A 72,089-nucleotide genomic window follows, 5' to 3' on the forward strand; every position below is an offset into this window, starting at 1 on the left:
ACCGGTGAGGTTGTGGACGGAGTACCATGGAAAGATGTTGGAGAGGGCCACGAACTTGGTGCCATCCATTGGGGAGTGGGAATGACATGTAGGGGTGTCCCCGTGTACGGTGTTACGGGCCCTGAGGAAGTGGATGGCCCCGGTAGAGAAGGAGAGGTCAGGGTAGGGTAGGGAGAGGAACTTGACGGTACTGGTAATGGATACTGTTGCGCCAAAGGTGGAGTAGTTGGTTGAAGATATGGAGAAGGTGGAGAGTTCCCCCCTTGCATCAAGGTAAATCCAGGAGGCCCATATAATCTTAAATATTCTTGCACTTCGCCTCCACCGTAGCACTCATGGCAATAGTACGTTACGGCCATTTCTTCTGTTGGATGACCGATGTTCTCTGAGGTGTATGTAGAGACCATCCGACGCACCCCATGCCGAGCGTCTTGCTGAATCCTCGTTGACCTGGGTGCTTTGAGGATCCGCATTAGGTGGTCTGCTACGATCACCTGACTGGAGGCCCTAATAAGACCCCTAATAAGACCCTGTTACAGTGCGGCACACGTTATTTGCAGTTTTGTATGCATTTTTTGTGGAAAGCCACCTTGGCCCTTTAGGAGCGAGCTTCTCTCCACCGTGGCATTTTGTAATTTCCTTACCCCGTCACACCCATTACACTTGAAAACTGCTACAAAAACACCTTATAACACCCTCTCACACTGCGGCACACATTATTTGTTGTTTTATAGACTTTTTTAGTTAAATGCCACCTTGGCCCTGTAGGAGCGACTTCGTTCCACCGTGGCATTTTCTATTTTCTTCACCCCGTTACACCGATTACACTCGAAAAGTGTTACAAAAACACCTTGTAACACCCTTTCACATTGCGGCACACATTATTTGATGTTTTATATGCATTTTATGTGAAAAGCCACCTTGGCCCTCTCGGAACTAACTTCGTTTCGCTATTTTGTTTTGCTTGGCTTGCTGTTTTGTTTTTTATGCATGGTTTTCTGTGTTAGTTTGCATTTTGTAATTTATTATTTGGAATGATTTTATTTATTTATTTTAGCAGTTAAGTTATTTAATGTATGAGACAATGCCTATTGTACATTTTTATATTGAATGGCAAAGCTTTTGAATCTTTTGAATCATCTTCGTGCCACCGTGGCATTTTCTATTTTCTTTACCCCGAAACACCCATTATACCTGAAAACTGTTACAAAACGTTTTAAAACTGTCCACTGCACTCTACCAGTCAGTTTTGAAGGTTTAAAATTGATTTTTCCGAAAATTGTAGAGTTGTTATCTAAAGACTCCTACCGCAGGTCATTCGTTATACCTCACCTGCATTTTTTCCCCAGATTCAAACGTAAACTTATAAAAACTCAAAAATCCGTCTTGTACCTTTCCCAACTGGCATTTTCTAGTCAAACTACAACCAATAACACCTTATCACACCCTTTGTCACTGCGGCACACATTAATTGTTGTTTTATAGTTTTTTTTTGTTAAATGCCACCTTGGCCTTATCTGAGTGTACTTCGTTCCACCGTGGCATTTTCTATTCTCTTCACCCCGTTACCCCCATTACACTCGAAAAGTGTTACAAAAACACCTTGTAACACCCTTTCACATTGCGACACACATTATTTGATGTTTTTTATGCATTTTACGTGAAAAGCCACCTTGGCCCTCTCGGAGTTAACTTCGTGCTACCGTGACATTTTCTATTTTCTTTACCCCGAAACACCCATTATACCTGAAAACTGTTACAAAACGTTTTAAAACTGTCAACTTTACTTTACAAGTCCGTTTTGATGGTTTAAAATAGATTTTTCCGAAAATTGTAGAGTTGTAGTCGTCATTCGTAATACCTCACCTGCATTTTTTCCCCAGATTGAAACAAAAACTTTAAAATACTCAAAAATCCGTATTGCAACCTTCCCAACCGGCATTTTTGTATCAAACCCCAACCAATAACACCTATTAACACCCCCCTCTCACAATGCCGCACACATTATTTGTTGTTTTATAGGCGTATTTGTTAAATGCCCCCTGGGCCCTGTAGGAGCGACTTCGTTCCACCGTGACATTTTCTATTCTCTTCACCCCGTTACACCCATTACACTCGAAAAGTGATACAAAAACACCTTGTCACACCCTTTCACATTGCGGCACACATTATTTGATGTTTTATGTGCATTTTATGTGAAAAGCCACCTTGGCCCTCTCGGAGTTAACTTCGTGCCACCGTGGCATTTTCTATTTTCTTTGCCCCGAAACACCCATTATACCTGAAAACTGTTACAAAACGTTATAAAACTGTCCACTTTACTTTACAAGTCCGTTTTGAAGGTTTACAATTGATTTTTCAGAAAATTGCAGAGTTGTCGTCGAAAGACTCCTACCGCAGGTCATTCGTAATACCGCACTTGCATTTTTTCCCCATATTCAAACATAAACTTATAAAAACTCAAAAATCCGTCTTGTACTTTTCCCAACTGGCATTTTACAGTCACATTACAACCATTAACACCTTATGACACCCTCTCACACTTCGGCACACATTATTAGCTGTTTTATATTCTTTTTTTGTGTAATGCCACCGTGGCCCTCTAGCAGCGACTTCCCTAACTCGATTTCAAACTCCAGTTTAAATGGTAGTGACGTTTATAAGCCAATCATCGGCGTCTAATACGACACCATAATCTCGGCTTTTAAAAAATTGCTGGTTTACATTGATTGTTCAATTATGAGCTAGTTTAGATGTTAACATCAAATTGATAGTCTTTATTCATGTCGCCGAAAATCAGTAGGAGAGTTAACTAATCTAACTGGTTATATATACTCATTATTTTTAGGTCCTACTTCATCTAGTTCTATATATGGTCACTTGGCCCAATTATACGGCCTATAAAGGTCGTATACACTGTATTTATAATTTATTTTCATTCCTACAGACGGGTAACAAGTGTCTACAGTCATTGCGCCTCGCAACTGCAAATATAGGAACTAACTGCACTGAATCCATCCGTAGCTCATAGGGCGCACCACTGTACAAGTAGTCAACCTCTTTGTTGGCTCTCGTACTTGTATTGTGCACAAGCAATCATTAAGTATTAAGTGTCAACAATTGATATAGTGTTGTGAACCTCCATTTACAATTTATATTCCTTTACACTAATTTCTAATGCCCACAACCAACAATAACTCATTATATTATATATATAATCATAAATAGTAATCTATATAGTATTATGAACATCTCTTGACATAGTAAATTATAGTTTAGTTTTTAGAATGCAGGCAGTGAAATTGTCAATAGTACGTTATATAAAAACAATGTCAATAATATATTAGATTAGGTTGGCAAGTTAATTTCAAGTTCCCACTTAAAAAACCCCTCACTAATGAAAATCATTCAATGTTAAATAAAACTTCCATACCTGTATTTGTTTTTCTATGTATATGTAAGTAATAAAACGTTTAAACCAAAAATCATTACCGACTATTAATAATACCATAGCAACTAAGATTTATATTAAAAATTTTAAAGTAACATTCACATTGTAAAATTTTAGTTATTGTCAAACTATAGTATTTCACTATGTCAAGACAATACCTACCTTGCATTCACAACGACAAGATGGAAGAATCCGAAAGGGTGCGTAAGTTCCATTTGAAGACCAGCAATCGATCCAGGATAAAGGCACTCCTGCGAAGTGTGGTGCCCGAGAAGATTTTAGGGGCCTCCAGTCAGACGATCGTAGCAGACCACCTAATGTGGATCCTCAAAGCAACCAGGTCAACGAGGATTCAGCAAGACGCTCGGTATGGGGTGCGTCGGATGGTCTCTACATACACCTCAGAGAACATCGGTCATCCAACAGAAGAAATGGCCGTAACGTACTATTGCCATGAGTGCTACGGTGGAGGCGAAGTGCAAGAATATTTAAGATTATACGGGCCTCCTGGATTTACCTTGATGCAAGGGGGGAACTCTCCACCTTCTCCATATCTTCAACCAACTACTCCACCTTTGGCGCAACAGTATCCATTACCAGTACCGTCAAGTTCCTCTCCCTACCCTACCCTGACCTCTCCTTCTCTACCGGGGCCATCCACTTCCTCATGGCCCATAACACCGTACACGGGGACACCCCTACATGTCATTCCCACTCCCCAATGGATGGCACCAAGTTCGTGGCCCTCTCCAACATCTTTCCATGGTACTCCGTCCACAACCTCACCGGTCCCTTGTCCACGGCGACTGGAGGCAAATCTCCTATAAAATATTCTGCAAATACTGCAAATATTCTTGTATTTCGCCTCCATCGTAGCACTCATGGCAATAGTACGTTACGGCCATTTCTTCTGTTGGATGACCGATGTTCTCTGAGGTGTATGTAGAGACCATCCGACGCACCCCATACCGAGCGTCTTGCTGAATCCTCGTTGACCTGGTTGCTTTGAGGATCCACATTAGGTGGTCTGCTACGATCGTCTGACTGGAGGCCCCTAAAATCTTCTCGGGCACCACACTTCGCAGGAGTGCCATTATCCTGGATCGATTGCTGGTCTTCAAATGGAACTTACGCACCCTTTCGGATTCTTCCATCTTGTCGTTGTGAATGCAAGGTAGGTATTGTCTTGCCATAGTGAAATACTATAGTTTGACAATAACTAAAATTTTACAATGTGAATGTTACTTGAAAATTTTTAAAATAAATCTTAGTTGCTATGGTATTATTAATAGTCGGTAATGATTTTTGGTTTAAACGTTTTATTACTTACATATAAATAGAAAAACAAATACAGGTATGGAAGTTTTATTTAACATTGAATGATTTTCATTAGTGAGGGGTTTTTTAAGTGGGAACTTGAAATTAACTTGCCAACCTAATCTAATATATTATTGACATTGTTTTTATATAACGTACAATTTCAATCGGGCTTTCTTCTTCCTTATTCAAGAGGGACGTGTCAAGATGTTTACAAGAGAGAACATCTTAAAAGCATTTTCCTGCCTTCCTGTGGGAACAAGTGATGTGTATTCTTGTTTAAGTGGTGCCTTTAAAGGGCCACACCTTAGTTCTGTTTTGAGGCTGGTGTTACCTCAGCGAGGTGCAGTGCAATCTAGGTGGTGCCTTTAAAGGGCTACAAATGAAAGTTGGTGCTTTTTAGCATGGTGTATGGTGTTTGACAAAGTATTCTTCCCATGTCATGCATGCAGACACACACACACTCCCACAAATTATACTTTTGTTAATACTTCTGTAATATTTTGCTGTCTCTTGTTATTATTTTCACAGTTTATAATTTGTTATCTTTGTTGCCATAGTCTATTTTGTTGGTCTTATTTAATCCTTGTTGTTATTGCCTGTTGTAAAGTGACCGTCATTACTGCTTGTTACTTGTTACCATTATTACTAGGCATAGTCTTCTTGTTGTTATTTATTGTTAGCCCAGGCAAATTAGACATATGCTCCCCAAAAAATCGTCTAAAGCTGGAAAGTGTTTTAATACCTTTTGGGGGTCCCAAATAAGACACCTGTGAGTTTGCGACGGATTCTGACGTCTGCTTAAGTTTTGGGAGTCGAAAAACTATGTAAAATTTGCACTTTTTTCAGTTTTTCGCTTATAACTCCTAAATAACGAATCCTAAGGAAAATGTTGTTTTGAGGTGTCTTTTAGTGCGTTAAATTCCGCGTCGATTGATGTTAAATACGTCAAAATCAAGCGAGCCGTTTAGCCGCTGTAGCTTTTTAAAGGTGGGATATTTTCATCAACATGGCCAAAAGGTTGATTATTTGACCAGTTTTCGTCTTACAACTCCTAAACGACGCATGCTATACAAAAATGCGCCAGTAGTTAGTTTATAAAACACTAAATTTTGCGTAGAATTATGATTATGAATGACTAGAAAGCGGTTTAATTCATGGTTATCATCCAGAGGTTTATCCAAAAATGTGTGAAGGGAAGGGTAGCAATACCCCCTATGCAATTTTAAATCTAATATTGTTGAGGGGGTTACAAAAATTCTAGGATTCGTCCTAAGCTCCCACTTACGATCCCATCTCTGGACACTCCGGAATGATGTTAAGCGATTCTAATATATAATAAGATATTACAACGAGAAAGATTTTATTAAATATAGCAAAAATGTTATTTTTTAGCTTAATAAACGAAAGATGATAATGGGACGGATGAACATAGTTTTACTATGTATTTAGCCTATTAAAAAAACTATTGGGATTTTTCGTAGATGTTGCCATATAACTTTTCTACTTCTCATCATTGGAATCTTAAGAATAAGGATTCATTCTTTGCTCTTATTTGTCTTGCCACAAATGGTGACATTCGGTGACAGACAGTAGTGCATTATATCCCTGCATTTTATTTGGAGCGAGAAAATGTAAACCTTTTTAACATGTACACGATGGTCGAGATAGGTAGACGGAGTTGAGAAGTTCTTGTCGAACCGGTGGATTAGCCGTAGTGATGGGAGTTAACCCATTGACGTTAATTTCCCATACCTATCTCTCTGAATTAAGTACAATTTTAAATGAGCTCTAAAGGATTGGTGGATGAGCAGCCCCTTTTGTTAGAATCAAAGTCAAAATTAGTTGAAAGTGTCCTCTAGAAGAGACCAGCCCTCACTTGATTTGGATATTTTCTGCTCCCAACCATGTATAGGGCCAACCTGCTTCTGCAACTTCGCCAAGCGTTGTAACCCGTCAGAACACAGTGAGATCCACATTGATTGGAGTAAACAGCATGAGTAGTTTTAGGCTACATGAATAGTTAGATTTTCGACTCTTCTACATCACGCTTTCTTCATCAAACTGCGCTAGTGGGCACGGACCTATTTTTAATCCAAAATATGATTCGAATTGAGGCTTGGATTTAATTTGGAATATCACTTGTTGGCTGAGGGGGCAGATTCTTCTTTTACCTTTGCTGTTGCCATCACAGCTCGCGATTAATGTCACCACTTCCTTTTATTCTGCACAGTTTATGGTCATTATAGGCTTGCCTATTTACGATTTTCTTGCAAGCTGTGCCTTTCCATAGTGCTTTATACATATCTCGCGTTGATGCTATCATATGGGATAACTGCTGAGCTGATTGACATGAGCGAACTATTTTCAGTAAATGGGTCGTGACACTGGAACCATTTGATGAATTTCTTTTTGATACCACCATCCGTGGAGTTTATATTGTCAACATGCTTATAATATGTTGAAGAGGTGATCCCACAATATACCTTAACTTGATGGGTAGCATTCACTGTGATGGGCCTGCCAGCGAACCATTGGGCTAGGTCCACATCATTGATTCCCCTATCTCGGAAAAAGCTCTCCACAGTAATATGTTGCTCTCATGAGCACTTACTTGTTCATAGGCCATCATGCTGCACGATCCATGACGTCACACTAGTGGATAGATTCACTGCCATATCCCCTATGGTTTTGGTAATTAATTAGGCTGGTTGTTTGCCAGATTTCAATGGTAAGATTTTAAACTTGACAAGCATCTGATCTAGTGTTAACAATCAATAGCGGTTAAATGGTGAAGCCGATCTTAATGAATTGGAAAACATTCTACGCAGACAATTATGCTCTTCAAACTAACTACAGGAACATTTTTTCTATAGCATGCGTTAGAAGATGTTAGCCAAAAACTGAAAGATGAATACGGGGATATATAGTATATAATGGGTGGTTGGGATGAATCCTAGAATTTTCGGAACCTCAGACAACAATATTAGACTTAAAATTACATAGGGGGTCTTACTCTCTTCACACCTTATTAGATAAACCTCTAGAGGACCATCATGGAATAAACCACTATCTAATAATTCATAATCCATTTAAGGACAGGCATGTTGTATCTATTATGTAAATATACTTATCTATGTTGTAAATATACTTTAATAATTTTTTTCAATGAAATGGCGTCCATACAAAGTAGGTAACAATCAATTGCCGTTATTGATTAATAAAAAAAAACATTATATGCAGAATTTTGTGTTTTCCAAACTAACAACAGGTGCATTTTTGTATAGCATGCGTCGTTTAGGAGTTTTAAGCCGAAAACTGGTCAAATAATCAACCTTTTGGCCATGTTGATGAAAATATCCCACCTTTGAAAAGCCACAGCGGCTAAACGGCTCGCTTGATTTTGACGTATTTAACATCAATCGACGCGGAATTTAACGCACTAAAAGACACCTTTGAACAACATTTTCCTTAGGATTCGTTATTTAGGAGTTGTACGCGAAAAACTGAAAAAAGTGCAAATTTTTCATAGTTTTTCGACTCCCAAAACTTAAGCAGACGTCAGAATCCGTCGCAAACTCACAGGAGTCTTATTTGGGACCCCCAAAAGGTATTAAAACACTTTCCATCTTTAGACGATTTTTTGGGCAGCACACCCTATATTTGATCTAATTTGCCTGGACTATGTAGTTTTTACGTCCCACTCATGTATTTATTGCCAGCTTCCTTATTTATTATTATTGCACGATTTTTGTAACCACTGATATTAACTTATTATTTGCTACTTATGTATAGTTCATAGTTTGACAAAATTGTATTAATGGAGAAACCGTTGGAATAAATAAATCAACAAATACATAATATATGTGGAATAGCAAAAATAATAAAACCAACATAGCCAATTTGTATAGTAAAAATGGGTTTATGAAGCTATTTATGGGCATATGAAATTTATTATACGATTAGCATAAAAACTACTATAATGCTAGGTTTCGCTACCTCTAGTTCCTCGTGGGCAGTCTGTTTTAGTGGTGGACTTTGAATGTTAATATGTGCTCTTGTTTTAGATGTAAGTAGGGATAGGGAACAAAAATATCTCGAAATGTATACTTTGATAAAAAGAAAAAATCACGGAGAAGTGAAAAGTTACAAAAATTGCACAGGTACGAAATATGAGATTGTCAATTGTCATTGTACATTAGACTAATTAATCAGAGATGTCTAATAGTTATCGTGTAGATCTAGAGTCAATAAAAATATGAAACGTTCTACATGCCTTTGGATATTTTAGTGCTCATAACTAGCATCATGAAATAATTATTCCTCTATTCGAAGAAAATAGAAACTTTATACTATTGGCTTTAGTAGCTCAAGATCAGTATAAAACTTAACTCAACATCTACTTGAACAATACATAGGTGAAATAATGTGACTTTGATCTTATATAACAAATCATTCTATAACAGGTAAAATTAAAATATTTTAATAGTATTGTTGAACACATTGTATGCTGACCCTTTGTAACCTAATGGGGAAAAGTAGTATAGCAGTAGATCGCTTAAATTAATATCCTTGTAATGTTCATGGTTCTGACAGTAAATTGTACAAATTTATCAAAATATTTTTGGGTGTTATAGTAAACAGGAAATGAAAGTACGTACTAGTAGAAAATACTATAATTCAAAAGATCATGCAATTTATAATCAGTTATATATCCGAAATTATAAAATCACATTTTAACGCGACCAAAACAAAAGATCTACCAAAATTAATTATTTCCTACTGAATATCATTGAACACAATAATTAAATTTTCAGAAAAACATTTATGTACCTTTACATCTGTGCGTCTAATTATTAAAGTTTAAGATTTACCAACAGATTTAGAAAGTCTAACCGCATTTGTGTAGGTTACAACAAAGCCTTTTTGACATCAGTGACTACATACGAACAACAACACTTTAACTTTCAACATTTTAGACACAACTTCAGAGTCACTAAATGAGACTAATTATGTAACTTAAATACAAAGGTTTCGTTATCTTGCTTCGTCTTAGCAAGAAACCCTAGCCCCTTTACAACTCTGCTCATTCCGTGTGTCCCTATTGTACAAACGATTAAGACAGTTTTATAAAATCTCCTTATACTAAATTCTTCAACGTAGAAAAATACTGTAAACAAAACCATACTTCGTATTGGCAAGTCACACTAAGCACGCGCAAAGCCACGCACTGAAATAAATATATTTTTTACTTTAATTTTTTAATACGAGTATTTATATGATGGCATTTATACTATAACTATGACAAAACAATGAGATTAAATTGTAAAAACTAATTGCCAAAAATTACCTGAATAATGTTTTATGACAACTATTTGACGTTTTAGGAATCAAATATAACACTTTTGATTATTATTATTTGATTGCTAGCTATGTAAAAACATGTTCTGTAGAAACTAAATTGCCATTAGTCCCGACCAAACAAGTTCAAGTATTGAGGCAATCGCAATTCTGTTCCATCGGCATGGACCCTGATATTTTGTAGTGCATTTAGTTTTAAATTGATTTTTAGTCGGGTATGATCGTATAATGTCACTCTTACATTCTTCAACCAACAAGAAGAAACGAATAATGTTAATATAAATATCCTCGATGTCTACACTTGACTGCGTTTATATAAATTAAATACTATTACAACTTTATTAATTGTCTGTACTTCAATTTGTACTATATTGTACATATTGTAGCTAATTATCACATTTCTGATATCACAAAACATAGTGCATTTAACAAAAATATAAAACTAATTTCAATATACGCTAGTTGTATAGTTGTAAAAGTAAAACAATGACATAAAAAACTGCACAGGATAAAGTATAATAGGAAGTTATTTGGCAAACGATCCATGACATTGTTGTAATCCTCATTTATTCTGTTTAGGTGAACATACGTGGTATTATGTCAAACAAATAAACAGTCTACCTAGTACTGAAGAGCTGCAGTAACGACGCAATCATCGGAACAGTGATTGGACAGTCTGTTGTAATTACAACTGTCCTCCTTCCTAATCGAAGTAAATTACTCTTGCAGTAAAACTGGACCTAAGATATTGATAACTCTTTTTGACCAGACGAATGATAGATTCCCGTATTTAACTATTTTTGTCATTGTATCGGAGACTACTAATTCATCTGCGCGTATCAAATAATGTATTAAATAAACAGACCATTGATATCAATAATCTAATAACTTATGATTAGCCTGAAACCTTAATTTGTTTGGTCTCAAATAGTCTAGCATTACATCAAAAGGTTATGACACTTTTCAGGTTTATGAACGTTGGGTTGAGCTTGCTATCATTTAATTTTACTCAATAAAAAAAAAAATAACTTTTAAGATAGAGAGGATTTTTGGAGGGGAAAATGTTGTACGTTTCCATTGCCGGTTGTAATATAATCCACTTAACCTACTAATGTCAGTTAGGTACTGAATGTTATATTGGTCTATAGTAGTTTAGTAAAATATAAATTTGTACGGATATCACTCGTCATAGTATGTATAAATCTACATACTAAATATAAGAATTAGACTATATTTATATACATTATAGTATTACAATATATTCTATATTTATTGCCCTCTCCATTATAATTGTTGAGCAAAACGTTATTGTGATTAGAATATATTGTTGGCCACTAAACAAAGACTCAGTTCATCTATTTCATTTTGTAATAGGTCTTAATTATATTAGTAGGCATATTGATTCTTTTTTTTCTCAAATATATTTCAAATAAAAGCTCCAGTTGTTGGTTTAAAGTAATGGTCAAAAAAACTTATCATTATATTTTATAATATGCACTAAAGTATTTATCTGAAACATTAACTTTTAATTACATAGTAATATTATGCAAGTTACACTTTACGAATCCTACATTCTATACGCTCTTAGTGTTTGTTCGTAAGTTTTAGAAATAAGCCTAGTTTTGTATGGGCGTAATAAACATTCTGGCCAACGATAAGCTATTCAAAAGAATTCATTGTCAGTTTGACAAGTGTTTTACGCGGTTTTAGCTTTCAATTTCATGCTCCAAAGTATTTTAATTTTCCACCAGGTTAACATTGACTGAATTACAGATTATATTTATTGTAGATTAAAATGTACTACTTGTATTTTAAAAGTGTGTTGCTTAGGGGAAAATAACTATGTGATGTTTTTTTTTCAATCTAAGAATATACATCCACGAGAAAAATATTTTATGTCTAGATATGTTTTATTACACCATTGATAAAACATAATACCTCGTGAATTGTATGTTGCATGTTTGTTTCATTGAGATGTACTTAAACTCTCAACATAAAACTTTCAACAGCTGAATAGGTAACATTGCCGAGCGTGTCCCAGGCTCAAACAAATACAGAAATCCTCTTTCCGAGAAAATCCGGATACACGAAAGAGGCTACTAACAAGCTCACAGATCACATTTTCTCACGGTAAGCTTTTTAAAGGTTTTCGATAAACAACAAATTGTAATTTGTAAATATAATTTACCATTTTACGAAAATTATAGTGAAAACTTGACCTATCCAAGTCAAAACAAAATGTGTAAACCCATTGGTGTATAACAGTTTGACACTATAAAGAAGCAATAGTTATCTGAACCAATCGCAGTAATGTTGTGGACTATTTCACTGAAAGATTAGTGATTGGAGAATAGTTGCGATAGAGCCCTCCACAGATGTCGAAGCAAAAGAAATCTGTACCTTTTATTTCGATGTTGATCTGATACGTTTAAATACTGTAAATGCTTTGCAGAAACTTGTCATTTTGTTGTACCAAGATATTTTGGCAATGGTATCATAGTTTTAAAATGCCAATTATTACCTTATTTTTATCTTTGTTAAAATTATAATTTGCATATCAATACTACTCGTATTTGACAGTCATCGGGTTTTAGCCAGCATCCAGCAGTTTTAACCAGCAGTTTTAGTCAGATCAAATATAAATGGCGGGTCAAGGTAACGTTTTTAAATGCCATTTATTAACCTAAGTTATATTTGAGTTTACTATAATACGTAATCCTACTATGGTTGTTGCTTACGCAAGCTTTTTATACATATTGGCAAACACAATAAATATAGTATATTTTTCGAATTTGGCATTATTTTTACAAAGTGCTAAGTTACTGTATTACAATTTTATTACAAGTTTAAGGTGTATTTTGTTACTGATAAATTTTGTTACGTTACTAACTTAATTGTATCCAAAAGATAAAATGTAAAGCTATGGTTAACATTGCCCATACGTTGAATACTATTCTAAGAGATATTAAGGCAATGGAGTATCACATTTCAATTTACCTGGAATGACAAGAGCTGGAAATGAAAAGTTAATTCTTGGATCGTAAATGACTTGGAAGGCTTTAACTTAATGCTAATGCAGGGAGAAGCATTGATGAATTTGAGTTTTATCCTTTTAGTCATTACAAAAATGTGAGTTTAAGCCCCAAATTCCAAACGGGGAGTTTTCTCCAAGTTCCCAAATTATATATTTATGAACTAAAATTTACATAATGATGACTGACTTCATGATAAAATTAACAACAATAAAATAACAATTTTAAGTATTTTACTTTCCAAAAGTGAAAACTTACCTTTGTACTCATGGTGAAAAATGAATTTGGGATGTTGGCGGAATTTGAGAACATTAGGGCGCATAATGTTTCAAATGAGTAAATTAATTGAATCTACTATTAAATTGTCTACAATTTTTATGCAAAGCAGTATTTGTTCCTTAGAATTAGTTTGCCAAACGGCTGATTTGACTTTACCGACCACTTTAATCCTCACTCCGGATGACAACTAAACAAAAAACTAGTTGTGCTCAGCTTGTTCTTTTTAAGAAAATAATATTTTAAAACAATAGGAAGTACGGAGAAAGTTAATTTTTGCATAAACGTTCTATAAAAATTCTAATCTGATCAAAGTTATCTTGCGTCAAAGTTTTTTCTGTCCTTTAATCAAGTTTCTCTTCGCTCACTACTTCCACTAATAACTTTTTATTCGAATGCACGAATAAAAATAATGTCCTTGTAAGACAACTGTTGCGATGTTAACAAAGAAGTTTTATCAGTTACAATAATGATCCAATAATCTGACTTGGACTCAAGAGAATTTAGTACTTAAGTAATTAGTGAGGCTCTTCAGAGCTGTTTGTAGGGCCGTTCTTGATCCAAAGTTGGCTACGTAGCTAAAACTGATGAGAAGTTCAACAAAAGACATAATTAACGTCATTTTACCAGATAAAACGTTTTAAACACGTTTAGTCGATACGTATGGATATTTTTCACCTCAATTAAGCTACCAACGTATATAAAACAGTTAGAACTTGGTCACAACGTGATGTTTGGATTTTTGAATGAGTACGATGACAGAAAAAAGGTGTGACCTCAATCAGACACTGGGTACCTAAAAGTTGGAATTGCTGGACCAACCAACCAGTCCAGCGTCTCCATGTCTCCTGCTCCTTGCTCTTTTGTCGCAGCCGGTAGATGCGGTTGCACTCCATCGTTTCTTCCTAGACTTCCCTCTGCCACTGATGAATTGTCTCCATATCCACCATCAAAACGTTGACGAGAATAATTCCAAGAACAAACAGAACGGCGAGGTGGATGATTGCTGCCTCAGAGTGCTGCCTAACAAAGTACACGTACGTTCCGTATCCTGTGTATCCTGCTTCAATAATCTCCCTTGCCCACACTTACAAGAGTACGGATTAGACTGCTACAGGTCATCGATAGCCTTCTACTTGGACATCCGACATGGTTCTTTGACTTGATGTTCCAAACTTGATGTTGCGAGCAGCACATCTCAATAAAAGTGGCGGATCTATAGCTTTAACTATGGCTTGCTTCACCTACTTAACAGCGTTAAAAGGGGTGTTATCACACCTTCTTGAAACAACTTGGACAAGGTGATAGGTCCCGCGCAGCACCTTCAGGTGGATTCAGTTGATAACGGATTAAAACCTCAAGGCCCTTCCTAGCTATGCCCAACATACAAAGATGTATATTAGAGGATGGAAGTTATGGGTCTCCCTTGCCAGCAAAAGGGAAACACCTTGGCCAGAGGGCAGTAATCATGCACAAAAGAATTAGAGTATTGATTGGTACACCTTTTTGAGGGACTCAACGTATACCCCACCAGGTCCAGGTGCCTACTTTTTCAGGGATAGAACGGCATCCTCTATCCCTTCAAGACTCTTTACTCTTTAATCTTCATAACCACTTAAACAAGAGAGTTTTGGACTTAAACACAACTTAACTAACTCGACTAATTAACTAACTAGGGACTGTTAAGTGTTTGACTTAACACTTAACAGAGTTTTGGACCTGTCTGAATTCATTAAGCACCTCTTTCTAATCTTAATTCTGTTATTGGGAAAGTTATTAATTTTCCCACGGAAGTGTCTCTGCCAAAAAAATATTTCCCTGAAAGAGAGCCTCGAAAGAAGGTAACTATGGTTCTTGTTTGATAAGAACCCACAACACCATGCATCTTGTCGTTAATATCCAAACATTCTCTTTTCTAGCTTAATTCTGGCTGCTATTCCAGTTCTAGAGATTTATCAAAGTACCTGACAAATAACGATATAGTAGACTATAACTATACTGTATTTTTAAATTATGTACACTGTTCTTTTTTTAAATAATTATTTGCTTTATCTCTATTTTTATCGCTTTTATCTTTAATTACTTACTAAAAAGGTGTTTTTGTCAATGTAAGTGCTCTGTAATGTAATGTACAAAACACTGAGCTTTTTCAAGAAATTTCCACGTACACACTTACGACAGACCTTTGCAGAGGCGACAATAAAGTTGTAATCGATCAAAATGGATTTATTCTATAGTAATTATTTAATATTTAATCTAAATGCACTTTAAGTCTATGAAAATTATTCAACAAAACGTCATTAAAGTACTTTTTATGTCAACAAAGTTTATACAAATTATCTAGGAATATAGTTTTCTCTGGTTTTCCTTGACTTTGTAATCTCTGGATAAAATTAGGGCCATTATTTGGCTTGATATAACTTTACATTTGTTTATAATTGGCCGTTTAAAACTTAGGTCATTATATTGGCGAGTATAAGAGTTTAGATGTTACTTGGATCCAATTAATACTTCCAACTTAATTTCAACTGGAAAGCTCGTTTAATGTTACAATAGACGTTGTACCTAAGTGTATTAAAAGTTTGATATTACTGTTGTATATGTTGTTGGTCACGTACCATTTTAATATTTGATACCTAATTCTAAATTTATAAAAATGTATTATGGCTAAATAAAGGTGTTTCGTCTTTATATCTACATGAGTATCATTGAAAATTATACATTTATTTTCAGAACCGAAAATACTGCTGCATAGCTATAAATTCATTATAAGAAAGTTACTTTAGTTTATTTCTTTTATTCAGCAATATTTAATCAAACTCCTCATCACCTAGACTTAACAACTACCGATCTGGTGGCATAATAATCATACTTCCGTGGTATAGTAGGTAAATATACGTTTGGGTAAATTTACAATGCAAAAATGTTTTTGGATCACTTAATTTAAAATATCCCTCCTTTAAAAACATACGTTGTTTAATTTATTATTAATCAATGCTTTAAAAATATTTATGATAAATACGTTTAATGATAATATTCTATAATGCATTTAATTAAACTCTTTTTATGATAATAAACATAATTGTGAAACTAAAATAGATTTTCAATTATTTTTTAACAGGAGTTGTTTACAATGAAACTATTCATAACAAGCTTGCTAGAAGTTCCAGTTGGATTTGACACACATTTGCCTAGTCATCTTTAGATTCGCTCATGTATTTATCATCAACTTAAAAGAGTTATAAGGTTAAGATGAGATATTTCTTTTCTTCGGTAGATGGGTGAATTAAGTTGAGTTTAAGGTATCAGAATGGTAAACATGATTTAAACTGTAGAGAACTACAGACAAAACAGATGATGAAACTGATTAGTGAACACAATACTACAAGTGTCTGCCGAAGCTCTTTATTGTTCTGGGTGAGAGGCTTTGTATGAAAAAGAAAACATAAGAAAATGACTTCAATGGAATTGCCTTTTCATGTTGTTATTGATTTTCATATTCTTCAAGGGGAAAAATCATAAAAAAGTGGTAAATGTTTTTTGCTTCCCCCAGCTGTAAATAAGACTTTGATTTGATCACAACAAGTACATGAATATATATACATTTTAAAATATAAGGCTAGAATTATTTCAAAGTGAAAATAGATAAAAGCCAAGTTCTTACGGCGGATATGAATTAAAACATATTTAATATGTGAATGTATGTATTTAATATGAGAATATTTCCCGCAATACTCAAACTTAAAACATTAAAAAGCTCTTTCTCCATATACTATATGTATTAGGTGAGAAAGTAAAAACACCCACATTTACAGGTGAGACATCGCTAAACATACGGGAGTGATCAGCCCAAGATTGACGCGTTGGTTAAATGGACCAATGAGAAGCATTTGTCTTGTGAGTGTTAGTAACAACGGTGCTTGTGCCGCATGCCTCCCTTGCCAGCGATCACAGGGCTCTTGTAATTATTTAGGACTTGGAAGGCAATCCTTAAACGTATCGTAGGTCTATTTGTTTGAAAATAAAGACAAGAACATGATTACTCATTAAGATATAAAAAAGGACATATATCTCTACATTCAAGCACCATTATACGTAACACCTTTTGACCGTTTAACTTTGAAATAGTGTTTTATAAGTATACAAATACTTAGGTCCATAATTGATTGTTATACTTACCAATAACTAAGAATCAAAATTAAATTGATTTAACATAATTAATAAGAATGCGTTAGATTGGTTAAATCACAGCATCCAAGTATATTGGGTGAAATATCAACTCAAGAAAAATATGAGACATGCGGATTTTACCTGAGTTGAATATTTTATTCAAAACACTGAATGAATACCAAATAATTCAGCTGATGCTGACCCACCACGTACTGTCACTATATAAAAATGTATGAACAATGTTTTCTTCCTTCTACGCTCTAAACTGTATGGAGAAAAATCTCTGAATAACAACAGTAAATAGACAGTAAAAACATAAACAAGGTAATTTAATGGCAAAGAGGTTGCAATAAAAATTGAGATGTGAGCTTTGCATGTTATATGGTGTCTTGCAATTATTTAATATTTAGTAAATTTCTTATTTCCCTCAAATCAAAAAGTTTTAAGTTACATTCAAAGGCCCGGATTAGGAATTACTAAATTTATAAAGTTATGATAGAGATTCTAATACTATACTTCATAATGTTTTGTCGTGAGAATTTTATGAAACCATAGACTCTGTTAGTCAAATATAATGAATACACATTTGTTAAAGTATGTAAAACCAGGATTATTTTAAGATTGCAGGCAATGACTTTTGTTTAAAATATACAATCTAATATCGATATAATATCTAACTCAATTTCACACCCAATCATTATGCTTTGATTGAAGTTATCTATATATAAAGCTAAAAGTACCCATGAAATTTCGAGGAAACTATAAGACGCAACCCCATAAACCATATACTTAAAACGTTTTTCATGACGAGAAACCCTAACTTTCCATATACCTTATGTTAAATATACCTCAGCTGTACTTATTTGTATGTCGTTCTTACAATTTATTACCAAAATATGGTGTGATAATTTGTTTATATTACTGTATTCGGTTTTGTTTATTTCAGCTTAACTTAACCAATCTATAGTTTTATTATTAACCCTTATGAAGTCAAACGGGGAGAAGCCCGTGGGTGACAGCTAGTTGTAATGCTATCAAATTTAATACTCATGGTGATAATATTATTAATGCACGATCACTTGGCTCCGAACATAGATTCAATCGATCAATAATTGATTACTCTTGCAGATGGAACGGAAGTTGTTGAATCGCTTCAATATTCATGTAATATTCTTCGCGTCATTTAGCTCAATCATTATACATAGTCACTTTAACTTATCGTGGTTATTATTCATTTCATAATTATACACGTGGAACCTTAAATTACATAAGATTATGAATATATGAAGTAGGTCGGATTTTTTGTTTCATGTTCAAGTTTCAAGTTTTGTTTCATGGGTAATTCCAGAAATATATGCTCCATATTCAATGTAAATCAATTGGTAAGATAATATTTTTAATAGTTTACCGTTTAATAAACATCGATCAAATTTGTATGGTTTATCTTTGTATTTTATGAGTAGTTTTATATGTTTTAACCACATCAATAATCTTATGTAAATTCTAATAGTCTAATAATAATAATAGTTATAAGCTGATCTATGCCATAATGTAAAGAAATTGTAACACGGCGCTATTAAAATATTCTGAATTCAATTATAAAAAATAATGAACACATCAAGGCTGAGTAGGCCTAATTTGTATGAGGTTTTCAATACTAAAAGGATATTTGAAATAAATTGCGTTCTCAAAACTATATGATACATATTATAGTATCTTTCAATTCCAACTAAATATTTGCTTACATAAGGTATCATTCAAACTTCTGACCATGCTATGTTATATTGTAAAACGCGAAAATGGTTTCTAATTGTGAATAGGATAAATGCATAGGGTCACTAGAGGAAAGCTAAGTATCGCTCTTAAAAAAATAAAATTTAATTTTGGACTTCCATCTTAGATGACGTCAAACCCTAGCCAAATTCCGAATTTATTGTGAACTAGTACAGCACCCGTCCTTCGTACGGGGTTGGCATATAAGTATAAAATGCTTATTGCAGTTGTTATACTCAATCTTTGTATAAAATGATCATTGCACTTGTTATACTTAAGCTTTGCGTTTGCAATGGGGGGAGGACACAGTTTTCATAAATTTACGGTATGATATCGTATAACTCATCTACCATTACCATAATGTTCTACCACTGCACCTAAACCATAGAAAAAAATAAATTATAAAACATTCGCACAATATCACAAATTATTCATTAAATTAAAAACTCAAGACTAACTCTAAACAATCCTACTTCGACAGTTCTCATTGTGTATCACAGCTTTTTGTTGCTGCTTAGTTCAAATTAGCTGTTGTCATGTGTCAACAAACAAAATAATAATAGTGCTGCACCGTGTTGGGAAACCTTATAACTGTTTAATGCTATTGCATATTATAGGACCAAACTTGTAAAGTTGAAACAGCTGAGTAAATTCTTTAATTCCCTTTAAATATGAACACTCATAAGGTTAACATGGGGACCTATAGAGCCACTGGGGCGGAGCCCAAAGGGATTTTTGAGATAAGAATATGCCTGAATGTTATTCGGGAATGTGAGCTATCATCATGCCAAATTTCAGCCAAATCCGTCCAGCAGTTTATGCGTGATTGAGCAACACGCAAACACACACACAAACTCACAAACTTTCAGATTTATAATATGAGTGAGATTATCATGAAGTAATTTAGTCGTATTATTACATATGGATATTCTCACAAACTGATACAGTGAAATTTGTAAAATATGATGGCTTTTTAGACGAACATGTTTTAAAAACAGCCCTCGTAACCGAAACAAACACATATTATTTAAATTTAAATGCAAATTATCGAATGAGAGTTGTTCAAGCACATGTTGATTCCCAGCGGCATTGTAAACCTTGTTTATTCAAATGTCACCAAATTAACATTATATACATTTTGGGCATATATTTTCTTTTATTATAAAGTGTATTTGCATTTACTTTTTATCAAAACAAGTAAATAACAGTTGTGCTTTTGACAGTTGCACTAAGGTTTCGTTGAAACCGTAGTTAATTTCCATAGTAAGATATCGTACTGTAAACAGATATTTTGTGAAAAAACTACAAAACATTTTCGTACTTGCAAGTTGAGAGCTAAATATTTAGTTATAAGTGAACTATGTACAACACTAGACGTTTTAAATTGGTTTTCAAGTAGCCGTATTTGGACACAATTATCAAGAGACAAATAAACTAAAAACCACCGTATTTGACCCTAAATATGATGAACTCTTAAGATAATTATTAAAAGAAACTACTTTTTACAGTGTACTGAACTCCATATAAATGTATGCAACCACAGAATTTAGGGTCGATAAGTAAATAAGCAATTTCATAACGTTACAAAAGAGCAGATCGTTTAGTAAAACGGTATAAATGATTAACTTAGGTTTTATCTGATTTATAAACTTAAATAAATGGTTATCTAAAATTTAAAACATAGTAAATAGTTCAATTACAAAAATGTACGACTGTTTCACAAAAGTTCCAATTACTTTGGAGTTTTATGTTAGATTGATTCTTTGGTTTGAGTCAGCCAAGTTTTCTGGACAATAGCCACCCACAAACTGGTTGGAAGGGAACCAAATAAATGTTGAAACTATTTGTAACCCATCCCATTTATCTAAGGATATCTAAATTGGTGGTATTGGTAAGGTAGGTATGCAACTAAAGTATAAAATAATAGATATTTTAACCTAATATTAGTTCTTTTCTTTTCTTAAAACAAGTGAGTTTCAAGTGTGTGAAAGAAAATATGAAATAGGCCTAAATATATGTTTACATAACTTTTTTAAAGCTTATGTCATAGCTTAGGCATAAAAATTTGAAAAAAAGGGTTGCTACAAAAGTTACTATAAGATATGATATAAATAATCCGAATGCCGGTTTTGGTATTATCAACAAATTCATTACTAAAAACTATTTTCAACGATATAGTAATAATTATTAATTTAGATAAAATAATAATTATCATACTATTTTGTGTTGTTCATTTACTCATGAAGCTATTTATATTGTACATTTTTAGCCTATGGATAGTTTATATAAACCTACCAAATCTACAAAAAAAACTTAAATATTATTTTATCGTTAAATCAGATATAAAATAACGTTTTATGTTAACAATATTGATTGTAAGGTGAGTGTAGTGTAACAAGACATTCAGTTTGGCGACTGTTGCCAGTCAATGCAGTTAATTAGTCTAGACGTACAAATCCTCTGTAATCCCCGCATTTCTTCGACTAATTTGTAAAATACTTCTGAAAGTTCCTGCTATATTAGTGCTTCCATTAAATTAAATTAATTAGATTACACCTTAAACCTGAATCTTTAGCTGAATATAATTTAAGTAGATTTTTTTGATCTGTTATAGAGATTTGACAATGTTTGGCACTTATTATACAAAACTTTTAATTTATCATAAAATGTTAGATGGTTGGGATTTTGATCAAATATATTGATAAACACTTCCCGGATATTCCATTAATCTGATAGTAAATAATCTCACGGTTTAAAATATTTTGTTTGAAACATATTGTTTGGAAACATTAATGTTTATCATCAATGTTAGATAATTTTACCAAGCTGAAAATATATTGGACTCTTTAAGGATACTATTTTCCAAAACAAAAACTTGTTTTCAACTTTTACTAAGTTCTTGTTATCTATGCAAAAAAAATAGTAGCTCGGAGTTGCGTATGAGTACAGCAAAAAAGCTAAGAAAATCCAATTATGACTGATAACGACAGATCTTGTCCAGGGAAAAGCAATTTCAACAACCTTTTAAAAGAAGGTTTACGTTCACATGAAGTGTATGTTTTCAGTTCTTCTTTGTATCTTGTTGGGTGATATTAAAAATCTGTTTAGAGGTTTTTCGTGTTAATAATTATAATATTTCTCAGACTACAACTATTTCATATTAATTCATAACCACATACTTAGTTGCATTACTTTTACACCTTTTTTTAGAAACGTTACATTTCCTTTACATCATAGAAAACTTTACGAAACACAATAACGGATTATGTGTTTTTGAGCTGTGTGGAATGCAATTCTTACATGTTTCTCAAGACACATTAAAGTAGTGGATTGGCGAGAGAAAGGTTGTGTCATCTTCATAATAACCGTCGAGGCAACATTAGATAAATAATCATTGATAAAAACAGTAAAACAAAATGGACCAGGAACAGAATCTTGCGAAACACCTGTATTATTGGTTAGTGTTGAAGACTGATATTCATTTAAAGAAACATTTTGGTTATTAACTATATGGCTCAATAATTCATATATAACCTATATTCATATTAAATACATATATTTAATACCTTACTGAAAATCTAGTTTTTATAGAGCCTAGCCTCATCAATGTTCCATAAAAAAAATACTACTTTAACGAGAAAGAAAATTGATAGAAGTAAGTATTTTTCTAAGAAAAATAAATTTATAACAACTTTATATCAAGTAACCTTTGTATGGTGAAATAAATTAAATATTTCTTACAAATAACTTCATTCTGTTGATACAATGCTTATATTTATAAGGTTTTAGGTTGTTAACGCAAGTCATGCCTGAATATACAATAAGAACAATAAGAGTTGGGAGATAGTTGTATCGTGGCGATGTTCACAAAGCAGTTCCATCAGTTACAATAATGATCCAATTATCTGACTTGGACTTGAGTGACTTCAGTAATTAGTGAGGCTCTTCTCAGCTGTTTGTAGAAGAGTGATAGGAAAAAGTAAATTTGATATAACGTAAATCTCCTCGAAATAGAAATACAAAATTAACGGAATAACGTAACTTCTATAAAAAATTATGTTTGTTATTGCAACTGAATAATGCAACTTTTTCAGAGGCAGTTTAATTGATTGTCACTTAATTTTGCTACATCAACTTCTGTTCAATGCCCTTATTGAAATCTTGGTAAGGCATCATTACACAGTACATTAATATAACACAACCCAAATACACCACTAAATAATAATAGAAGATAATCTATTCAATCAATGTATTTCATGAAACGATTAGTATACAGACCTACAGATTATATTACATAACTATCCATTGAGTTTATTTGTAAAGCATAAGCCCAAAAAGAGGTTTTATTAATTAGCCTACATTAATAATTCAATAATTAAAACATTACCTCGAGAAATAGTTTATTATTATTATTATAATGAGTATTACTTAAAGCTGTATGAAGGGCAGAACTTGCTTTTATACAAATTTAATTTACGGGAATGATTGATAAACATGACGTAATTTATCAAAGGAATAGATAGGTAATGACACTTTTGTAATTGATTTAAAACTTGATTTAACGAGTTATGTGATATTTAGGCTACAGTGTTTTGAACTACTTATGCATTTGCTAATTTAGTTATGTTATACTATATTAATACAACAATCCCGCAATAATCATTGCTCTAGTATTTAAAAATAATACTGATGTAATTTACTTGATACATTATATGGTATTTGGCTATACTTTAATTTAATCTGGGATAAAATGATTATTTCACGTGATTGCGTCAAATTCCTCAATCAATAAACCAATACGAACCCGCCGAGAAGGTATTGTGCCTCAGGAATGGTGGGAATCCTCCAATAACTGACTAACTACACTGGGCCACTTGATAAATGCAAACACCTGGTAATAATTACTTGATAATAATGTTTGACAAGACACGTATCATGATTAACTTATATTTTTGTTTGAAGTTATTTTAAAAATAATCTTCGTATTAAAACATTTATAAACTAAACGAAAACTATTGTTTCATGAAATATCAATCTATCTTTTGTTAATTTGCACTTCAAATATTAAACACGAATTGACAACAAGATCATCCAAAGGAAAGTATCAAAAAAAGAAAATTAAACACCTAAAGCGTGTTTCTAGTAACGCATAATACTCAACATAGATCTCACACTACTGTAATCTATATAAAGGCAAAAGTATCCATGAACTTTTGAGAAAACTACAAGTCACATCCCCATAAACCATATACTTAAAATGTTCGTCATGACGAGAAACCTTGCGCAAAATTATCCATTTTTTCATAAATTGCCCTTTAAGGTCTTAGTTGCTTTCCAGAGGGAACTTTCCATATACTTAATGTTAAAAATACCTCAGCTGTTCTTATTTGTATGTTATTCTTTCAATTATTTATTACCTTATTAAAATCTGGTGTGATTATTTGTTTGTAATGCTGTATTCTGTTTTGTTTATTTAATCTTAACTTAACCAATCAATAGTTTTTTATAATACTTTGAAGTCAAACGGGTTGAAGCCCGTGGGTAACAGCTAGTATTACTAACAATTGATTAAAGACCTTAAAGTATAATAGATCTTCAGCTACTAACAAACTGCAATATAATTTCAATAACACACGTTTAAGAGCTTAAATAATAATCACTTACACATCGATATTGGTTTTTATTTAATTAACTTGCGTTATTACTTTGTAAAGATGTAGGTGGTGTTCTATTTTCGGAAACAGTTATTTTGTATGAGGATTTCCGTTGTTTGTTAAAATATAAATATTTTGTATTTAAATATAGAACTATTAAAGTGTTAAAATAGCACCAAAATATCTTTTAAAAGTAACTATTATGCTATTTATCCCTAAACTCTTTTTAGACACTTTTATAAAACCGTATGGCGTTTTAGAAATGGTTTTAATTAACAAAGAAAAGTCAATTTTACTGAATCACTAGGGAATAGCTTTTCAAGTAACAATATTTATACAAAAACTATATGTTAAACACTGGTTACATTGTTTAAATATACAAAAAATACGCGATATAGGGAACTCTTTATCGTTCGAAAATAATAAAAAACATCGTATCTTCTGTAGAAGTCATGATATGTTTAAAAATAAAAAATGCGTCACTTTAATAAATACTTGGTACAGAAGCCACTTGTAAAACTTCTTAACTAAAAGTTATAGAAGAAATGTCAAACTAATTTAATTTGTGACTTTTTTACTTGAGTTAGTGGAATGACACTGCTCAGTTTTAATATTTGCCCTCTCTTAAAAGGATTGCAAATGAAAACTGTAAGGATCTAATGTTTAACTTTTACGAGGCTCTTGAAAAATAATTTCCTTCCTTCTTTGACTCTTTATACCTTCTATTTCTCAAATTTGTTCAGGTTTCTGATATTTATATTTTATATTTTATTAATTTTCATACCGCATTTTTTACTCAAACTTACAGTCATGCACATTTGACATGGAAACTTTATTGATAAAGTGGAATTTATCTCGATTTTTTTAAATTACAGTAATAGAAATGTAAAGGGTTGTTTTCATTAACACATACTTTAAATGATAATATATTTAATATGTATAAAAATACATACTAATCAGTTTCAAACAAAGTATCTTTATGTTTGTGTACAAAGTAAGTTAGCTTTCAACAACTACTACCATAGTTAATAGGTTCAGGTTTACCAAACTATTAGAAATAAAATTCACGGATTATTGGAACAGAAAATTTATGCAATTCTGATTTTTTTGACACAAATTTTTTTTTTTTTTTATGTGTTTTTATATAACAACATTTCTAATGACATTTATTCAATTTGGATAATCCTGGTTGAAGGTTTCTCATAATTTATTATTATAATTTATTATTGCTTAAGAAAATATTATGTAAACCAATATAAAAGGAGTGTGGAAAGTTATGTATTTTCAAGTCAATATTGCTTTAATACAGATACTCTAGGCCAAAAGTGTGTTATCTTATATTTAAATTATTGCTTTGGTCGGAGATACATTCTTTGTAAGGACAACTGACTCAATTATAATACACTTAGGCGTCTCTTCAAGATTCGTTTGATATTGAGACGGAATCTGACAAAAAAATCTCTTAAACAAAACTGGAATTTTAAAATATTGCCAATAAAATCATTATTCTATATCTTTATATTATACAAAGTAAATCCTTGATCGTTAATTATGTTAGAGTTTTAATCTATCTAGTTTTTAAATAAAACTGCGAAACTATATACTATCAAATGATTCAAATTTGAAATGAAATTGCTTATACGACTTTAAGTTTTTTTTTTATGATACGTATTTCCTTTAAGCTAGATGAACAGGTTGCCAGCAATCTTTTAATCTAAAGAAACCCAAGTACCTAAGTTGATAATAGATATTTTGTGGTGTATTGCGGTGGAACGGTGGTAGCAGAGCACCACGTGGTGACGGACGATTTTAGGTTTATATTAAAAATTTCTGACAGAAAAGAGTATGGTTTTAAGCAGTTTGACAATGGGCCTTAACTAATGATATATATTTAGCCAATGCCATGGGTACATTTTTAAATAATCTCGGTTATAACATGAGTTAGTTACCAAATGAAATATTAGCTAAGCTGGCTATCAAGGTGGATTTAGCCACCTTACGATTGAAGTTGGTAGCCTAGAGAAGAAATGTTATAAAACGAACGAGGAAGTAAGAAACATTAAGGCCCTAACTCGTGCTTAATTGCTAGAATAAATGATCAAGAGAGTATTTATATACCAGATTTCATTAAAGTATAATATATATTTATTAAGAGCATTTCGGAACTGCTCATATGTTGTGGAGCAACCGTACACACCTTTTGGGGCATTTATTTTGGGTTACAATAACGCCTTTTCATCAAATAATCTATTCATTAGATAATCACAGGGTCAAAAAATCTTACCAAAGAGTAAGATTATAAGTGTTGTTTGCCGTACATAAAATAAGCCATTAGCTATAATCTATTAAAGTGTTTCAATACGTTTATACTTAGACTTTGAACTACTTTGACTTGGTACTTAGTTTTTGAACTATACTTAAATCCTAACGAATGGGACAACTCTGTAAACTTTAAATGTGTATTCTATTTTGTATTGGCATAACTTCTTCTAATATTCTTACTTTTTACTATACAGGGTGTTTTTTTTTTAAACTTGCATCTTTATTCATGTAAAAACCACAATAGATAGAAATATGCAGTTTGCGGGAATCATCTATTGACGTAGGGGCCCAATTGTTTTGAATTCAACGTTACATTCACATTCCCTCCCTTTCCCCCCTGCCCCCAACTTATTTTTTTAACTAGTAAGGTACCCCTTGTGATATATCAAATGAAAGGGCATGAAAAAAGAAAATGTTTTATGAAAAAAAATTAAAAATCGGTTCATAAATTTGCGAGATATTCCCCCCCCTGCCCCGGAACTTAATTTTTTTAAGCAAGGTACCCCTTGTGACATATTAAATGAAAGAGCATGAAAAAAGAAAATATTTGGTGAAATTTATTTTTCATTTGATATGTCACAAGGGCGGCTACCTTGCTATTAAAAAACAAGTTAAGGGTAGGGGAAAAGGGGGGGGTTATCTCACAAATTCATGAGCCAATTAAAAAATAATTTTCACCAAAAATCTTCTTTGTTCATGCTCTTTCATTTGATATGTCACAAGGGGTACCTCGCTTGAAAAAAAATTAAGTTCCGGGGCAGGGGGGGGGAAATATCTCGCAAATTTATGAACCGATTTTCAATTTTTTTCATTAAACATTTTCTTTTTTCATGCTCTTTCATTTGATATGTCACAAGGGGTACCTTGCTATTTAAAAAAAAATAAGTTGGGGGCAGGGGGGAAAGGGGGGGAATGTGAATGTAACGTTGAATTCAAAACAATTGGGTCCCCTACTTCAATAGATGATTCCCGCAAACTGCATATTTCTATCTATTGCGGTTTTTACATAAATAAAGATGCAAGTTTAAAAAAAAACACCCTGTATAACTGCAGATATCATACAAGCGTGAAGAATACACAAACTATACGAATGTTGCATATAACGAAGGAAGTTTTTTTGCTGTTGCCACTTAAATAAGTAATGTTTTCCTTTGATAAATTTAGTGAAATGTCCAGGCCAACTGTGTGTATTTCGTACAAACTGTGTGTGACCTTTGTTGTGTTTAGCGATATTTCTCGACAAAATGTGATCTGTGAGCTTGTTAGTAGCCTCTTAAATCCGGATTTCCTTAGTAAGAAGATTTATGTATTTGTTTGCACCTGTGAAACTGTATAAATGTGAAATATACAGCTGTTTGGTATTTGACTTTAATATTATAATTGTCGATGACAAAAACAAATGCTCTTTGTCGCCAATAAGTTGTTGGTGTTGGTCGATATTTCATTTTATAGCAGCATATAAATTGAATTACAGTTGTTTTTTATAAAATTAAGTTGAACTCTTTTCCATGCTACTACATAATTTATTACATGATTTATGAGGAAATTGAGAGTATAATATTTTTTTATGTAACGAAAAGTGTAACGATGTAGGTAGTGATATACAGGGTGTTTTTTTTTTTTTTAACTTGCATCTTTATTTATGTAAAAAAGAAAATGTTTGGTGAAATTTATTTTTCATTTGATATGTCACAAGGGCGGGTACCTTGCTATTAAAAAACAAGTTATGGGTAGGGGAAAAGGGGGGGGGATTATCTCACAAATTCATGAGCTAATTTTAAATTTTTTTCACCAAAAGTTTTCTTTTTTCATGCTCTTTTATTTGATATGTCACAAGGGGTACCTTGCTTTAAAAAAAATTAGGTTCCGGGGGGGGGGGAGGGGGGGAATGTCTCACAAATTTATGAATCGATTTTCAATTTATTTTTCATCAAACATTTTCTTTATTCATGCTCTTTTATTTGATATGTCACAAGGCGTAATTAAGTTGTGGGCAGGGGGGAAAGGGGGAATGCGAATGTAACGTTGAATTAAAAAATAAATAATTGTGCCCCCTACGTCAATAGATGATTCCCGTCAACTGCATATTTCTATCTTTTGTGGTTTTTACATAAATAAAGATGCAAGTTAAAAAAAAAACACCCTGTATATATCGTACTGCAATTTACGATATCAAGCATATATATAATGTTAAATTTACGTACAATATTTAGTCCAACGAGAGTAGTTTTTACTCTTTTACTATTAAGATATGTAATTCAGTAAATTCTATCGAGTTGAAAATTCTAAATACTTTCGAGCATGAAAGTGAAAGATTTAACCCCGTAAAAATCTGGTTAAAATGACAATACAAGTTTTTGTTGTTGTTTGAATTGCTTAGTGCATTCGAGGACTTAATAGTACGTAGCCCTAAATTGTTATGCATTGTTCTAGAATTACTGACATATGCCTAACTGTTCTAAAAGACTAAAGTATTGATATCATAGATAGTCTTACAGTTAAGTACAATAAAAAGTCATGTGCTTTACTTATTTTCTTTTCATATGTATTTTAACCCCGCAAACCATAATTTGATTTACGATTTGCTATTTTCCATTTGATAACTTAACTTACATTTTACTTATGTATATACATTATCATAAATTGGTATAACGATCTGGTCTAGTAGTAAAACCCAGGGCTTCAGAGCCCAAGGTCCTGGGTTCAAATCCCGTAATCACCAATCCAGTTTATCCATGTGATAATGCTGCAACCCTCTATTATAGCTTGAAGTTATTTGTAAAATTGTTCCGGGCTAGAACCTAGCTTCGTAGGATGTGGGACATAAAAAACTGTGAGTTGTATCTACTTTTTTACTGTAACTTAAGAGCAATTTTATTAGATCAATCACCTACAATTGTAATTACAACAGACTGTCCCATCACAGACTCTATGATTGTTTCGGTTGTGTAACTTGTATGCTCAAAGTGGAATTGTATTCTGGTTCGATTACATTTGTGTATAATGTATATTTGTCTACCTTATAATAATTATCAATCAAATAGGCAAAAAAAAACTTATTGTTATCTTTTAAGTAGCTTTATAACTTACATCATGCCTGAACTTGTGAGTTGTCCTTTTTCACATATAGCATTCCTAGTTCCTAAACTTATCTTATTTGCTTATATGTTTATTTAAAATAACTTAGTTTATGAGGGAAAATGTTTGCGTTAAAAATTTATGATAGTTTTAGTAGTGCAGTAAAATATTACTCGAACTAACTTTTACGAACTATCGTAAAACTGAAATGCATATTTCATATAGCGATTCTCGTGGCGATCCACAGCATAGAAGATTGCATTGATACCAGAACCTGATTGTTTGGGATGGATGCGGTTACCTATGTTTTTTACACAACAAATACTTTAAGTATCTGCGAAAGGAATAAACAATTAACATTTTACATGTAAAGCAAACGTCAAAATTACATGTGATTGTTAACCATCTCTGTCACACGGTCTAATGGTATATTTTCTATCAATAGTTTGAAGAGTGGCCAGGTTTTGATTTTAATCCAGGGTTTTATAATTACTCAGATGTTTCAAAAACCATTGATAACCTAATCAGACCATACCATTGACTATAATAATAATAAACAATGATACAGCATTTAAATACAAATATAGTGCATAATCAATGGTTCTACAAACAGCTGAGAAGAGCCTCACTAATTACTGAAGTCACTCAAGTCCAAGTCAGATAATTGGATCATTATTGTAACTGATGGAACGGCTTTGTGAACATCGCCACGATACAGTTGTCCTACAAAACTTATTGACTTGTCTTGTCCATTCAAGTGCGGCAAAACTTAATAATTATTTCTAAATGTAATGAGCTTGTTTTAAAACATTTTTAGAATTTTTTTGTTTGAAAACAAAATTTGCCTTATAGTTTACTTTATTGTGGGTAAAATTATATCAATGGACTCCTGTTAATTACAGCCATTGAGGACGTTATATTTCGAGCAATGGCAATGTTTGGGATAATTGTCGTATACGTATTATAAACTAACAGATCATTTCATTTCGGAAGTGGTCCAGATTGTAGTAAGATTGTTATTTATCCAGAAAACATTTTTTATAGGTTGACTTAATGTGAGAGGCGTTACTCCTAATTTTTAAGATTAGTTGTTTAGGTAAGTTATGAGTATTGACCTACACAACGATTTTTTTTTTTTTTAAATATAATAGTACAAACAAGTACTAAAGTTAACTACAAAACTATTTGCATATGGGACCATATGAAAACATTTAAAATATATAAAATACAACAAAAGGAAATTTATATTAATCGATATAAAAGTATAAATAATATAAAGAACAATCAGGACAAGACAATAAAGATTTTTTCCTGAATGTTTGTAAAATATAAGGAGATTAATTAATAATTTTCTTTGATTTGTTGAGGATATTCTAAGTGTATATAGTTTGTAATGGTTGTAAACTAGGAACAATCTTTTAATTATTACTAAAACAAAGTAATATGCTTATATGTTTGGATTACTAGCTGAGAGTTGAAAATAATATATTGACACCGAACCCTAAACTTAAACCCTATTTTAAATCATAATTATTCTAACGCTTAATCAGTTTAAGATATATGGATTAAAAACGAAAATGAACATGTACATACTGTATATGAGGACCATTAACAAGCCTAACGAAAACCTTCCCTCAAGAGGTTGTTAGAAGTGTTTCGCGCGGTAGAGGATTTGTTTAAACCCTCTTCTTAATCGGATTCTCACGTTTGTTTGGCCGTATTTACGAGTGGCACTCTCTATGACTATGAATGATTTTGACATTGTTGCTCTAAATATTAACTATCTTCTATCACTGCAAGCTTCTGAAATATGAAGTTTATTATCGTACACTATCCCAGTAATGAAAAAAAATCTTAAAATATAGTCCAACTTCAAATATTATTCGTTAGTAAAAAAAAAAAAAAAAAATGTTCATGTTTTACTTAAACATTGAACACCAGTAAACATCATCCAAGAACAACATTGGAAGATCCATCATCTTTTAAGATTGGTAGGCTTACCCACAGCTTAGAGTGGGTTTGTTACAGATGTTTCAGATTTTGATTATAAATGCTTGCACCTGAGTACGCATTACTGAAGTCGCAAGTCGCAACAATTAGATCAATTGCACACCACATTATAAACGAAAACACATTACAAACGCTAATGGTAAGAGTCACGTTCCGAGTTTTACCGTACTTTAAATGGTTAAGAATATTTATACTACACGAAATTACACTTTCTAAACGTAAAATGAGCTAAGAAAATAGGTTATTCCCGCTACTGCAAAATGACATAACGTTAACTTTCTGTGCATTTGTGGTGCACGGAAAGTAACCGTTATGGGATTTTGTGATGTAGACCAATCAGCATCATAAGTTCAATTTTTTTCTTGATACTAAGTTGAATAAATAAAAATATGTTTACAAGTTTTTCAATATCGTGACGAAATAGTAGTTTTCATATCTAGGAGTGAAAGTGGCTCTTTTTGGTATGCAATCAGCTTTTTTGGAAATTCGATTAAGTACCAAAAAGACACTTTTGCTTCGTGTGATGAACAACTGTTTTCAGCAAACTGTCGAAACAAGCTTCTAATCGTTATAAAATTAGACCACATAATTGGAGGTCATAAAAAGTCGTAATCATTGTTTACATTACTGTTGTTTACAAACATATCTTTAAACATGGTGTGGTTAGTAGCGTTCCCATAATGCACAACATTTTTCCAATAATTTTTCCGATAAAATTTTCAAGTTATCGAACCAGAAAATTTTCCATTTTTTTTTCCCATATTTAAAGTTACCTGAAAACGATGATTTTGCTGACGATTTAGAGAATTTAAAACGGCTGCTTTCCGGATAATATGATGAAAAATAACGATCAAACCTCGTCTCAAAAGTGCTCGGCTTCGCCTCGCGCGTAAATGCAAGCTCTCCCCCCAATAACTCACTTTAGAGACTAGTAATGTAAACTACTATAAATAAATTTCCATAAAGTTTGATATAATATCATTTACCTAAAGAATTCAAAAAAGGTTGATTTTAATGTATAAAGGTTCGAAAGAGACAAAATGTAGAGCAATTTTATAAGTAAGGCTACATCTCTTCAACTTAGCCTTTAAAGAGTAGACAGTAGCGACTATTAGACAAATTTAACTTTATGAATTTGGAAATGTCCATTAATATAATTCAATTTATTGTGATCCCCATCATGCTTTCATTTTCACTATTAGATCTTTATTTCAAGGCTAAAATACTTTCGAATTGCATAAGAAATTTACATCGTTGTTTGAAAGCATGTATACCATGTGCATGTGAGTATTTTATTCGTTTTGCGTACCTGTATGCAATTCTTACAGAAACTCAGCACCAAAATTATATATCAAAACGGCTTTAACACTCTTTTAGGATACGTTAACTTATCATCAACAACAATAAACTTTAAACACAAACTGATACAATATACATTTTTTAATGTTAACGTTTTTTTCATTTAATAAAATACGCCCATGTATAACTGTTTTTCTTAAATATCTAAATCACGAAACTTGTTTCGATAAATTTAGGGTTGGGAAATCAAAAATGGTAGTGTTCCATGAACAAGGTCAATTATAGCTATTATTACCTTTATGACAAGTAACTATATCAAGAGTACTGCATAGCTAATTGTAGGAAATTTCGTATTATTAATGAAAGACAGCATGATCTGAAAAAGTATTTAAGCATTTAACTTACCGAAGGAAACAATGGTATCAGAAAATACTTGGTTGTCTAGACTACTAACTAAACTGCCTTGGCTGGATTCAGTTACTTATGTACTATCTTTTGAAACTTGTCATTCGCATAACACAAAAAAAAAAAAAAACATTTAAAACACCTTTATTGAAATTATGATTTAACATTTAATTTTATGAAAACGAGAGGACCGTTGTTAAAAATACTAGTTTACAATAGGGAGGTTGTATTTAACTTAGCCACTGTGTCTACTACTTATTACTGTTCTTGATTAGGCTAAGTATTTTTGCTCAAATGATCCCTTCATGTTATTTTAGTTATGCCCTCTAATTTACTTATATTATATATAGGATTAAACGGCAAAAAGAACACTACTTTAAAAGTTAACAATATTTATGAAATGCATCCAAATTTTCACGCTGAACATGATAACTAACTTGCATGCATATGGATTTTATTTAAAAAAATGTATTAATGCAAGGTTACGTTATGGGACAAAAATATACATCATATTTAAAATATTTTTAGATTTTTCTATGTTGAAAAATATTTCTACTCACATTTAGATTAGTAACTAAAAGTCTTTGTAAAATACGGTTAAAAATGCTGCATAAATTGTTCAAATCTTTTGTTTTGAGACAAATAGGCACGTGTTATTTAAAGAACAGGCTTCCAAGTCCTAAATAATTACTAGAGCGATGTGATTGCTGGCAAGGGAGGCATACAGCACAAGCACCGTTGTTACTAACACTCACAAGACAAATGCTTCTCATTGGTCCCCTTAACAAACGTTACTGAAACGCACTCCTGATTGAGCACGCAAAAATATCGTTAAAGATAAACTTAAATAATATTAAAAAAGATCCTGATACCTTTATAATTGAAGTAAGCGGGCGATAAGACAAACTCTATTGAAACAACTCTTGTTTTCTTAAGAAAAGCCTCTCAACCAGAACAATAAAGAGCTTCAGCAGACACTTGTAGTATTGTGTTCACTAATCAGTTTCATCGTCTGTTTTGTCTGTAACTCTCTTGGACGGAAATTGTGTTTACTGTTCATATAATTCTAACTATTTTATTGGTTTTAAATATTATTATCTGGGTAAACTAAACTGTTAAGGGTAATATCTGTTTAACCACAACAACTTCTATTAGTAGAAAACTTAGTCAAGTTACAATGAGACGTATTTATGTAGATCTGAGATAAAGCATTATACATTGAAGGGATCTTTGAAAAATAAACCTTGTTATCAACTAATTGGCTGGAAATAAAGATTTATTTTACGATGTGACATGAACCGAAATATAACAAAGTAATTTCATCAAAAGAGTTTTACTCCTATACGAAGCACCTATCTGTAAACGGTACAAGATTATGTCAAAGTTTTAATAGTATAATACTGGAGGTATTATCTACCTATCGATAATGTTAACAATATCATTAATACAAAAACCTTGAAGCACACTAGCTTGTAATATATGCACCTTTAGAAACGCATAATAGTTAAAAGGGTAGACTGAAGTATTAGTTCACAAATAAAGAGTAACCGAAAAAACGGACGTTTAAGAATAAGTATTGCTCGTTTGTTTATTTATCGATTATATCTTTGAATACACTAACTATATTTGTTAAATTTTGCCATTTAAGTAATACACTACTTATTAAAATTAGTGTCTAGACTTTTCAGATGTCCGTGAATCATAGAAAAACAATATCAGCCACGCGGAGTTTACCTTCTTCTATGAAGTTCTTAGTAATTTTCATAAAATACTTCATTATTCGTTTCAGAAGCTCATAGAACAATTAAGAGTGTTTTACCAAGCCACGTTCTGGTAGTTTACTTCCTTAAGAAAAACATGGTTGCGGGACCGATATTCCACCTAATAATTGTATGGAATGATATCATGGGATCCGAGTTAAAAGCTGAACTGCAAAATTTAACCTGTAATTTCGCACATACGCATCAGAAGCTAACGTACGCAGTTGTTTCAACCACTGCTCCATGGGCTTGATAACAAAAACCAGTGTCCCCTAAAACTCCTCCTTTCACTAAAAAATGTAGTCACGCGTCAAGATTTAATTAAATTTTGTGTATGTTTTGGAAAACATTATATAACCATGATTTTCATACACAAAGCATAAAACTAATGTAAATTTAGCTTCAACATCAGTAACTAAACTTCAATACGAAATTCAACTGGTGCTGAATAAAGCTTCATCCAAAATGCTAGACCACCGCTTGGCTATGCAGAGTGTTATGTAGATGGGTCGCATTTAAGATGTATCCAAACAGTTGCCCGATAGTCAACACCAAAGCATTTCATTTGGTTATTTATTTAGACACACATAGTTTGGTCTCACCAAAGACGAGTCTAATCATACGCTTGAAAGTTCGTACAGATTAGCTGAACTACGGTGGCTTTGCACAAATATATTAAATATTGCCAAAATTATGTCCAAGAGCTACTTGTTCAAAAAAAATTTAAAGAGTGACTATTTTGAATTGGTTTACAAATATAACTATTTAAACTGTTCTTAAAATGCAACTAAAAATAGTTTATTCGACAAAATATTTTCCATAGGATGAATTTTAAAATATCTAATAGGCTGCTGTTTTATCAATCAAAGATATTTAATGTTGGAAAGAGCAGTTTTACAACTAAAACTTTTGTACATAGCAGAACTATGCGGAAACGTATATCCCGATCGTTTAAACATCTGGGAATCCGATTATTGCCAACACCTGTAGCGTATTAGTGATTGTCCGCACCGCTTATGTTGTATTGAAAAGTCCGATTGTTTTTGTAACTTTCGTCGAGTATTTACAGCTAAACAGGAAAACAATGGAGTAAAACAAGAACCTATTTTTTCCAACCTTTTGTTGATTGTGAATTATAATCATTGATATAGTTAAATTGAATAATTTCAAATGAGTTTGCTAATTTAGATACGAATAAAGATTAAAAAACATGAATGCGTATATACAGGGTGTCCCGGAACTCTCTACCAATATTTTAGGGCATTGCTCCTGGGTAAGAAACATAACTAAATACCATGTTTAAACTGTCCGGAAGTCCTTAGTTACTCACACAGCCGACATTTTGTTTTTTTCAGTTATTAATTTTTTTCTAAAGAATGGTTAAACATACGAAATGGAAACTTTGCACAAACATTTATGACAACTAGACAAAGCTACAAACAAATTATGAAGATTTTTCAAATTCATAAAACAAAATGGTGGCCATTTAAAATTTTTGTAAAATCAATGGTTTTTGAGTTATTTACGAAAGAAAATTTTAAATGGCCGCCAATTTGGTTTTATGAATTTGAAAAATCTTCATAATTTGTTTGTAGCTTTGTCTAGTTGTCATAAATGTTTGTGCAAAGTTTCCATTTCGTATGTTTAACCATTCTTTAGAAAAAAATTAATAACTGAAAAAAACAAAATGGCGGCTGTGTGAGTAACTAAGGACTTCCGGACAATTTAAATATGATATTTAGATACGTTTCTTACCCAGGACCAATGCCCTAAAATATTGGTAGAGAGTTCCGGGACACCCTGTATAATGGTTTGTGGATTATAATCAGTTTAGCTAAGTAAAAAAAAAAAATGCTCAATGGCGTTTTTAATTTACCACAATTTAAGCTGGACCAACCGACTGTTGGAAAATATGCTCTAAACTATTGGACTTATGGACTGCGCTTGCTCCGAGCACACTGTAGTGAAATACGGTTAAAATGCTCATGGTAAAACACTATAGTACTTTAATAAATATATGTATTAATGTCACAATACAAATAATTTGTCTTCGTTTTATATATAACATCGCACCTCTAAAGGCATTCAAACGCATCGGTTGCCGTTTTTATGAGTCAATGTATAAACCAGTTTAAAATTACCCCTGCCACAGCAAACCTGCTGACGAAGCGTAATAAATTAGTCTGGTTGGAGTATCACAATTTTTTTTTAATCGTCTTATTTATTCTCGCTTCAACTCTAATTATCACTATTGTACAAAAATACATTGCATATTTTTTTCTAATATGTATAGTTTTATTATACATTGTCTTATTTCCTTTTTTTTAAACTAACCACTAAAAATAATTAATTTATTGAAAATCATATCTAGGATGCATTTTAAATTAATGTCGTTGTCCAGTTATACTAATTTTAAACTACTTAGCCCACAAGCTACTGGCAAGCGAATAGCGGCACCACGATACTGTACTCATTTTCAAGCTCGCTGTAACATATGAGCAGTCAAGAGTCACCTAAACATGTCGGAACGTGGGACCATTGGCTATTGTGAGTCTTGGTATTGATAAACGAGCTGGGTCTAACTATAATAAATAACATATGAGTACGTTATAACCCTCGCGTAATGGACATGCCACATTGATACATTAATATTGATATATGTCAAGTGTCTTGACTTAGGAAGAAATCAAAGCAAATGGAAGAAATTCCAATCACATTTGATGGTGGTTCCATTTGTTTTGTTTTGATTCCAAGACAAGACACATTAACGTATATTAAATTGACATGTCACATTAATATTGTATCTAAGTACATTTCGAGTTTGTAAACAAAAAACAAAAACTAAATAATGTTCTTTTTTATTATTTGAGTAGTGGTAACTTACATGGTACAGATTTATATCCAAATTATACACAAATATTAGAATTGTCAGATCGTTGTATAACATGCAAACCATATTAGGTAGCTAAGAATTTCTGCGATGCAGTACAAACAAACCTACATATTGAGCTAGAATATTAATCACTCAATAGTGAAATGATAACATAAGGGAGTTAGTGTGGTGCAGTAGACCGACATAACGGTCGGATGGCTGCAATGTCTCATCTTTATTCATCATTTGTCTTCTGACAAAACACACCAGTTTAGCTAGCCCATGACTCTCCCCATCAACGTATACAGTCAAAACATCCTCTATACAGGGTGTCCCGGAACTCTATACCAATATTTTAGGGCATTGCTCCTGGGTAAGAAACATACCTAAATATCATATTTAAATTGTCCGGAAGTCCTTAGTTACTCACACAGCCGCCATTTTGTTTTTTTTAGTTATTAATTTTTTTCTAAAGAATGGTTAAACATACGAAATGGAAACTTTGCACGAACATTTATGACAACTAGACAAAGCCACAAAAAAATTATCTCGATTTTTCATATTTATAAAACAAAATGGCGGCCATTTAAAATTTTGTTTCTTAAATAACTCAAAAACCGTTGATTTTATAAAAATTTAAAATGGCCGCCATTTTGTTTTAATGAATTTGAAAAATCGTCATAATTTTTTTGTAGCTTAGTCTAGTTGTCATAAATGTTCATGCAAAGTTTCCATTTCGTATGTTTAACCATTCTTTAGAAAAAAATTAATAACTGAAAAAAACAAAATGGCGGCTGTGTGAGTAACTAAGGACTTCCGGACAATTTAAATATGATATTAAGGTATGTTTCTTACCCAGGAGCAACATCCTAAAATATTGGTAGGGAGTTCCGGGACACCCTGTATAATGCTGCGGCGAGACAAAAGTGACAACACTGCTTTCCAAATAACCTAATTGTAATCCAGAATGAACCAAACCCTTTTTCGCCATTGGAGATAAGGACACTTAATGATATAACCTTGTGTCTTTAACCCATAAGTAATTGTTTATGATCAATATTTGCATATGTATTCAATTCTTAATTCATTTTGTGTATTCTTAACAGATTCCATTTTCCACAGTGTTAATGTAATGTTTTCCACACGCGTTGGTCGGCTGCTAATGTAATCACAATTACAGCTGATTTATTTGTGCACGCCTTTATAACGATTTCGGTGGTAAATGAGCTGATTTATATCCACTATCGATGTTGTTTGCCCTGCCTCACGCCATAAGCTAGTACGCGATATAACAAATTATTTACCACGAGTAGTTGGGTCTCGTACATTATTGTTATTAGAATTATTGATGAGCATATTTGGTATACTGTTTGTAAGGTGTTTCACATATGTAATTTCACTCTAACTGTAATGTCTGTTTTATGTCTCATGATTAACAAAGCAATAACCATGGTTTTGCAATATGAGTTGTAAAAGAAGAGTGTAAAACCCTATATTACACATCAACGGTTATTCACATATTTTATGTAAAAATTTATAAAATATCTTAAGTAGTTATAGTTTAGGTTAGTAGTGATATCTGCAATTTCATTCAATGTGCCTTTCATTGTAAAGTAATTGTTTAAAATAGCTATGCAATATGTTCGACAATAACAAATCATATAACCTCGTTTGCAAATAGTATGTTTCAATCATCATGTTAGTCAAGCCTATGTTCTTTTTTAAGTTTCCCTTGGAAGTTAAATTGGGAAATATGCAAAATTCTACAAAATAAGGAAATTGTTCTTCAAAAGAGGTAAAGACAAAATTTAGGTGTGTATTAATACTATGAAGTATATGTATGCTTAATTTCTGAGCTGAACGTTTACATTTCGTATGGTTTTGAATGCCAAATTATAGTTTATTATTTTTATAATAAACTCTATTAAACGCTGATATGGAACCGTGATAGATAATATGTTTGTGGGGATTGTTGGCATTGGCTAGGAACTCATTAACGCTAAGTTGTAATCCAACCCTAGTTACCACATCCCATTAAGAGGCTTAGAGCTAAGTACTCTGAGGTTATAACGGATGTAGCGGTAATTCTCTCACCGTCCACACTGTAATACATACATCAATACAAACACACACTCAAAAATTGTTGCTCTTTATCCATATTATTAATTGACATTTTTTAAACCATACTTAGATATGTTACTTACTCGTAAGACCCATCTGCATATTGATCCTATTATAGTTCAGTATCTATGTTCATCCAAACAATTGTCAAAAAGCTATACCTAAGTGGTAATATAAATTTGTCTACACTGTTACAATGATTTGATTTTGTATTTTGCTAAAACTATTGTAAAATGAACACTTGCTTTATTTCACCTTAAAAACAAAGGGCATGACTAATATCTTTGACTATTAATACAACAATAGTCTTCTGTATCCAATAGTCAATGCTAATATTCAATAGACTTTTGTGAAGTAGTGATGCAAAAACGATGGAGGAAAAAACCTCAGATCATTTGTCAAATAATTCGAGTAGGTACATGGGGAGAACAAAGATAGCAGGGCATACGGCCAGCTATTATTGTTGTATATTTCTAATGCTATTATTACTAAAATAATATTACTGTTGTTTTTATCTTTGTATGTACAACGACATTATTTATTGTTTTATTCACTCTGTTGAATAGTGGTTTTAGACATAACGGCTTTTAACTATAATGCGAAAGTGCATGAAGAGTTAAGAATGGTGCTTATGGAAGGGTTTGAAATAATCGTGTCTTTTCTGCACAAAGTTATTTCAAAACGATCCATTATATTTTGTTTCATAGAATCATTTGTGAAAACATTACTTTAAAACCACATTGATGGAGAAATCTTGATTAACATGATTGGTGTGCTTCTAAGGTTTAATTAAGACCCATGATCTTTGAGACAATGATCAGGGATAACAATAACTATTGCATAAAAAATCTGCGGTTTTGGAGAACTAAAGCGAGTGTTTTCTAATAAGTGAAACCAAAACTTCTAGTAAAGCCAAAATTTGGTTTTGGTGTGGTGAACATCTTTACTGGGAAGATATTTTGGAGGGAAACAGTAGTAACACACACTAAGGTACTTTTACACCCTGTATTATGATTCTAAATACAGTATAGCCAATACATAAGTAGGCAAACAGCTGCTTACACTGAACATGCAGTTTTACGTATAATATTGTAGAAACCCAATCACAGTATAGGATAAAGAAACTTCTACCAGATAAATGGTTGATCAATATAAGCCTATTATTTACATGCAACTAATCTTAGTAAAATTATAAGTTCAACACCTCTTAATCATTTTTCGTCTAATTAAAAGTTTACAAGTATACATATTAAAGTGTTAATCCTTAACCTGGTAACATACCCTTGGTTATCTTTATTAGTTTTATGTATTATCCCTTACATTTCTCTTTTACTTATCGGAGAGGTTTATTACCTTCTATACCTGGTGCTGTCCAAGAGGTAACCATGGCAAAGTCCCAAGAACAACAACAGACGCAAAAAGGTAAATCACTGAAATGATAAAATGTACTTCCCCTCTCTAGGATCAGTGTCACTATGTATCATCACCTTATCATAAGAGACATTCGTCGAGTTTATTTTTCTTTTGTACCATCATTTCCAAATATCTTATTTTCTTTCTTAATTTTATTCTGTCATAACAGACGAACGTCATAATAATGATTTACGTACAGCTGTTAACCAAACGAAAGCCTTGATGTACTCCTTTGGTTTTAAATATATATACAAATCTGAACAATTTGTGTTTTTAGCTTTCAAATACATCAAAATGAAAAAGTAAATCGGTCCCCAGCCCAGGTCTTGTGTCACCTACGGTATTAGCTACTTCCCTCTAGGGAAATTCACTATAACACTTAAAAAAAAAACTCTTGTTTTACTGTTTAATGGTAATGTTAAACACCTCAAATTATGACTTATAAATAAATAATTTGAAGAAGAAGTATGTGTCAGTGAAGGTTAGACTTGTCTGCAGTTTTTAAGATGTTTAAGATGTTTTTAATCTTATTTTAAACTTACCAAAAAAAGACTAGTTTTATCTTCCTATCAATCCACCAATTCCAAAAAAAGTTTTAACAGAAGTTATGTATTATTTAAAGGAAGAAAATTATTTATATTAAATGAGAATCCACCCTTGAAGGTTACAGTTTTCATGGTAGCTGTAACCCTGTAGTTTTAAAATGTTTGTCATTGCTGTTTATCTTTGTGTCTTTATTGTTTTTTAACTAATGCTAAGTTTCACATATTCTCGGCTCGTATTTGGCTTTTCAAGGAAGAACTGACTCTAGGGAGAATGTATACTCATAAGGACTCTTCACTTGATAGTCTAATGTTACAAGGTCCCATCCCGTCGTTCTTTAGAACTGCAGTTAGGAACAGTTAATGGACCATGAGTCTAAATGTTCTGTAACATTTTCCGGAAGTCTTTATTGAACAACTTAAGTCATATTCACTCTATATTACTATGTATAATAAAGGTCATATTTTGTTTTTGGGATGTGTCCTACCACTATGATACCAATTACAATCACACCATGTGCAACAAAAAAGTAGAAATAAATCCTCAACTTATAATTACATTCTTTATCTCAGTAACCATTGAAGGGGAAACATAATAAATTGTAATTGAAGTTTCCAATAATGTTGTACTAATGTACTATTTATTGTTTTAAGCAATGTTATCCTTGAACGATAGTTTTGATCCCAGATTATGCATGCAAAATTAACAGGCTTCATGTCTTTATACGAGTTTTTATTATGCTTAAGATAGTTTAGTCCATGTTTTTAAGACCCCCAGTTACATGATGCCTAAACTGGTTTTAAAACCAAGAACTAATTTGCAATATAGCTAATACCAAATTCAGGTCATAATAATGGTTGGCAGTTAAAGAAACATTTAAATGAAACAATCTTTTATTGAAACTGAAATTAATTGCGATATTTATACAGCTTAACCTTTTCCTGTCATTTATAGATATGATTTATACTAATTTAAAGAAATTAATGTACATGCAAATAGTTTTAACAATTTCATACCGTGAATTTACGGAACCAAAATTTAAATAAGTTATTAGAGACCATCTATGTAAAACGGTTTGTTAGATTCCAGAAATATATAGTATCTCTACCTTGTGTCAGAGAAAATTAAATGCGAATATCAATGATAAGCTAGGATTTTAGAGGAAAACCAAGCAAAGAAAATGGGGTTTCTCAAAATATATGCTCTGTTATTAGTAAATCACGGAGTTTGTGTTTTGCTGCAAGGCTCAGGACAGTTTGATTTAATGTTCTTTGCCAAATAAAACACCTGACAACCCTCCACGCTTACTCCCTATGACTTGTGTTGTTATTATGTGGATTTTGAGTGTTCAAAATGTACTTACAAATTGAAAGATGAGATATACATGACTTTGAAAGTAGACAAACTCTTCATCCGAAATATATCAAAGATTTGACATTATATTGAACTATTGTTCACATCAGGACCAAATGCAATTAGTTCATAAAATTAACATACAATTGCTAAATGTATTTGTCGAAGGGAGGGTTTCGATACAGGAATACTAAACTCGATTTCATAAACTCCGACCTAGAAAAAATCCTATGTATACACACGCAAATGGGTTGAAACTCAAAACAGGCAGGTTTACTGTAATGCATATGATGCCACGTGACTTGGTGCAGTCCCTCAGCGAGAGAGGAGTGAGTGTTGTGCTCAACGGAAAATCTTCGACTTTGTGTGACAAGTCAAAGACTTGTCAAAAAGTATGTATATAATTAAGACCAACCAATAAAACAATCTATAAGAACCACTGCTCTTATAATTATATACTATAAGACTTGTTGTTTGTATGCATGTGTTGTTGAATGTATAGCATTGTGCTTGGTAGCAGCCTCACCTTTTCTGACCATGTCACACATGAAGGCTGGGTGGATTATAAAAGTTTAACAGTCTGCTGCCAGAATCTGCGAAGTTGCACCTCATGCAGTCACTAGTTCTGCCAGTGTTTACATATTTTCTCCCTGCTTAAAGAAACAGCATATCTAGAGAATACATTCACCGAATGCAAAAACTGCAGAATTCTGCAATAAGCTTAATTTTAGGGTTCAAAAGATTTGAAAATGTCTCTCCATTCAAAGCTGTAGCAGGTATGACATCAGTAGACACTGCTTGTAGGATCATAGTGTACTGCATGAAGCACAAGGCTGTTATGGTATATAAGCCAAGGTGCCTTTATATGAGGCTCTCTTTTCTAAAGGGGATCTCTCATCGCAGTACCCGCCATGGAAGTCACCAGCATCACTCTCTTAAGGCTTGAGTTTGGAAGGAAGGAGAAGCGTTTCGTACTTAAGTCCAAAGCTGTACAATGACCTTCCCCCTGGCTTTAATAAATATAACTTGCCATCTTTTAGACTTAAAATCAAAGAATAGCAGACTGATTGTTAGTTGTTATTTATTTTTCCTTGTTTTTGTTTCGCTACTTTTATATTAATTAGTTTGTTGGTTTAATTATTGTTATTTACTAAGACTAAAATCTTCCTGAAAAGCGATTGTACTAAAAAAGCTTGGTTGTGAGAAGAAACAAAAGTTTTCCTGCAATAAAATTATCCTCATTCAACATGAAATCTTTGCTGGTATCAGATAATACATACAAACAACACTTTAACTTTATACGTTGTAAACACAGCTTTAAAAATGTCCGTTTTGACTAAGTTCGCCTGTATTATTCCTTCATCCAGGACTATTCTATGTCACTGGCCAGGAATGTCTGGGATAACCTTTGAACCACCCAAAAACCTGAAAGACCACCACCATGTGTGAGCGAGTAGTGTAAATAAACATAAGTCATTCACAAACATTAAGTACGTTAAGAAAAATAACAACAAGTTTAAGAACAATAAGTCAATTACCACATATCAAAAAGTGATAATATTTCAGGGCCGGTCCCCATTATTAACATACAGTTGCTTTATAAATTTGAAACTTGAAATAGCTACTGTCTTATACAAGCTGAAGAAAACTTGATATGCATTTTTTACTACATAGACTATAACATAAAATATATTAGCATGTTAAATAACATAGTAATGCATACCAGCCAAAGGAAATACAGGATTTGGATGGCAATCAGATTAAACATTTCTAAACATAGAAAATTTCATTAGTGAAACTGTGGAAAACCAGATATTAAAACGGAGCGTAATTACAAACATCAATGTCAAGTTTAATTTGATTCTTGAGTTGTGGCAAGCCGTTATTGGCATTATGGAGTAGAAAAATGTCAAACGAAAGTTGTAGAATACTAAAGTGAATAGCAGAAAATAATGTAGGTAGTGGCAATACTGATTAAAAAACGTTACCTCTAGTACGGTAACTTATAAGTTCTACAAAATATACGCTAAAACATTTGGAAGCATCGCAAAAAAATAAAATTTTAGTAAACTGATTGCTTTTTGACGAAATTTTAAATCGTTACATGTATACTTCTTACCTCTAACAATTGAAAATTTGTGAATGAATATACCATAATAGATTCTTTTAGATCTTCCAATCACTACAATTCGTCTAGTAGGTAAGTTGATAATGCCCTTAAATTACAGTATAGTTAGAAAGTTAGTTTATTTGAGTATTAAGTCTAACTAGAAAATACTCTTTAAAACATGGGTGGTTTTCTACCACTCTTTTTTTGTAAATTATTTAAATAAGTAAATTGTGCCAAAACGTATAGTCCTAAATCAGATTTGTTGAAATTTATGTTAAAACTATGTTATTAAATTGACTATTGTTTTTATTTTTTGTATTAAAAAAATAGTATATTGTATAAACTAAAAAAAATATGAATTCTTGAACAAAGATTAAATATTTAAATTTTAACCTAATCCTTTAATGTTAACTCCTGCATTTCCTTTGAGTATAATAAAAAATATATTCAGTCTATATGAGGTATTTTTCTTGAGAAAATGCAAGTAATTTTAGAACAAGCTCAAACAGCCTACACTTAGTTTGAAAGTTTCCCGTTTTGGTCTACCTTGGGAAGCTGAGATCTGCTTTATGACACCCCTCATTAACATATTGATAGTTACCTCAACCAGTTGTAACATAAAGGAAATTCTCGGTGTTTGTTAAAACTTAACATATACATACCAGGTAATTCTAAATATCTAACAATTAGATTTTATCAAACTTTCTGGTAAAAAAAGTTTGATTATTAGTAATTCTTCTTGTAACCTGTAGAAATTGGCATTCATTAAAGTTTGTATTGTTAAATACACATTAAACAAAGTCATAATATACATTTTTTAAATAGTGTTTACTAGTGGAACATGCGGAACTATCTGAGCTAGTATTTATTTTAGGTTATACCTTTCCTGCGTTTATAATGAAATCGTTCTTTAACTTCTTTAGTTCGTTGTATACTTCTTGTACAAAGAGTGATGCTGGTGACTTCCATGGCGGGTACTGCGATGAGAGATCCCCTTTAGAAAAGAGAGCCTCATATAAAGGCACCTTGGCTTATATACCATAACAGCCTTGTGCTTCATGCAGTACACTATGATCCTACAAGCAGTGTCTACTGATGTCATACCTGCTACAGCTTTGAATGGAGAGACATTTTCAAATCTTTTGAACCCTAAAATTAAGCTTATTGCAGAATTCTGCAGTTTTTGCATTCGGTGAATGTATTCTCTAGATATGCTGTTTCTTTAAGCAGGGAGAAAATATGTAAACACTGGCAGAACTAGTGACTGCATGAGGTGCAACTTCGCAGATTCTGGCAGCAGACTGTTAAACTTTTATAATCCACCCAGCCTTCATGTGTGACATGGTCAGAGAAGGTGAGGCTGCTACCAAGCACAATGCTATACATTCAACAACACATGCATACAAACAACAAGTCTTATAGTATATAATTATAAGAGCAGTGGTTCTTATAGATTGTTTTATTGGTTGGTCTTAATTATATACATACTTTTTGACAAGTCTTTGACTTGTCACACAAAGTCGAAGATTTTCCGTTGAGCACAACACTCACTCCTCTCTCGCTGAGGGACTGCACCAAGTCACGTGGCATCATATGCATTACAGTAAACCTGCCTGTTTTGAGTTTCAACCCATTTGCGTGTGTATACATAGGATTTTTTCTAGGTCGGAGTTTATGAAATCGAGTTTAGTATTCCTGTATCGAAACCCTCCCTTCGACAAATACATTTAGCAATTGTATGTTAATTTTATGAACTAATTGCATTTGGTCCTGATGTGAACAATAGTTCAATATAATGTCAAATCTTTGATATATTTCGGATGAAGAGTTTGTCTACTTTCAAAGTCATGTATATCTCATCTTTCAATTTGTAAGTACATTTTGAACACTCAAAATCCACATAATAACAACACAAGTCATAGGGAGTAAGCGTGGAGGGTTGTCAGGTGTTTTATTTGGCAAAGAACATTAAATCAAACTGTCCTGAGCCTTGCAGCAAAACACAAACTCCGTGATTTACTAATAACAGAGCATATATTTTGAGAAACCCCATTTTCTTTGCTTGGTTTTCCTCTAAAATCCTAGCTTATCATTGATATTCGCATTTAATTTTCTCTGACACAAGGTAGAGATACTATATATTTCTGGAATCTAACAAACCGTTTTACATAGATGGTCTCTAATAACTTATTTAAATTTTGGTTCCGTAAATTCACGGTATGAAATTGTTAAAACTATTTGCATGTACATTAATTTCTTTAAATTAGTATAAATCATATCTATAAATGACAGGAAAAGGTTAAGCTGTATAAATATCGCAATTAATTTCAGTTTCAATAAAAGATTGTTTCATTTAAATGTTTCTTTAACTGCCAACCATTATTATGACCTGAATTTGGTATTAGCTATATTGCAAATTAGTTCTTGGTTTTAAAACCAGTTTAGGCATCATGTAACTGGGGGTCTTAAAAACATGGACTAAACTATCTTAAGCATAATAAAAACTCGTATAAAGACATGAAGCCTGTTAATTTTGCATGCATAATCTGGGATCAAAACTATCGTTCAAGGATAACATTGCTTAAAACAATAAATAGTACATTAGTACAACATTATTGGAAACTTCAATTACAATTTATTATGTTTCCCCTTCAATGGTTACTGAGATAAAGAATGTAATTATAAGTGCGAACATTTAGTGTTGAGATTCACAACCACAAACTCCTGATAATTTACGTAGAATAAATTATATTGTATTTACATATCTCGTTGATCATATACAGTTGAATTTTTTTGAAGTATAACTACTGTTATTTAATAATAACTAAATCTTTTGAGCGGGATTCAGCCCAAATTCGGTAGAAGCATTACCATTTACAACTCAGATATTTAATGAAGCTAATAAAATAAATTCATCAACTGTTACTGTTGACACATCTGTATATCTCACTCCTGATTGAATAATAAAGAAAAATCTTACTTTACAGTACAAAGCCTTCTGTATATATATAGCTAGATATATTCTATTAAAAGAACCAGTCTGTTGAAACATACAAATGTATAAATATAAATAATCGCTAGTAACTATAATAATCTTTGATCACCATTTTCTTCAATGTATTGTTGTTCTCATTGTGTTTTTTAAAGGTCTTGGGAAATAGTTAAATAAATTTATTAATTTGAAGCTATTGACTTTGAATATTCTAACGAGTAATTATTATTTGACTTACAATGCCTACGAGTTATTCCTGCCAAAGGATCCAAGAAAACTCATGAAAGAAACATTGAAGGTGCAAATAGAAACGGTATTGCCACTACGAAAAAAGGAAAACAAACCAATTATTCTTCTTTGCTTACTATAACTAAATTTCCTAGATTTTTGTACAACCAAACAATATTCAGTATACATATTAGAGAGAATAATCATCTCAATTGCGTCTAATCATGTTAATTGGGGAGCAAACTGGTCTAATGGTAGATAGAGGGACTTTGGTCCTCTAGGTCAATATCAACAACACCTGTAGTGTTTTTCGTAAGTTTGTTGTTCTTACGTTTCCCAGTAACTATTATTTTAGACATAGACAAATTAGTTGGGAAATTGTTTTAAACGTTTTTTACAGGACGTATAAACAAATATTCTTAAGCAAGTTATGACACCCTTTTTATTTGTTAAGACTTTGTAATCTGACTCAAAAACTTTGTAACTCTAAAAAAGCAGGGAGACCTACCCGAATAGCGAGTTTTCATCTTAATAAAATCATATAATTTTCCTTAAAATCTAAAGATTTTATAATACACAAAGTAATAAAATACTTACGTTTTATTTAGTAGTAAGTGCCAGTCAGCACTAAATACCAAACACCATGTTTATTACTATTCCCATTCACTTTTATGATCACTGTTCTACCTGGTCCATGGATCCAGCCTAATCCGTGCAATGGCTGTAATGTTAGTGCAGGAAACAGCTGTGGCATTTATAACATTTGTCAGCTGCTGGCCCAGGGCAATAACTCCATGGAGTGAAATCGTGTTAAACGATTGATTAATTATTCCTGTTCTGTAAAATGATAAAGTTTGCGCAAAGTACAGTTATTGTTACAATATAACAACAATAATATAAAACCAAGTAAGGTACCAATTTTGAGGTATTTTGAAAGGTACAAAATTTGAGAGCCACTAACATTGTCCCCAGTAAAAATCACACTTTACCTTACACTTAAAAAAAATTACACTTTATAACTTTTTACATGTCAAATCATAACTATGTTTCCGACAATCACAACATTAGAAACGTGGTACAGTATAACATGACTTTAGATTACTTGAAATAGAACTTGAATCAACCCGCACACAGTGAGTTTTTTTTTTTTTTTTTTTTTTTTTTTTTTGTTAAAACGAAGAGGTTTTTTTATGATTGCATATTTATTAAACTTTTAAATATTTCACAAAATATTGAAATTTTATTCATTGAACTATACATTTTTATAATTCTGTAAACTAAAAAAAATTGAATCCCAGAAACATAAGCAAATCAAATAACACGGTAATATGTAGTCATAATAATGCAATAAAATGGAAACATTTGCCTGTTTTAGCAGTCAAAGCTACCAAACAACCCAGAACGTAGTACCATTAACTTCTGTAGTTTGTCGTAATATTAACCTAGTTTTGTTGGACTGTAGGAAATTACAACTCCTAAAAATATGCAACATATATTTATAAATATTGTATTTTAAAATATTCTAAATACAATCTGCAAACATAGTGGCCTAATTTTCAAGTGTTAAATAATAACGCTCAAAGGAAACTTCCAACTATTAGTTAAAAGAGGAATATTCCTAATAAATGTCTTTCTTGTGTTGATCAATCTACACAGGTTTGTATATTGACCTAACAAGGTTAAATCTATAGCTTTAATAAAAGTTAAAATAGTAAATGTATTAGTTGTTACTATTTTCTTATAAGTAATTTCAATCAATACTTTCATATTAGAAAATAAATAAAATAATATTTTAATTGATTGTTAAAAAAATATTAACTCGACAAATATATTTGATTAATTATAAGATTTCATCCACTTATTACTAATACAACAATTCAACATAGCCTACTAACTCTAGTGATGACAGCATTTCACTTTTTTACCATCTTTTTAAAATATGGAAAGTGCTTGTAAAATCTGATAGACACGAATTCTTTATTAGAAGATGGACAAATGTCTTTTCTGCTAAATAATATTTATATTATGTCTTTATTTTTCTATAACATGAAAATAAATTGAATTGAAATTTAATGACTCAATAGTGTAATGATAACATAAGGGAGTTAGTGTGGTGCAGTAGACCGACATAACGGTCGGATGGCTGCAATGTCTCATCTTTATTCATCATTTGTCTTCTGACAAAACACACCAGTTTGACTCTGCCCATTAATACGTACAGGCCGTTAATAACTTCTTAAACCCTCTGGGATTATAATAATCATAAATAAAAAACTGTGTTGAAACTTTAACAGTTCTTGTTACATTAATATTCGTGTTATTTTAAATAAGAGTATTATGTAATATTTATTATATTACATTTACTCAAATATTTACTAATCATTTGAAATAATAAACATGGGGCTTCCTTTAAGCATTAAAAAGAGTGTAACTCTTTTTAAATATAAAAAGCATGTAAATATAAATGCGTCCATACAACTCACCTAAATTCCTATTTAGGACTAGATTGTGTATGCATTTATTTTTAGTTGAAGCATCTAATGAACAGCATTCTAAACACTTATTTTCTCTAGAGTATTGAGGTTATGTTTGCCACATGTGTTGGCGGCTGCCCAATGTAAGAGGGTGGCCAAATTATTAGACTACTTTTTTTGGAAAAATCTTTATTGCACTATTATAGCAATTATAACAACATTAAATCCTAATATTAGTACTTTTCGTGCATACCCTTTATACTTATACAAATTTTAAGCCTTCTTGGCATGCTGTTCACCAGTTTTTGAAACTTGTCTTTTTTTCTTTGTCATGGCATCACACCTTTATTATAAGATTGATTAGCCATTGTCAAGCTGTTACCTTTTGCTGTTTTTTTCTTAGTATAGGGTTCACGTTAGGACTATTACCTGATTACAAAAGTACACTAATCTCTGATTCAAAAAAGGATTTTTTACAGTTTCAGTTTAATGACACGGGACACATACATATAAACATACTCCTCATTAAGGAACTACTCTTTTGCCTGAGGGATCAGCCTCCTTTGCAGCACATTCAAATATTGATTTACCCCTAATGTTTTAGAGGTGGCTGTGTTTCGGCTCATGGTGTTTTGACTATATAAAACATTCCTGGGCCATGAACAGACATTACACTCCATAACATAACTGACAATGGATGCTTCACAAATTGTTGAATGCGATTTTCACTAAACTCTTCATTTGCGTTCCTACGCACATGCTAAGAAGTTTCGTCACAGATTTGGAAAACTAATTCATCAGAAAAACACACTTGAAAAAGAACCAAACTTTTATTGTTTTTGATTAGGTTAGGCCAGGTTAGGTTAGGTTGGGTTGGAATTATTAGGATAGGTTAAATACCAAACTTAAAAGTCTTCGATAGCCTAGGCCTAAGCCAAGTTATAATATTAAAAGCAAAAATAAGCTTAGGCCTAATATTGCGATTTTCTATGGGTTACTTTTTCCCAATTTTCAACTGTCCAATGCTTTAAGCCTTTAGCCTACTCCAGGTGCTTTTTGCCATAGCTGGTGCAATCTTTTGCTTCTTTCTAGGCCTGCGAGCTTGAATGTTTTCTCTCTTCAACACTCTTCTCATACTTCTAGGTGAATAATTTGCTCCATAATAATTTATCTGGCCAGTCAACTGTTTTGTAGTGTGTATACGGTTGGTTTTAACAATATAGCTTCCTAACTAACCTTTCGGTCATTTTGGCCTTACGGCCACATTTCCCAACTTGACGTGACTCATAACACACATTCCGCCATATTTATCAATCCCTCGTTGACTGTGATATTTAATCAAATGACTTAGAAGCACTTACAAAACTGGTTTCCAACTCAAAATTATAATGTTTATGTTTAATATTGAATTTACTTAATTTTTATTTTATGTGAGTGTGGTATTATTATTTTTAAAAAATTTTATGTAAATTATACAATAAAGATAGAAAAGGGCGTATACGGGGTTTTTACACATTAGAGAAGATCTCATTAACGCTTAGTTGTAATCCAACCCTAGTTACCACATCCCATTAAGAGGCTTAAAGCTAAGTACTCTGAGGTTATCACGGATGTAGCGGTAAGTCTCTCGCCGTCCACACACACATAAAAAACACACACATACATAGACACAAAAGTGGACATGAATAAGCAGTGGAGTCCTTAAACCACTTTAGTCAGAGTTTTAAGTTTCAGTCTTGAATCAAATATAATGAGTTAAGTGTGTAATACAATTGTATTCATTTTAATTTCAAACTTTTTTTAAATACTTTTGAGCATATAAAAACATCCATCCAAACAATATCAGTTTTTTATACACAACAGCCGTATTGATATTTTTATGAGGGATCACAGTTGAAACTTATATTGCTGAACCAAAACACAACAAAATGCAAATAAACAATTTCTGGTATTAAACACAATATAGTGCAAAATGGAGAAAAATAGTTTTTTCCCATTTTGACCATAAAGATAAAACATTAAAATTTCTTTTTAAGCCATTCTGTAGACTTTAAAAAAGAAATATTGTAGTATATTGAATCGTTATTTTATACCTTACTGTTATAAGGGAAATATAGAAAAAGCTTTTAATTTAAAACTCCCATATTATTTTTATCTATTCAATATATAATTCAGTTTTAAAAATATTTGTACAACTAAATCTAGAGTTCTACTCGACCGATTTTATTAATAAATGGGTCGTTGGAAAGCTTAATTCTTGTAGATTTGTAAATAATTATAAAAGTTTGTGTTTGTTATGATTTATAGTGAAAAATTTAAAAAAAACATGTTTTCCATAAGAATTACATTGAAAATTGTGTTTTCACACTTTTTATTTAGGTGAGACTTTTTGCGGCCTTTTTTGAGTGTTTCCAAGAAGTGTATGGTATCAATTTGTAGGAACTTTTACTTTACGTTTATTAGTGGGTCATTGGAAAGTTCAACTCATGTAGGTTTGCAAATAATTATGAAAGTGTGATTTTATTAAATCTTTGTGGTAAAAAAGTAAAAATAACACAAATACATTAAAAACTGCTTTTTTCAAGTTTCTGTTTTCAAGTTTCTATTTGTAGCCAGCTTTTGGCTACCTTTATTAAATATTTTCAAGAAATGCATAGTAGTTATTTGTAGTAAATTGTATTTTCTTTTAGAATATTACATCCACTTTTGTCGATTTCCCCTCCATTTAAAAGTTATTGGTAATAAGCTAAGTGATCTCCAAATTTATAGTGGTCAGAAAATACTGAATTATATATATTTTAGTTAAACTTTGTACAACTAAATCTAGACTTCTACCGGGCCGATTTTGTTACTTAATGGGTCGTTGGAAAGCCTAACTTGTGTAAATTTGCAAATAATTATGAAAGTTTGATTTTATTAGATATTTTAGGTTAAAAAATAAAAATATACAATAAACATTTAAAACTCATTTTTTTCCAAGTTTATATTTCCAAGTCTATATTTGTAGCCAACTTTAGGCTGCATTTATTGAGTATTTTCAAGAAATGCATGATAGTTGTTAGTAGGAAATTTCATTCTCTTTCAGAAAATCACCTTCCACTTTGGTCGGTTTCCTTACCGTTTTAAAGTTATTTGCAAATACGTTAAGCAACCTCCAAATTAAAAGTGGTGAGAAAATACTGAATTAATGATGTTGTTGTTAAACTTTGTATAATTCAATCTACAGTTCTACTGAACCGATTTCATTAATTAGCAGGTCATTGGAAAGCCTAATATGTGCAAATTAGCAAATAATTATAACAGTTTGATTTTTTTAAAGATTTACTTGGTGAAACCCGTCATAGTCGACAGTTACTGTTGAGGTTGCCAGCAAGATCGTTTGGATATAAATCGATGATAAATTACTCCATTTTTTTGGAAAATTTGTGATGTTCGTGATTTAGCTGTGTGCTTTAGGTACGCCCGATCTTAATAATCAATAAATCAAATGAAAGCTAGTATTTCACTGAAGGTTCTTAAGACAAAACCAGTAGAATAACGTAATTAGAATTAAGTAAATGTATCTAAAACTAAATTCCATATCCAAGATATAATCAAACCTATATTTTCTGATTGAGCGATGCAGTATCTTGAACTTAACTGATTAAAACTATCAATATATCAAGTGAAAGCCATTGAAGTATTTTAATATAAAGACATATTAAATACCTGAAATACAAATAGGGTTACGTATCATTGATTGCAGATAAGTACTAAAACGATTGTAATTATTGTTGATTCGTGATGCAGCAGAGCGCTAACCCGACTCGGAAAAGAAAACCAATAATTTGTAAAGATGGCAATAATTGGTTTACCAGTATGCATAATCTAATCATACGATACATGTGTTAATAATTCAACAGCTTATTGTTATATCGTTATCTAATTGATTTTTCTTTGATTAAATGTTGTTAACAATTTGGATTTGTGTTTAAAGTGTGTTTCTTATGTTAAGTTTGTGATTCTAATGTTATGTGCTTAATCTGTACCATTTATATTAGTGAGAAATTGGCGTATGGATTTAATAACGATTATTTTACTAGAGACCGTTGTATTTAAGCACAACGGGCATTGTTGCTAGTGTGTTAATAATTTAACAGCTTATTGTTATATTGTTATTTAATAGATTTTTCTTTGTTTGCATGTTGTTGTTACAATTTGCATTTGTGTTTTAAGTGAGTTCCTTATGTTAAGTATGCGATTCTAATGTTATGTGCTTAATCTGTACCATTAACATTAGTGAGTAAAGTGGTTCATGGATTTTACAACCATTATTTTACTAGAGGCCGTTGTATTTAACCACAACAGGCTCTGTTGCTAGTCAAGAATAAATAATCTGTTTTCGTTTGCTTGTTTATGGATAATTTTTAATGCAATTTGGCAATTTAATTTATTACATACTAAGCTATGAACATAAAAAAACCATTACTTTAAACATTTAAATATAACTATGATTCTATATTTAATAGCATAAAATAAGCTATACCTTATTACCATATTGGGTTTCATATTGGAAGAAATCGGCTCATAAGAAAATATTTTAAAGGATTTGAAATATTTTCCATCTGATGGTTCGCTCAACATCGGCCGATTGTGGTTTGATACTGATATTATTTATTAAAGATCATGCATTAAGATGAGTATAGAAAATGATTAGTAAAGACACATATTTGAAAGGTTTTTTTTAAGTTTTTTAATATGCGGGAATGATTGAAGCAAAAACTGTGGAATATGGCCAAATAATATAAACAGCTACAATCTGTACCAATATTTAATGTTAGGCCCCATGCAGAGCAATTGCAGGATAGTACAACGCTGTAATGACTATGAGAGAATATTATTGTTGTTGCCAAACCGTAATACAATTCTTAACTCCATTGTAATGTTATAGCTCACACCCTACAAAAAAATTTATTAAAGATAATTTTGTAAATATATAATATTTTTAATTATGTTCAACATTTTGAATTCACATGACAAACATAGTTTTTTAGAATCATTATTAGGGCCTATAGCTTATATTAAAGAATTTGCATTCTTCATACCTCATGTACGATAATTATTCAATTTTAATTAATAAATAAATAATACCTATTCAAAACTTTACTGTAAAATTGCCTGATACAAATTCAAAATTCAAAATAATCTTTGGCAAATCGTTTTATGCGTTATTACAACCATTAAGCAAAATATTAACCTAAACTTATTCATTGGCTTATACTATAGACTTGTAGATATATAAAAATAAATAAATCCGTTTAAAGCTCGTTACAACTCAAAACATTTAGTTATAACCAAAAACCATTTCGTTGGGTAAAAACCATTGTGGTTTGCAGGATCTAGATATGGACCTTCATTTCTATTTTAAACATCTAAATCATTGTGAAAAAAAAACACTTTTACCAACCATTTACAGATAAAGTAATTTTATCAAGTAGGCTATTTTAAATATTAACTTAATAATACGAAATAAAATAAAAAACACTATCTAATGTAAGTACATTTCATCTTGATATAATAATTTACATTGTTTTGTAAACAGGAACAAAACCACAGAAACATCAGGACATCAGGATCGTCAGGTTTTCATTATGTGTATGATCATCCAAGTATTATAGGTCTACGTTATTTACTGTATGAAGAACATGCATGCTCAATTACTTCTACGGTATAACCGTAATTTGATTTTAAACGAATTCTTATGAGAAACCTGATAATAATCATTAGTGAATCAGGGTTTCAAACATAATCAGTTTATTATTATTAAAGTAAACCATATATGGATTAATCCTGTTTTTAAATGTGTGAAATATATTCTTTTATTAACATAATTATGTGTTGGCATGCATTTTTATAAAAAATATATCTCCAATATATCTATGTACGAGGATGTTTAGAGCTAGGCTACAATTGTTATTATATAAACCTATTTAATGCAAAATTATATAGATCCTAGTATCAGTTTCATAAAAATCTAATAACCTTTAATTTTACGTGTTAATCAAGAAATATTACGAAAATCAAGGTGTAAAAATATAATATAATCACATCACACAAAAATCACGCTCTGTGGTTAGAAAGAATAAATGAGACACGATTTCAACACTGCTCTTCAGTAAATGGAATCTTTGCTCCATCAGTTACAACTACTTCTGTTTAATTCAACTTGAATTTATACTATTCTTATCGCTATGTAAGATGAAAAATAGTAATTACTAGTGTATATAAACTGTATGGTATTGAAAGGCATGTTAATATTTTATCATACAATAAAAAAAATTGAAAAATCCTATAAAATAACCATTTTTAATAGGGTTATATAGAACGTCCAGAGCTCTAGAGAAAATATTACATGAAGAAGATAACAAGAGACTTGGTGGTGTAATTAAGAAGTAGGCCTAATATTAATTAATACGTCAAAAAATTTGAAAAAAAATATTTTAAGGACAATGAAAATATATTCTTCGAGCATAACAACTAAACTACAACATTAAAACAAAAGTCTATTATTTAGCTAAAATTTTGCATTATTTTTGAACAAATGTTAATCGGTTCCTAAATGTGTATGGAAAAAATATTATACTCCATTATAAATATGGTAGTTTATTTATTTACCGAAATTAAATACGTTCAAAATTAAATATTCCTTTTTTGTCAAAACAATTTTTTCGTAAGGAAAAGAGATACCTTTGAGGGTACAAACAACCATTTCGTTAATAATAATTATCTAAACAAAACATACTGAAATAATTTAATATTTGATTGGAACTATAATTAAAAATACATAAGGTAGAATTATGATTAGGCCTATAACTAAGACAATTTTTTTAAGAACCAACACAGGAAGGAAAAGGCATAATTAAATTAGCAGTTGGATGAAAAATGTATCTAGTAGATAAAAAAAAAACTCTAAGCATTGAACGATAATTTATTTCAGCTGTAGAAACAGACAAACCATATACTTTTCTTAGCAATTGAAACAAAACCGCATATCTTGAAAATGCTCCCGCAAAACTCTTGGGAGTGACTGACAAATATTAGGCTCTCCTTGGCTATTGCCTTCTTGTTTCTTTTCACATCCTTGTAACGCGTGCTTTAAAATATATTTCGTAAATCCTTATATTTCAACGCATTTTCTTCAACTATCTATGCATTTTATATTTCTCTGATATTACCTAAGAGAGTATTGAATTAGATGAAAGAATAGCTAAACAAATTTAATTTTTTTTATAACCAACACGAACAATCCGTAAGTTTAAAATACATGAGTTACAAAATGTAACACAATTAGTAAATACTAGATACTAATTGTGTTACATTAATTACTGTAATATTAATTACTGAAACATAGATATTAATAGTGTATCGTACGATAACATCCAAACGTGATTATAATTATGTTTATTATGTTTAAACGAGATTGACCCTTTAGCGTACGACAAAGTCCCAGGAATAAATGGCCATTTTAGTTCTAAGCGCAAAATCCATATAAATGCAAATAACTTTTATCATCTCGTCAGCTGGCCTAACTGTGTTAAGGGATCTGTGGAATTTAGGGTCAGAACCTTTATGAATTGAAAGTACCTTTCGTTTCAAGTTCCTTAATGTAAAGAGCTGCAAAAAAGTTAGGGTTATAATAATACGTCCGTGATAAAATGATATGTACAATTGTTAATACTACGAATCTATTTGATATTCATGATTAGCTAAAACGAGATCACGTACTATAACTGGTTTATAGTATTTATTGTGGACACAGTCGGGTTTTCCATAATAATGTTTATTGTTGATCCGTAGATGATCACACTAAATTTCAATTACTTTATAAAAACCACGGACACTGTAAATATGTTTGTTTTTAATTAGCCAACTATAAATTAGAATATTAACAAACACTGTCTTAATTACTTGTCTCTTTTTTCTTTTTCTTTTTAGAAAAGTCTTGGTTAAATTTAGGTCGAATACTATATTACTTGAACGGTTCACATTGGAATTAGATTAAAACTCAAACCATGCAAAGTTAGTACAAAATACGGAGAAGCAAAATAATTGATACACCCTCTCACATTTTTATCAATTACAATAGAAACGATAGGCTCTGTACACCTTTATGCTATTAGTTAGAAAAAAAATTGAAAGAATTCTTTTTTTTATTTTTTTTTGTAGCAATTCTAATAATGACAGTATTTCTAAGACATATGTCTTATGTGTGTGTTTTTTTTTTTTTACTAAATCATAGGACTGATCAAAGACTCAAGCAGTCTAAAGCAAATGTATTTGTAACAGCTGCCTGTTTTTGTGTATCAAAAAACTATTCAGTTTTACAAACATTGTTAAATAACATAAACTATTGAGTGATTGTAAATGTATACACCATTTCAAAATCTAGTTTTAAACATTAATCATGAAAATGGAAAGAACTTGTAGACCTACCAAGAAGGGACATAATTATGGACACGATTTTAAGAACAAGTAAGAGGTATTTAGTGCTGGATATGTATTGTATGAGTAGACCTTTCTGCCTTAACATCAGGCTATACGTGCAAAATGATTTTAACAATGTCACGTCCCCACCAGTATTAATGGGCCAGAGTTGATAATTTAGTTCAATACTCCATCTTCATGAATTATAATGATTCTGACCGTACTGTTTTCCACGTACTGTAAATGCGTCATTCGTCATTAGAAATTCAATGAATATGTAAAAATTACCTACATCTCAAAACTATAATTTAATATAAGCTATTACACAATATAAGCTCTATTAAGTCCAAGCTAAGCTAAATTCGAAGTCTGTAAGATATTCGAAAACTACTTAGGAGTAACAAACATAATTAACTACAACAACAGTTTTTAAAGACTTTTCCAATATCCTAAAATTACAATGAAAAACCAATTCGCTAAACGCTTCCGATTATTGTTTTTTGACAATTTATGAAAACTAATCACTGGAACTTTATAGCCTTAGTAACATTGTGGTATACCTGTCCCTTCATGACTGCTTGCATTTGCATCTTAATCGTTTAAATACATAGTTGTTAAACAAAGGAATAAGTTCCAAGTACTGTTATCGAGTTTTTTACGTTTTCTTAAACTACCATAAAAATGATTGACAGAGTTGTAGTAATTGACTGGATTATTATAATATCTGTATAAAGATTAATAAAATGTGAACTTATTTTGCCCCTAATGCTCGAGTTTTCGTTGCCCAAGGTAAGAGTATGACTATTAGACCGGCTGCACAGGATAAGGTAAGTGGTACGTTTCAATGAGTAAGATATAGGGATAAGGGTAGGGGAAGACTGCAGGAATGTTTGGATAATTTTTGTATTTTAGAATTACGTCCCACTCGTTGTATGTTAACTGAATAATAATAAAAAAAACGAATTAAGATTATCATAATTAGTGTACCATTTTCTGCTCTATATCCATTTTTTCAGGGTAAATGATCAATTTTAAAAGTCGTGTACACTGCGCTGAATCTGAAGATTATAATTGGGCTTAAAAAGTTAAATCGAGTAATAAACGAAAAAAAACGTGTAGTTGTCAAGTATTTTTGGTTTGACAAAAATGTTCTAAGAAAGTTATTCGTTACACTAATATCGGCTTTATGAACCCGTAACTTCTAAATCCACTTTCTTCCTTAAGTGATGTATGGTTACGAAATAAATAAATTAATAATATTCTAAACACTGATTTATACAGGGTGGCTGAAAAGTAACTTGCACCCTCTTTAACTTTTTAACTTTTCAACCATTTGAGATATTTTAAATTGGTTTGCGGCAACCTTCTTAGATATGAGGGGCTACAATAATTATGGTCAATTTTGAAAATTTTGCCGCTACCCAGCGGGGGTAGGGGGTAGCTCAAAATTTTCAAATGACAAGTATAGTCGAGTATGGTATCATTTTACAGGTCTTGACGAAACACGAACATTGACATAAAGAAAACCAAAATCGGTTCACTAATAACAAAATGGCGCCCTAAAACGTTTCAAAGCCAAATAACCATGAGGGTGGCAAAAAAATAAACTTTCACCCTCTTTAACTTTTTAACTATTTGAGATATTTTAAATCAGTTTGGAGCAACTTCTTTGGAAATGAAGGGTTACAATAATTATGGTCAGTTTTGAAATTTTTGCCCTTAGGGGTAGCGGGGGTAGGGGGTAGCTCAAAATTTTCAAATAGCAGCTATAGTCGAGTTTGGTATCATTTTGTAGGTCTTGAAGAAACATAACAATTAGCATAAAGAAAATAGAAATCGGACCATTAATAACAAAATGGCAGCTAAAAATGATTAAGACAATGGTTATTTAAAGTAATTTTGAGCTGCCATTTTGTTATCAATGGTCCGATTTCTATAAGACCATGTATCGTTTAAGACCTGTAAAATGATACCAAACTCGACTATACTTGTCATTTGAAAATTTTGAGCTACCCCCTACCCCCGCTACCCCTAAGGGCAAAATTTTCAAAACTGACCATAATTATTGTAACCCTTTATTTCCAAAGAAGTTGCCGCAAACCGATTTCAAATATTTCAAATAGTTAAAAAGTTAAAGAGGGTGCAAGTTAATTTTTTTGCCACCCTCATGGTTATTTGGATTTAGAACGTTTTAGGGCGCCATTTTGTTATTGTCATTTGAAAATTTTGAGCTACCCGCTACCCCCACTACCCCTAAGGGCAAAATTTTCAAAATTTACCATAATTATTGTAGCCCCTCATATTTAAGAAGGTTGCCGCAAACCGATTTCAAATATCTCAAATGGTTGAAAAGTTAAGTGGGGGTGCAAGTTACTTTTCAGCCACCCTGTATATTTCATGTAATGTGGTGCTGTCAGTTATTATCTGGGAGTGAGCTACTCTAGTGGTAGAGCGTGGTTCAGAGCCCGAAGCCCCGAAGGTTTACAACCCACCAATCACCAATGGATTTTAAAGCTATGTGAAAATGTCGCAACCATCTAGGACAAGCCTGAATAATTGTGTAGGATGTTTGGGATATAAAAGTCTATTATGATAGAGTTGATCAAGTTTGGTTAAATAATCATGGTACGTTTTCACAAGATTGTTTGTAAAGTTACAAGGTTACAAAGCATAGGACTTATAAGGACGTTCTAACTTGATAGTCTAATGTGACAAGGTCCCGTTCCAGTGTCCTTTGAGCTGCAGTTAAGGACTGTTAATGGACAGTCAGCTTAAATGTCCTGTTACATTTGCCGGAAGTCTTTATTGAGCAACTTCAGTCATCTCTACTTAATTATGCATATGTTCAACGAGTGTCATTGTTGTCATTGTAGTACAAGCCTTTGTTCTCTTAAACTGTACAATTACAGAATAAACCTCTACCCAAATACTTATATCAACGGTTATAAACAAGAGGTGGAAGTTTAAGTTCTACCAGCTTTGAGATTGTAATATTTACAAATAAAATTTAATCAACCATTGTATGGAGTTGCTTAGCTTTAAAAATTATTCGAATTTGTTAATTATTTTGTCCACATAATTTGTTATTATTGTTTTCCAATGGAATTTTAGTCATAATGGTCATAGATCAAAGTACAGTAAAACTATTCTACATTAACAAAGTCATTATTGAAACACGGGTATAGCAATCTAAAATGAGGTTTATCACCAACGGTGAGTTAATTCAACGACATCTTTTGATAGTTTTGAGCTGTTAGCAACCTCCTCCTTTGGTGGTAATTTTACTTCCCACATTAATCATTTATATCGCCTTAATAACAAATATTAAGTGGTGTGGAGCTAAGTTTTTTTAGAAATTATCTGGCAAACCGCAGGCAACAAGTTTGCTTTAAAAACAGTCTCTCAGAGGTAGCGGTAGTCAAAAGTGGTGTACCCCAGGGATTGGTTCTGGGCCCTTTCCTGTTCCTTGTTTTAATAATGACCTTCCTGTAAATATTAGTTTAACAAAGTCATATTTGCTGATGACACTACTTTCTTCTGTTCAGGTAACAATATTGCTGTGCTCTGTAACATTATGTCTGATGTGATGGCAGATTGCACAATCTGGTTTGAAGATAATGGCCTCCTTTTGAACACCAATAAAACCCAACAAATATGTTTTCCTTGTTCCGTTTAATGTTCGACCTGATACAGTTGTAGATTCTGTTGTTAAGCTCTTAGGTATTACTGTTGACACCAAACTTACCTGGGATTCTCACATACAGAATGTTTGTACCAGACCATCCATTGTGATTTATCTTTTGTGGTATTTAAAGAAGCTGATCCCTAAAGTCAACCTAAAAATGTGTATTATGCTTTGTTTAATGGAATGATTTTTTTATGGCATTCGTCTGTGGGGGAATGGCCACATTATTGATAAAGTCTTGCGCTTACAAAAAAAGGCGATGCACATAATCACAAACTCAGCTTTTAAAGTTCACTGTAAACCACTCTTTGTCAGCGAAGAAATCTTGACAGTGATTAACCAGTATATTTATGTTAGCCTATTGCATGTTAAGCAACATCTGCATGAGTATCCACTCAGAAGTAGTGTGCATGGTTATTGCACTAGAAGCATGTCCTCACTCGATCAGCCTCATGTTCGTTTGAGTAAATCACAATCCCAGCATCGCACTATGTATATTAATTTATTTAACAAGTTGCCTGTTTGTGCAGGTAATGTGTCTTTCACTAAGTATAAGTTGTCTATTTTACAAACTGGATGAACTATTCGCATTGCCTGATGTTGATGTTCAATTTTAAATTCTGTCTTTCTGTTATATAGCCAAAGGCTGAGTTGTTTTATAAGTATTAGCTGTCTGTTTGTTAGTATTGTATTTAAATATTATATTCTTTTCTTGCTCCTATTATGTTTTTAGTAATTTATTATAAAACACACTGCATGTATTGTATACACAGTGCACCTGTTTTCATGTTAGCTCTAGTCTTTGCATGTTCTTATAACCTACAGTAATTTATTTTTAAGATGACTGTGATACTTTGCATGTACACACTGCTCTTGTTTATATTAAGTTTGCTCTTATATTGTCTGTAAACTTTAGGCTACTGTTAGTTTAATGACGATCATCCATTGCATGTAATGTACGAGTATATGATGAATAAATATTCTTGACTCTTGATTAAATTATTAATAAGCATGCTGAAGTGTAAATATAGTTAGACTGTGATCTAGAACCAAATGTTTCAATGTAATTAAACCTGGACATAAAATCGACAAATTATAGAAATAGAGCTTTAGTCTAAGCTGTAATGTTTTTAAGATTATGTTTAATCAAACTTTTGTAAAAATTACAACTCCCGTCAAATTCATAAGCTAATTTATAATAGACTTACTGCTATGTTTTAAAATATTATATCTTTGGCTATGTGTGAAATTAGGCATTCCATTCACATTTGAAAATTATTAAAAAAAAGAATATAGATTGAACTAAATAGCTTATATAAGTTCTTATTATTCTTCTTATTCTTCCTTAAACTTCTGAAAGCTTATCAGAATGTGTTCATGTAAATTACAAATTTGTGTTTAATTGTAAGATATAATTATATTTTATGCCACAATAACAGTACTATAAAACAACTTACTGGAGGCAGTAACATTTAAAACTCCATCTCCTTTTGTGCACATTTTGTTGGCTCAGTCAAATTTAGTGTTAGTTCTTTTTTTCTTTATATAATGACCTCATTGGGTTCATATTGATAGGATGTATGTTCGGTTTTCAACAGATAAAGACAGAGGTAAACAGAGGTATACAAGCTGTCAATAAGGTGGTTTAAATCCAATTTTATGTTTGTGTTTGTTTTTGTGCAACAATTACTTAGCAGTAAGACCAGCGAACACATAAGACCAATCAGTCTTATGTGTTCGCTGAGGAAGACTAATCAAGTTATTACGCTGCTTAAAAGTAGAATAGCCTTTAAACTAATTAAATAATGTTTTTATCTTATTATATTTATTTATGAAATAAACCAACAACAAATTTAAGAAAATATCGCGCGATTATATCATATCTTTGAACCTATTTTTCTTTCTATTTGGCCGTAAACATTCGTTCTTGAAGTATAGGTCTTGTATCTACATACACGAACTAAGAAAACAAGTTATTCTATGAATGTAAATCTGCAAACTTTTTAAAACATGTGAAGTTCTTACCATGAGGCATGATAATATCCAAGGAAAAAGTAAACATAATTTTTACCTGACCCATGTCCCAGAAAAAAATAATGTTTACTAAAATGTGTATCATTTAATTAAATCTTGCTGCAATTATTTTTTATTTATTGCTGATTATTGGTTTTATGAATTTGAGCAGTATTACTGCGGACACATGCACAAATAAATAAAATTATATTTAATTTAAAAACAGTCGAAATTAAAATTATTTGGTTGAGAATAGAAAAAGGTATTAAAATAATTGGATAAAGATATACAGGGAATTTAATAATCAAAGCTTATGAATTGGTTCGTGAGATTGGTTGTAGATTGTCAGATAAAGGAATGTTCCCTGAATTACCTTATCATGATAGCTTCTTGGGGGTAGCGGTCTTGGTCATTGATTGAATCTGAGGCATTGACGGAGACTAATCCATACAATGGAATATTGTTTTCAGCGTAACTAAATTACATCAGAAACAATAAATTCGTTTTACTGTAATGGTTGAATGGGTCTACATGGATGGCAAAAGTACGACACATGAACTAGTTTTACTAATTTATAGGAATAAAGAATCTATTATTATGGACGATTACCTCATGTAGTTCTCTTTGGAAAATGTTATTGTGACAAAAAAAATTGATTCACGGGAATAATGTATTAACTAGTGTACATGTTGCTCGAATTTGAGCAGTTGCAAAGTATTACAGAAGTTATTTCAAAACGAATAACAGTCATATTTACAATGCGTTTAAAAGATTTAACTTTAAGATTACTGGTGTGTAACTCATGGAGATACTCACGATGTATATAACAGTAATAAACATTTCCTGTAAATATTTTATCATTGTTCATAACCTGGTATTGCTTTTTAATGTTTTCTACAAACATTTTCTGACTTAAAGCCGCATAAGGTTGTCCATAATTATCTTCGTTATTGATACACCTATGCATGGTACCACCCTTGTCGCCAGTAGTAAGTTTACAAATTTCAGTCAATCTTTAATTAAGATAAAGACTGTTGTTTGTCACAATTTTATTTGTTCAATTGGCGTATTTTTGTTTAGTTGCAGTAACGTTAATTATATTTACCTGGGAAAATGCAGAGTTAAAGACCTGATGTTGTTCAATTGGTTTTTGTTTCACTTAGCTATATATGAATAATAATTAAACGTTAATAACAATGTTAGAAAGGGTTTCTTGGATATTTTCATTGGCTATTATTCTAAAATCACTTGACTTTTATGAAAACTTAGATTAATGTCATTGACGTACCAGACTTATTTGGCCTTAGAGGGCTTTCCTCTGCAATGATCACAAAGTTAAGTCCATGTTTCCTACTAAAAATTGTAGCACCTCGGCTAACATCCTCGTTCATCGTTTGTAGGAATCTGAATCATGTAGGTGTTCTTCACTATTTAGGCTAATAACGATAGTAAATTCTTTAAAAGATATTATCTATATTTATTCTACTTGGTTGCATTCTATGACTTTGTATGTTTCCAAAATTTGATAATGGGTTCTTTCAATGATTCAATTTTTAAAGATTTAATTTTTTTTGTACGCATTTCTTTGAATTGCAGCTTGATATATTAACAGCAGTTAAATATCCAGCTGATCATAATGTGAAACGCTCTTTCCAATGAGACGTCAACGGATAAAATTAAGAAATGGTGGAGGAGTCAACTGACAAATTACGTGTTGGCGTATTAATTATATAGATAAATTACAAAACAACATTGTAAAAGCAAAACATTATATTTAGTAAAAACATAAGTCTAAAATGCTTAAATTAGTAATGTGTGAGTTTTATAAGTTCATAAGAATGGAATAATAGATAATGGATTAAAACAAAATATTCTTAATGACTTCATAGGTTTATAATAATTGTTAGTCACGAAAAATAAATTGTAAACTCACCAGAGGTTTATGGTTATCAGATATAACCAATGCATTCACTGTAATCTGTGTTTTTGTAGTTTGTAATGAAACTAAATTCGTCGTTTAGTAAAATCGCTACACGGTAACTTTTTTATTTTTTATGTCGAATAGTGTTTAGCAAATTAATTCAACCCATTAATCTTCTTGTTTTGTTTGATATTGCTTTCTTGTGACAACAGCGGACTACAGTCTGGTGGTATCGTGTTGTTTTAACCATAATCAATCAATGGTCAAACTTAGTTGCGGATTATGCCAAACTTCACAACGATTAAGGTGAACTAATTATAGGTTTAATTAATAGATCTCAAGTAAAAAAAAAATAATTATTCTAATTGCAATTGTTATTTATAATTAAACTGATTTGTTATACTTAAATGTCCATTAATTTACATTACCAGATGTTTTAAGTACAAAGACGAAGAGAATTAAATTACCTTCTGTAACTTTTATGTATACTACAAACATACTTATCTTACATATATGAAGGAAAATCATAGAAAATGTTATATCAACTTTGTACTGTAAATTTATATTTTTTTCTTTATTTATATATTTAGAATAAGGAATTCTTAAAACTGGTAATTACTTACGAAAACATGTGTGATTTAATTTCAAATTGCTTATAAGCCGAAAAGTATTTTAGCTATGATGGTAATTGATTTTGTAATAAGCTTTAGCCAGCTCTTGGTTGTGCCAAGCTCGTTGCGATTATACAGGGTGTCTCAGCCCACCCGGCCGGCTTGTATAGCTCCAATATGAAAGCAAATGGAAACCTAATTGCAACTGGAACCCCCTATTTTGACCCCAAGGAATTCAGCTAAATTATTTTCAACCCCAAAAAAGCACCCCAAAGGGCAGATTTTGGGGGGTGGGGGTGGTTTTTGGGAAATTTTCAAATGTAAAGGGGGGTCGTGTTATACCTCTTGTTGAAGGTCCTTTAGTCCTGAGTATTTTAGTGGAAAAAGATTTAAATTATCTTCATCCCTATTTACAGGGTGTTCAAAAACTTACAAAAAATAGACCTTTGAACTACTTGTAGGGTTACTAAATTATTTCTTGCCAGCAACCTTACACTTGATTTAGATTGGTATAAAGTTAATAAAATATTTTCTTGGAGGTAATTAGTAAGATAATGTTCATATTCTCTTCATGCTTTGAAATTTATTGAGTAAAAATAAATCTTCCTTTACATATACATATAAATAAATCTTTACTTAAAAAGGGGTTGTTACAATTATTTTTCTTCAAAACAATTAAAATGGTAAAATTCTTCATTAATACTTCAAATACGTCAAATACGTCAAATACGTCAACCCCAAAAGGGGGAAATTTTAAAATTACAACAAAACTTATAATAGTCACATGCATCAAACTACTACTTCACAAGACAGACAGAGAATGAGGATGGAACCTGGAAAAAGCATGCTGACTGTGGACTGTTCTCTGATTGGCTAAAATTCACAAGTTCTGGAAAATTCCAGCCAATCAGATCACATCACCTTGCTTCAACCTGTACAGTGATTTTCATAGCATATTCTTGTTATAGACTTTCAAGTTAAATTTGGCTTTATTCTGAATTCTAAGCTAAGCTAAGCTAAGCTAAGCTATCAGTCACTATCCGCAGATGTTCTAAATGTTCTTCTAGAGTTTTAGAGTAAATGATAAGGTCATCTACAAAATTCATGACAAACTTGAATTTTATATCTTCAAAGATCCGATTCATGTAAGCTGATAACACCCCAGATCCACAGTGTAGACCAAAAGGACGTATTCTATTCCACTCGTAGCTGGCAAATGGAGTAGTGAACGCAGTCAGGTGTTTGTAGTTTTCTGACAGTTTAATTTGGTGAAAACTATTACACAAATCTAAGACTGTTAAGTATTCACTATCTCTCAAATAATGATACATTTCCTGGACATCGCCTATAGGGTAATTAATCCGCTCTAACTTGTTGTTCAATTCACCATAGTTGATTACTAATCTGAATTTGTCTGAATTTCCACGTTTAACCAAGAAGCTAGGACTACGGTATTGAGACAGACTAGGCCTAATTACTCCCTGTAGCAACAAATCATCAATAATTTCTTTCATTATTTTCATTTTGGGTGGGTTTAGCGGATATGTCTTTAATCTAACTACTTCAAAGTCTTTAACCTTTAATTCTAGTTCAAAGTCGATAGCCTCACCGATTTTATTTGTAAAAACCTTAGGATAGTCATTTATCAATTTCTGCACTGAACTGCATGCATTATGATAGCCAACAGTGATTTTGCTACTTACACTACTATTTTCAATATTTACAACACATGCATTGCTATATAGTGAAATTTTAAGTTCTGGCTCAAAATCAAAATAACAAAGGTCATTGTTTATATCCAACACCATTTTTGACTGTTTCATGAAACCAACACCTAATAGAGCATTCAAACTTAAATCACTTGCTACATAAAATGTCACATTCCAGGAAAATCTATTTATTTGTATCTACGCTGAGCATTTTCCTATCACATTGATCTTCCCATTGTTAGCTGATAAACAATTTACAACTCCCTTATCTAATCTTTGAACTACAGAATTTGTTCGCAGTCTTTTAAATAAACTTTCATACATCAAGTTGATACTACTACAGTACCTGAGTCTATTAATACATTTTCTTTGATTTTATTTAAAAACTGCACTTTTACTCTAGGGACAATGCAAATGTTATTAGACTTGTTATCCCATCTATCTACTTGCATAGACACTACCTCGTGATTAAGTTTACTAATAAATTTGCGATACTTCTTATGCTCACTGTTATTTGCTGCCCTAACATAATTCCTATTTGTAAATATCCGAGTTTTGTATCCGGAGGATTTCCGTGAGTTTACGTTGATTCCGAAACCCTCCGTCCTACTCCGTTTTTTGGATTGCTTCTATTTTCCGGAAAACTGTTATTCACATTCCGTCTGAAACAATGTTTAGCTATGTGACCATTCCTACCGCAGTTGTAACATTTCTGAATCGGTCTTAATTAGTTACTATCTCTGTGGGGCAAGTTAACCATAACATTACTTCTCCTATGATCTTCATAACTAACATTTTGTACTTGGACACATAGTGCATCTAAATCTTCAAATGAGTTTGGGGTGCTAGCAAACACAAGTTTCATTATAGTGACTGGGTTCATTCCTATTTTGATAAATTCTTCTAACTCTCTCTCTGAGTACCTACAGTTCAACAAGGTTGCATTTTCTTTAAATTCTAGAACATAGCAACTTAAAGGCTCATTTACTCCCTGGGGACGTGTGACCATTTCTCTTTTCAGATTTTCTCTTAAGTTAATTGGCACAAAGTAGTTAAGTAGATTACCATGCAAAACATCTATATTTTGATTTAAACTCTTGATCTCTAAAATTTTTGCATGCAATGGACCAGTGGCATACCCTAAGCAAAGAGCTATAATTTGTTCATCTGTTAGCTGGGTTTCATTTTTAAGTTTTAACATGTTTTTAATAAACCTCAACAGTTCATTAACGTTTAGACCGTCACAAGTTTTGAAATTTTTTATGTGATAATCAACTGGATTAGGTAGTTTAGCGAATAGGATTGCACTAGTACTGTCTTTACTCATACTTTCACACACACTTTTAACATCATGCTCTACTTTATTAGGTGGGTTAATTATTTTTACTTTATCGGTAAAAACTTTATCAAAATTTTCCTCTTCTACATTAGACTCACTAATTCTTCTCTCTAAACTAGTTTTTTGACCCTCATCTACATCAATTTTATCCATTGCATCTTTTATCTCTATCAACTTATCTTTCAAGGAATTTATCTCTTGCTTAACTTGATCTTCTGATTTAAACAACAAAAGGTTATTTACTCTGTTACTATAATGTAGGATCTTGCTTTCACACCTCAAAACTAGATTTAACCTAGGACTTTCTTCAGTTAACTCGGTTACTTTTACTTCC

Source organism: Macrosteles quadrilineatus, unplaced genomic scaffold (assembly GCF_028750875.1).
Source record: "Macrosteles quadrilineatus isolate MER2022 unplaced genomic scaffold, UCM_ALF_1.0 Scaffold_2__2_contigs__length_208266976, whole genome shotgun sequence".
In the NCBI taxonomy this organism is placed as follows: Eukaryota; Metazoa; Arthropoda; class Insecta; order Hemiptera; family Cicadellidae; genus Macrosteles; species Macrosteles quadrilineatus.